General features: G+C 40.2%; 2 protein-coding genes across 2 annotated transcripts; both read left to right on the forward strand.

Moving 5' to 3' along the window:
• The first annotated feature begins 30,530 nt into the window (after nt 1–30,530).
• On the forward strand, nt 30,531–39,334 carry cav2 (caveolin 2). The gene is made up of 3 exons (XM_020511535.2): nt 30,531–30,949; nt 31,371–31,558; nt 37,227–39,334. Exons 1-3 carry the CDS (start codon nt 30,794–30,796, stop codon nt 37,375–37,377), a joined length of 495 nt encoding a protein of 164 aa, XP_020367124.1. The 5' UTR covers nt 30,531–30,793; the 3' UTR covers nt 37,378–39,334.
• A 4,009-nt stretch (nt 39,335–43,343) lies between these two features.
• Nucleotides 43,344–53,641, forward strand: cav1 (caveolin 1). Its single transcript, XM_048607643.1, has 3 exons — nt 43,344–43,700; nt 45,976–46,149; nt 51,709–53,641. The coding sequence occupies exons 1-3, from the start codon at nt 43,671–43,673 to the stop codon at nt 52,048–52,050; spliced, it is 546 nt and encodes a 181-aa protein (XP_048463600.1). The 5' UTR covers nt 43,344–43,670; the 3' UTR covers nt 52,051–53,641.
• The last annotated feature ends 13,395 nt before the right edge of the window (nt 53,642–67,036 follow it).

Here is a 67,036-nt window from a genome sequence, read left to right on the forward strand (position 1 = left end):
AGTAATATAACCAACAAAATGCTGCAATTTTAAAACTAAATGAACTTTTTTGAAACTATGTAAAGATGTATATTTATAAAATGGTCTATAAATGGTCACTGTACTTAATATGCAATGAAGAGACGGGAGAATTAAATCAGAATAAGGAATTATTTGGCAGATATTCAAAGATGTAGTTTGGATTTAGTAGCAGCAATTGGAGGTTCTGATTTCTGCTTGGTGCTGCTTCAAGATTGCACTCCACATTATAGGAATGCAAGAAACAAAGGAGTATTCTGTCAAAATTGAGGAAATTACCTCTTAAACTATATTAGGTGCCTATCATTAGAATATCAACTTTAATAAAAGTTCTAAAAAGTCTTCGCTCTATTTCATAAAGAAAGTAGATCATCCTTACACCTAATCTTCAACTGGTAAATTAAGGCACCAGAGATGTGCATGAAACAGACTGTAAAAGATCCAATCCACTGTGTTTCCAAAGGGAATAATTTTTAAGGGATCTGGTGAAATGAAAAGTGTGTTGGATAGAGATCCAATAGAAAATGAAATTCTACAAGGAAGGGTTCTTGTCCTGTTCATAAAATTACTCCCTGCCAAATTGTTGTGTGAACACTTAACATATCTTCCAAAAATCCATTCGCTCTTAATTGAACAGAAATGTCATCCCATTAATTTGAAATATACCATCTTCTCCATTCAACATTAATTGTGCAACTTTACAGTTTTAATACTCCTATTATAGTGTTGTGTTCAATGATGATACAGTTCAGCTTCTGACATAATCTATGATGCGACTATGACTTCACAGTCATGTGCTAGTACTCTGCTAGAAGTTTAGAATCTATATATCACAGAGCTTGCAGTCTGTTAGTAAATATTGCTTAAAGGTAAACTAGAAGTCTGGCCTGAACTTGAATGAAGATCCAAGAAACCCACAATAAAACACCTAGAACTTGCACTACTATATGAGCAAAACTGTGAACTTAAATGATTTAAGGAATAAACACCTTTACCATGGTTTACTTTATTTCACAGAAATATCAGTGGAAACTTGATGAGCTTCATGCTAAAATTTCCATCCCTGTCGAGCAGTAATGTGGCTATATGGAAAATATCAAACTTTCAAATAAAATATTGGATAATGTGAGGTTACTATATTGTACTTCTGATAAAATGCTGTTTTATGTGTGTCAGGAAGATAACTAAAATTACATTGTGATAACAATTATTATAACATACAGTACTACAGCTTTTGGATCTTCAGTCCTTACGATAGCTCTTTGTCAGTCCAGCTATGCAATTGAGAGAAGGCATTACAGGGACATCAAAACATCAAATAGTGCAGAATAGATGGAGGCTACTTGGCCCAACAAGTTCATGCTGGTTTTTCAAAGAGCAAGCCAATTAGTTCTCCTTCCTTTTTTCCCCATAATCCTACATTTTTTTTCCTCCTTTGTGTCTTCGACAACCTTTTTTGAAGTAACTATTAAATCTGTATCCTTTATCTTATCCTAAGCTTTCATTGCAGAAAGAGACTTCCTTTTGTCGGATGATTCCTTTGCTATCAACTTAAATCTGCACCTTCTTGTCATTTATTCTTCAGCAATTGGAAACAGTTCTCCTTATTTCTTTCAAGATTTTAAACAGCTGTTACCAATCTCCTCTTATTCTTCTCTATTCTAAACAGAACAGCCCCTGCACCTCCAATCTATCCACAACTAGAATTGTTTATCCCTGGAAATGTAGTAAATATTTCCTCACATCCTTCCTAAAATATAGTGCCCACCACTGGATGCAATGTTCAACTGGGTCTAAACAACATGTGTTTAGCATAGTTTTATAACGTCTGTATTCTATTCTGCTATTTATAAAAACTGGGATCCCATAGTTTTGGTTAACTATTTTGAGACTCTACCCTTAAAGATTTGCAAACTTTTTTCTTTTATGGTATATGGGTCTCATTGGCAGGGCCAGGAATATTTGCCATCGCTAATTGCTTTTGAGTTCAGTGGCTTTGTGTTCAGGTCTAAGTTGTTGAAAGAACACATGTCAGTGAATTTCAACAACTCTCAATTAAACATGATATCAAAGAAACAAGAGATTTTAAGAGAGGATGTTTCAAACCGTACAAACTTGGTTGGATCTTACTCCCATGTGGCCTGACAGCATAATGATACAGCTTCTTGCACACATGCTCAATAGCCATTCTTAGAACAAAGCTATAGCTAACTCTATACTGTACAAGAAGGGTATTAAGAATCAACACTATGCTGTGGGTCTGGACTCACCTATAGACCAAAGCAAGTAAAGAAGGCAAATCCCTTAAACAATATTAGTAAAACAAATGGGTTTTTATGATAATTAATGATTAGTTTCATGGTCACCATCACAGAGACAGGCTTTCATTTTATTTTATTAATTTAAATTTAATTTCCAACAGTTACTGTGCTAGGATTTATAACAGTGCTCTGAGTGATTTGGCCTAGTTCTCTGCATTTTTATATTCATTCAAGGGATGTAGGTGCTTCTGGTCAATTGACCTGGAGAAGGTGGTGGTGAGCTGCCTGTTGAACTGCTGGAGTCCTTGGCTGTAGGGACATCCACAGTGCTGTTAGGAAGGGAGCTGCAGGATTATGACTTAGCAACTGTGAAAGAACGACAACATAGTTCCAAGTCAGGATGCTGTGTAACTTGGAGGGGACTTGCAGGTGGTTGTTTTCCACCGTTGAGCATCAAGCAAACTTGTCCAAGATGGTCATCAGTTGGCACTTGGTACAGCAAATAGAATCATAGAGTCATACAGCATGGAAACAGACCCTTCGGTTCAACCAGTCCATGTCGACCATGTTCCCAAACTAAACTAGTCCTACTTGCCTGCGCTTGGCCCAAATACCTCCATACCTTTCTTATTCGTGAACTTATCCAAATATCTTTTAAATGTTGTAACTGTACCTGCATCCATCACTTCCTCTGGCAGTTCACTCCAAACAATAACCACGCGCTGTGTAAAAAAAAATTGCCCCCTATGTCCTTCTTAAATATTTCTCCTCTCACCTTAAAAATTGCCCCCTAGTTTTGAACTCCCCAACCTTAGGGAAAAGACCTTTGTCATTGACCTTGTCTATGCCCCTCACGATTTTATAAACCTCAATAAAGTCACCCTTCAACCTCCAATGCTCCAGTGAAAAAAGTCCCAGACTTTCCAGTCTATTTTTATATCTCAAGCCCTCCATTCCTAGCAACATCCTGGTAAATCTTTTCTTAACCCTCTCCAATTTAATAATATCCTTCCCATAGCAGGGCACCCAGAACTGCACACAGTAGTCCAGAACAGGTCTCACCAACATCCTGTACAACCTCAACATGGCATCTCAACTCCTATTCTCAAAGGTGTCAGCAGTGAAGGGAAGCATGCTGAATGCCTTCTTAACTACCCTGTCTACTTCTGATGCAAATTTCAAAGAATTATGTACTTGAACCCCTAGGTCTAATGTTGCTTGTCACTTAACAGCCCAACATTGATGTTGTCCAGGTCATACGCTCACAGACTGCTTCAGTATCTCAAGATCAATGAATGGTGCAGAAACTGTGCAATCATCAGTGAACAACTCACCTCTGACTTTATGGTGGAGGATAGGTCATTGACAAAGCTGCTAAATACGGTTAGGCCTAGGACACTTATTACACTGAGGAACCCCAGTAGTACTGACATCAGAATACGGCAACTATTGCTGGGAGAGGGGATGTGGTTTGCCTTCCCCCAATAGTTCTGTGTTACCAGGGACCTGTCAGAATGGAAGTACTGCTCTGCATTTCTGCATAAACCCTGATGGAAAACTCTTGTCAGAAATATGTCGCTCTTTTCTTTCATAAAAAAGAAGGGAGGTGCAATCTGAGCCTGAGTTGTGACTTCTTGGGAAAATCTGGCCAACCATGTACCAACCAATTTCATTAACCCAATGCGGGCCCTGTTTCCAGGACATCAATGTTAAATTTGCTGAAAGATTGTGATTGACATTAATGTAAAAGACATCAGAGCTGGCTGGTTTCCAAATTCTTTAACTTAATTATTGAGGCTTACGCTTTGTAGAATTTCTGCCTGATTAACCACAAAACTGGATATAGCAACAAAAAAAGTGGAAGAACTGGATCTCAACAACGCTATATCTGCTCAAATGCTTTAGGAGATTTTTCACAGAACACAGTGATTGGAATTCAACCAATGATTAATGTGGTATGTTGGCAAACCAATATCATCATAAACAAACCCCGCCTGAAGAGTAATTAGATTTATAGGTTATTTAAAGCTAAAATAAAGGTACAGCCTATTGAACAATTTATAAAGTTTTTAACATTTACATTTTAGTTACTTTTTGTGATTTTACAAACACTTTTACTGATCTTTAAAATTCAGGTGGTGAAACATTCAAAATATAATCCTAAATGCAGGATATACTGGAACATTAAGAGGTTGTCAGCTGTGATGATAACCAGTCATCAAAGAGTCCAACATTGAGCACAATACTGCTGCTGACAACGCAAATTAATTTTAACACTCTACCACGAATGGTAAAAACAAATCTCTCACACTGACTATTCTGCAGCAGCAAGAATCATGCATCATTTGCCAAGAATGTGTGAGGGGAAAGACTTTGCATTCTACGACACAATATCTGGAAATTCTGCAATTGTTTTTGGTAACACATACAACGCAGAAATCTTTTACTCCCCTGCATGACTTTTGGCAGGAGCTGCAATTTTAAATTGTGACTTCACTTAAGATTTCCATTCTTTCAATGTGTACTTCTTGTGAAAAATGATAATTAGTAAAATGAAAGTTTTAAGATGAACAAGCATACATTTCTATAGCTTGTTTCAAAATATTTGGATACTATAAAGTACTTCACAACTAATGAATTATTTTTGAAGTCTACCCATTGTTGTTAAGCATTAAAAGCAATTCACCCAACATAAGGCCACACAAATATCACAAATGTTCTTTGAGTTATAAACATAGGCAGTAAGTTTTAGTATATTTTGGTGATCTAACTCCTGTTTGAAACAATATAATTTTCACCACCAACAAATCGAGTGGACAAAATTTGTCATGACCTCTTTTTGACACAGGGGTCTTGATGTATGATCACCCCACAAACCGTCGTAGTGTTGCTGCCTTATCTATTGGATGTCAGCATACAAGACTCAAAAAATCCGTACACAAACAGGCGTCGACTTATACACCAAATGTAAAAGTGAATCACCATTAAGGGTATTGGTGGTCACCATTATGCTATGCCATTGACATATGATGCAAAGAGTGGTTGTGTTTTAAATATCCACACATCTTGTCAAGAGGCCAATTTACCTTTTGGATCCCTAGTATAATATACTAGTAAGTAAATCATGCAATTGTGAGGTGAAAAATTGAGACTGGCAAATGAAACTATACAGCATCATGTCTATGAGGGGGTCTACTTATATTCTGAATATGCCAGGTTGACATGTATGTCGTGATTTATGGTAAATAATTTTTGTGCGCAGTCCAGCATGGAATGCACTGTTGACTAACTACTTGCTCAACAGTTAGCTCAGCAGGGTGCATGGCCAGAATACGATCCACCTAGCTTAAAGGCACCCTTCCCCAGTTAAAGGAAAGCTGGATTCATTGTATAGAAACAGTGGTAGACTATCTATTGAAGATTTTAAAAGTAACCTCATAGCAATTACAGCAACAGGCAAGAGAACTCCCAGAGTTCCTGAAGTGATGCTGGAGGCAAATGTTCAGGAAACAGAAAGATTTACAGGCAAAATACTTCAATGGGTCATCAATGCCTTTCAAAACAAACCTGAGAAAGTATTGGGAATAGGTGGCCAGGAAGATCAATACTCAGAGACCTGGTAACAATGCTGGAAAAACTTGAATGGTCAAGGTCAATATGTGTATCATCACATGACATCTACGACACAGATCAACACCAAGCACTGTACAATGCAGTCACTATTACTCAGTCTTCAGCATTGTCAAGGAATCAACACTTAGAACTAATATTTAGGGATATCACTTCATCCTCATAAACTCTTCTTGTTGCTTCAACATGCTTCCAGCTATCCCCTAATAGCAGACATGATAAGGAATCACAGTTACTCCCACTCTGATACAACACACATTGACCATTCAAAGAAAGGGTTGGTGTTGAACCTGTGAGGGACGGGCATGTCTGCAGCACCTGATGCCTCTGGATGATGCTGTGTTCTGGATCACAGGGCTGCCTGTAACTAAGACCCAATTGCATGTGATATGACGGACAGCATTCACAATGATGGTATTTTATTGCTTTATGCCCTTTCTTAAATCCCACCTCACCTTCATCCTCCTCTCTGGCATGAAGTATACGCTGCAGACAATGTGACCGTGGACTTGTTTTTCTTAACTTCATTTCAATCTTTTTCCATCCCCATCTTCTGCCCTCTGTGGTGCCAATATTGCCATGTATTTCTGCCTGGCCAGTCAATGTAGCCTCATCAGGAAGTGCAACAGCTATATTGAACCTCTGACAAAGAAGCACTGCCACCTAGACTGATCCTTGCAAATTTCAGCTCAGATACTGATACTGCATGTATGAAACAGATCTGCAGATAGTACCTGGAATTTAACACCGCGGTACAGGCCTCTCCCAGTACCAAACTGACAGGTTTGTCAGTGCCAGATTTAGAAGCTGTGACAGAATTTTATGCGACTTAGGCAATTAGTTGCATAACAACAAGGCTTACATCCTGCTAAAGCAGGATATCCGGTCTCCAAGAGCTGCCAGCCTATCAGCTTTCCAATTGCAGCAACATGATTGGGAGCCATGGCTACAGCTGGGATTGCAGGATGCCCCACATCATAAATATCATTGCAAGCTTGGAAGAGAGGTGAGTGAATTAAGCTTGGCAGGAGCAGTCAGGCTGGCCCTGTCAAGGAGAGTCATTCCGATCAAGGGGACAGGCAACATCTTTGTAGGCCTCTCTGTGGGGAACGGAGTGTCCAATCACGATGGCCCTCCCACAGTGCCAAGTCTCACAGGACAATGAACACCATTGTTGTGTATGAATTTAATTTCTCTTTACACTCAGCACTGTTTGGAATTTTTAAAACATAGCTATTACCATTTCTATTATCCCAAGTAACTTTTATCCTTCTCCCCTTTCTGTCATTAACTCAGACTGTGCTATGTTCCGTCAGTAGGGGTGTCTCAGAAACAGAGGTATCCATTCTCCTTCTGTAGATGAAAACAGGGAGTATAGGAGGCATCAAATATGGCCTTTGCAAAGGAAGTCTGGAGAAAGATGCGATGGTTCTTGTCAAGGTTCATCCCGAGGAGTTCCATGATGCAGGACTCTGACTATGGTCTGTTTCTGGGACGCTCACTGAGACAAATATTGACTGTGTATGGAGGACCATTAACTCAGTGAAATATGCTCTTTGGTCTGCCAAAAACTTATTGGTCTTCCAAAGCAAGACATTGACCTCAACCAAGTATTGCAGACTGGCATGTTCCAAGGTCCAGGACTATATGCTGAGGAATGGACTAAAGCTTGGGGCAGCTGCTGCCAAGGCACAGTGAGGAAAGACCTCTGTCTGATAGCTTCCTGCTGAAGTTAAATTGAGGTTTGTTCAATTATTGGACCCTCCCAGTGCCTCAAATGTCTGTAAACATAATTTTGTATAAGTAATAAATGCCTTGGTTTTGTTTGCTGGATACAGTCAAACTCCAATGTTTGTTTGTTTCTTCATATGCTATTGTACAGAACCAAACTGCTTTAATGACTATTTATGTATATAAAGACATTTTTATAAATAAAGTATATTAAAAGATTCAAATGTGGTAGCAGGGGCTTAAAAGTTAATTCCATCCCAATCTACAAGCAGCGTTTACCAAATATGTTTAATTTAGTTTAATTATGTTCACTGTTGGATCTATGATGAAGAGTACAATGGATTTCCACAAGGTCCATGAAGAAATATGTATTTTCTTATTTGCTTGAACCCAACTAGCAAGGTCACAGTAATTCATTGAATAAACTCATACCACATGATTGACTGGGGAATGCTGGATGACTGATCCTGGGAAGTGTTACATTATTGAACAAAACAATAGAAGCATCATCTGTTATATAACTCTTTGTGCACATTTTTTTGTGTAAAGCCCAATGGTGCACAAGTACCAACGAAGCAAGTTCACCGAAGGTTCAGTAGTAAATTTTTAAAAATTCATCAAAGGTTAGGTAAACGCTTTCTAAAATGACAGACACGGAAGTTAAATCATTTCTTTTCTTTAATGTTGAGTACAGTCATTCGCATTGGTATACGTTTCTGTTAGGTTTTATGATTAAATTGGTCCTGCATTTTTTTCCTTTTTATACTCTGCTGCACAGTGCATTACTTTTTGCAGCAGTGTTCTCTCATACTTCGGCAGTAGGTTTTCTGTTGCCCTACACAATACAATTTTTGTTTGAAGGCACATTTCCAAAATAGTGTTGAGGATTAAGAATGATTACATTAAAATAGAAGAATTAAGAATGCTGCTGACTATAACTGACAAGGTTATTCATAAAGAATACAGCGGCGAGAAATTATCTTAATGTGGATACTGAACAGGAGTTATTTAAAAATGACACTTTGAGCAGATACATGCACCAGCAGATATATGCACTCTAACTGTTGACACATGTTGGAATGTTTGCTGGGTGGCTGGAGCAATTCATGGACGAAATCTGATAGGGGTCTGTGTGATGTGGGCTATAATGAGATTCTTGGCAGTATTGTACAAAGGGCTGAATGAGGCCCATCTAAATGTCAGGAGCATCTCACTCCATCTTTTATACTTCTGACAAGAGAAGCACCAAGTTTCTTGCGAGACAGCAGTGAGTTATACTGATTAACTGGGAATATTGCTTGCTAGTGGGGATGAATGTAGTGCTTGCTATATGCCTTGTAAATGGACTGACTTGCCACATTAATTTCCAGTTTTCTATTTGACCAAACACGCCAAACAAGCTAAAGAAAACTCAACTTGTAAACCAGAACAGGTACCTGATGGATTCAGTTTGCCAATTGCTCCGAAGGACCTCCCTCTATGAAAGCCACCCTTCCATCCACAAACAACTCCATTTACACGCCTTGCTGCTGCAGAAAGGCTGCCAACATCATCAAAGACCCATCGCACCTCAGTAATAATATCCTACAACTTCTTCCATCAGGCAGAAGATACAGAAGCCTGAACACACACACCAACAGGTTCAGGAACAGCTTCTTCCTGGCCATTATCAGACTGATGAATGGACTCTCAAGCCTCAAATAACGCTGATCTTGCTAATGTTGATCTCACCTAGGGCATGCCCTGTGCAATGTAACCTGTACACCCTGTCTAAGTCTTTTGATCTGTACATCTTTGCTTACTATGACCTGCTTTCACCGCTTTTAAACAAAGCTTTTCACTGCATTTCGGCACACATGACAATAAATAAATCGATCAATCAATGTTACATATGACCAAACTGCATCGCAGGGCACAATATCCACTGGCATCAGCCACATTCACCCTTGAACATGGATGCTGGCACTTGGCAATCCTCACAGCTATCACAGCACCTCTCTGATTCACTGGCAAGGCACTCTAGAAGCACGGACTTGCATTGTAGACTACACCACAACTAGCATACATAGATAGGGATCCAGCTAAAGGATTGGATAAGACTGCATCTCAGGACTCCTCACTTGCATTCGTAGTACTCACTCACCTAGAGCCTACCTGCATGCTTACACTGTTCATACCTTACTGCGCCAATTAATGCAGTCACACAACCTGGCAAATTGTTTTGCTGGTCAGCAGTCCTCAATCAAGAGGTGGTACAGCTTGCTGTATAGCAGTGTGCTGCATTATTCTCATATCATGACCTGTACCATGAGCCAGCAGCTTACTAAGTAAACACCTCACATTCAGCAAGCAAGCAGACATGTCTCAAAGTCTTCGGAGAGTAGCCCTCAGCAAAGTCCACAGAGGCACCCATCATTCAGGGGAGTGCACAGTAGATCAAGGTCAGCCTCCCATACCACTCCAGGGGATTGGCCACACTCAGGTGTCCTTTCAGAGTGTTCTCAATCAGGGAGTCTGTGTCTTTTCAGTCTGGAGAGTGGGTCACAGTCAGTCCTGGTGTTCCACCTCAGCCAGTAGATTTGAAGAGATGTACAGCCATCAGTCTGGGCACTGCTCGTCCAGAGCTGTCCAGTTAGGTCACTGAATTGGTGGGCCAAGGTCAATATGTTATGTCTGAAGCCTTTTAAAGGGAAAGAATGTTGCACACAGACTCATGCCCTATACAAGACAGAGACCAGCAGCATCCCTAATCCCTGGCCACCTAAATGCATTGGCTCCCTCTTTGTGTTTTGTCTCCCTGCCCCTGACGTGGCTCACCAACTCTTTTGTTTGCATTTTTGGTCACAGAGGCCATAAAAGAATAGGGATGTTGTTGGAGGAGAGCCAAAGATGTCAGCAGGACTTATTAGCCTGTATAAGCTTTGTTTCTCTTATTTCCAGATGGTGCAGCAGACTCTCACCACAGGCATCGGATCCTGGTTACATCATTGTGGCCATGAATTGATGCCTCACATTGAAACAAAGACATTCAGAGCTACTCACAGAGATAACCAACCAGATGTAATTTAATTAAAAGTAATTTAATCAAAAAGTACAAAATAGCCCAAAGTGTATTGTCATGCATGCCATCAATAAATTCATTTTCTTCCTTTCCTCACGTCTACGTCTTAGTTTAATCCCTGCGGCTGGGGTGAAAGGACTCCGCTTGGCAATGAAGCACATTGGCCCCGGAGGTTTGGTCAGACAGAGTGCCAAGGGAAGTCGTGTCTAGTTTAGCCAAACATGCCAAGCCTCATGTTGCTAAATGACCTGGTATGCTTGCCTTTATTGGTCAATGCATTGAGTATAGGAATTGGGAGGTCACGTTGCAGCTGTACAGGACATTGGTTAGGCCACTTCTGGAGCATTGAATGCAATTCTGGTTTCCCACCTGTAGGAAGGATGTTGTGAAACTTGAAAGGGTTCAGAAAATATTTACAAGGATATTGCCAGGGTTGGAGGGCTTGAGCTACAGGGAGAGGATGAATAGGCTGGGCTATTTTCCCTGGAGCATTGGAGGCTGAGGGGTGACCTTATAAAGGTTTATAAAATCACGAGGGGCATGGATAGGGTAAATAGGCAATGTCTTTTCTCCAGGGTGAGGGAGTCCAAAATTAGAGGGCATAGGTGTAAGGTGAGAGGGGAAAGATACAAAAGGGACCTAAGGGGCAACCTTTTCATGTATAGTATCGTGCGTGTATGGAATGAGCTGCCAGAGGAAGTGTTTGAGGTGGGTACGATTACAACATTTAAATGGCATCGAGATGTGTATATGAATAGGAAGGGTTTAGAGGGATATGGGCCAAATGCTGGCAAATGGGACTAGATTTATATAGAATATCTGGCCACCATGGATAAGTTAGACCAAAGGATCTGTTGACGTACTGTATATCTCTATGACTCTAGACCTTCAGAGATTGCTGCTGAGGATGGTCAATTGGCCAGGGTCTGGTGGCCTGATCTCCTCTGCCGGTCCTCCAGGAAGAGGACAGCCCTTGTCTGCACCACCACCAGGACTTCGAATTTATGTCAGTGAATCACAACAATATCAATCCCCCAACACCTTCAGATTCTGGCCATGACTTAGTACGGGGACTTCAGGGTGCCAGTGCTCCTCTGGCTGTACACTGAATTTTCAAAGGTGGTGTAGCTCCAAGGTATGCCAGTCTTTCAACAGATATCCCCTGAATTAGACTTGACAGATGCCATAAGTGTGAGGTAGTAGTTAATGAGGCAAGTTTGATAAGATACAGTGAGAAAATCTGCTTGGCCTTGTGATAGAAATCCCTCCATAAAACTTAGTGCATCTCACGTTTAGCTAAAACAAACCATAATATTCAGTCCTATTAATCTCTTCCAGCCAATTTAGGGTTATGATTTGGAGCTTTTGACTTGTTTCTGCTGAGGTGAAGAGGTTTAGCTTTGTATCAGATATCCAGAATTCCATTCTTCGTTCTTGTCATAGCATTGGGTTCCTTGGGGTTTGCGTCCTGTCGGCACATACATTGTTCTGTCACAGAACCTCCACCTTACCTTAGAAGAACTCAACTGTGGGTTTCCATCTATTGTAACTTTACTCAGGCCTGCAAAGCACATAATGTTGCAGAAAACACCTCTTGTCGTTTGATGTTCTCTTTCTGACGTCTTCATCATAATAATAACCCCTCCACTGACACCCTCATCCGCTGAGCCGAACTCGTCCTCACCCTCAACAACTTCTCTTTCAATTCCTCCTACTTCCTACAGACAAGGGGGGTAGCCATGGGTACCCGCATGGGCCCAAGCTACGCCTGCCTCTTTGTATGTTACGTGGAACAATCCCTCTTCCGTACCTACACCGGCCCTAAACCCCACCTCTTCCTCCGTTACATTGATGACTGTATCGGTGCCGCCTCGTGCTCCCACGAGGAGCTCGAACAGTTCATACACTTCACTAACACCTTCCACCCCAACCTTAAGTTTACCTGGACCATCTCCAACACCTCTCTCCCCTTCCTGGACCTCTCTGTCTCCATATTGGGCAACCACCTAGAAACCGATATTCATTTCAAGCCCACCGACTCCCACAGCTACCTAGAATACTCCTCCTCCCACCCACCTTCCTGCAAAAATGCTATCCCCTATTCCCAATTCCTTCGCCTCCGCCGCATCTGCTCCCAGGATGAGGCATTCCACTCCCGTACATCTCAGTTGTCCTCGTTTTTCAAGGACCGTAACTTCCCCCCCTCAGTGGTCGAGAACGCCCTCAACCGTGTCTCCCACATCTCCTGCAACTCATCCCTCACACCCCGTCCACGCAATAAGAACCAAAAAAGAATCCCCCTCGTCCTCACGTACCACCCCACCAACCTCCGGATCCAACGCATCATCCTCCGACACTTCCGCCATCTGCAATCCGACCCCACCACCAAAGACATCTTTCCCTCCCCACCCTTATCTGCTATCCGGAGGGACCACTCTCTCCGTGACTCCCTTGTCCGCTCCACACTCCCCTCCAGCTCCACCACACCCGGCACCTTTCCCTGCAACCGCAGGAAGTGCTACACCTGCCCCCATACCTCCTCCCTCACCCCCATCCCAGGCCCCAAGAAGACTTTCCACATCAAGCAGATGTTCACCTGCCCATCTGCCAATGTGGTATACTGCATCCGCTGAACCCAGGGTGGCTTCCTCGACATCGGGGAAACCAAGCGGAGGCTCAGGGACTGCTTTGCAGAACACCTACGCTCGGTTCGCAATAAACAACTGCACCTCCCCGTCGTGAACCATTTCAACTCCCCCTCCCATTCCTCAGACGACATGTCCATCCTGGGCCTCCTGCAGTGCCACAACGATGCCACCCGAAGGTTGCAGGAAAAGCAACTCATATTCCACTTGGGAACCCTGCAGCCCAATGGTATCAATGTGGATTTCACAAGTTTCAAAATCTCCCCTCCCCCTACCGCATCCCAAAACCAATCCAGCTCGTCCCTGCCTCCCAAACCTGTTCTTCCTCTCACCTATCCCCTCCTCCCACCTCAAGCCACACCTCCATCTCCTACCGACTAACCTCATCCCGCCCCCTTGACCTGTCCGTCCTCCCTGGACTGACCTATCCCCTTCCTAACTCCCCACCTACGCTCACCTTTACTGGCCCCATCCCTGCCTCTTCGACCTGTTTGTTTCCTCTCCACCTATCCTCTCCTCTATCCATCTTCTATCCGTCTCCCACTCTCTCTCTATTTATTTCAGAACCCCTTTCCCCTCCCCCTTTTCTGATGAAGGGTCTGGGCCCGAAACGTCAGCCTCTCTGCTCCTATGATGCTGCTTGGCCTGCTGTGTTCATCCAGCCCTGCACCTTGTTGTCTCGGATTCTCCAGCATCTGCAGTTCCTACTATCTCACATCAAACTAATTTTCTCCTTTAGACTTGATGGTGCCAACCTCTAATGTGTAAATTCATTTCATCATCATCCACCACCTCTCTGACACTCACATGATTTGTCACAATCATCTCTATAAACTTTACAATCTTGTTCATCTTCCTTCTCGCTAAATATTTGCTTGCGATATGGTTTAACTTATTTCAGTTAAGACACTGTTTTACCCATGATGTCTTTTATTTTATATGATGACATCTGCAATATTTGCATGTTGTCCTTCGGCTTTGATCATTTTGCTGGCATTTACATGGATACTTGTTGCTTTTCTTCACTTTTTTTGCTCTTAAAAGGTCTAGACAGGTTTTCAACATAATGACAGGTCCGAGCTGCTTCTCAAAATAGTTTAGAGTCTGGGCTGCTTATTAATGTTGACACAAACTTGCCTGTTCTCCCATGAACGTGCCAAGCCTGGATAGATCCTTAGTACCACGTACAGAGAATGATGAAAAAATTCAACAAGTCTGACAGCACCTGTGGAGAGAGAAACAGTTAACGTTTAGAGTCTAGTACGACTCTTCTTCAAAACAGTTGCTGCCAGACTTGCTGAGTTCCTCCAACAAATTCTGTTTTTCTTTCTGATTTCCAGCATCTGCAGTTCTTTGGATTTCCATCAGTAGTTGCGTTGTCACATTAATCTCCCATGTTGAAAATATGTTGAACATTCACTTGTAGGATCAAAGCATACCTTCAAGTTCCCAATACTTCTGCAGTCTCATTTTTCTGTTGTTTGGAGAGTTTTAGGGTAGAATACTGTTTGCAACAGCCTCTCCACAACAGTGATAGAGAGAGCTATTCATAGCTATTCTGGTTTATTAAATCTCTTACAATCACATGGTGTTGCCACTTGCAAATGGAAAAGTTGCCAGTTCTGTTTCATATTGCCTTTCATTTTGAGTTTTGCAGAAAAGAAAGATTACAGCCATTGTGTGACTCACCTAACGATTCAGTTGCTGCCTGCTTCATTTACATTCCCTTTTCAGTGGTCTACAGTAGCTTTTAGCACCTTTTAAACTGCTTGGAACATTGGTGTTCCTTTTTTAATACACAGCATTTCAAAACTCAATCTCAGTGCCAATTTCGTGTACCATGTTACATGTTCCAGGAGAACAATATTGTATGTACTCTGACTTCATCTAAGCTGCTTGAAGATGGCTGCCTGCAGAAAGTTACTCACTTTTATATTATTTTCTCAAATTACATACTCATGTAAGGTTGCTAGCTGCTTTGAACACACTTCATGGGGCATTAAATTCTTGGTACTCAAAAGAAAGATCTTCCCTGCATAAGAGATAGTAGGAACTGCAGATGCTGGAGAATCTGAGATAACAAGGTGTAGAGCTGGATGAACACAGCAGGCCAAGCAGCATCAGAGGGGCAGGAAGGCTGACGTTTCGGGCCTAGACCCTTCTTCAGAAATTCTTCATCCAGCTCTACACCTTGTTATCTCTTGTTATCTCTTCCCTGCACAACATCTTTTTATATCCACAAGATAGTCCAATGCACTTCACAGCCAATTACTTCTGAAGCATAGGCTTTGTAGCAATGGAAGAGCATCAGTAATTAATTTGTACTCCGTAAAATTCCTTAAATTGCAATCAGACAAATGACCTTTTCCAGTGATATTGGCTGAAGAATAAAATGTGAGCCAAATCACTAGCAAAATCCCACTGCTTTTCAAACAGTGAAATGAGTTTGTTTACATTCACCTAAGCAAGTAGATAGGACCTTATTTGAATATCCCATTTGAAAGTCAGCACTTCCAACAACGTAGCAGTCTCTCTTTTCTGCAATGAAATGCTAGCCTGTATGACATGATCAATTCCATGGACAGGGTCTTGATTAATCACCTCTGACTCAGAGGGAAGAGTGCTATCACTGAGCCAAGGTTCCACAAATAAGCAATCGGAAGTTTCCACTCAAAATGTCTGTGTGAAGAGTCACTGAAAATGTAAATGCTGTCAGTATTTGAGACATGACACACACCAGTGAGAATTCTGATTTATGCTGACAATCAAAGGGGTTTGTTTTAGCATTAGAAACCTGTTCAAGTGTTAAAATTCATAAATCATAACAGTGCCTTTTGTATGTGTAGTGCAACGTATTTTCTTTCTACTCCACATGTTGTACATCTCAGGTGTAGTTATTTATAAAGACTTTCTGTGAATGCACAATTTAACGATGCTTTTTATGAATTTCATTGCTGATGCAATGTCAGGCACATTGACGATATCTTCAAATTGAATCAAACAACATGTTCCTTCAGCTTGTAACTTTAGGCAGAATAAGCACCATACTCATCCAATTCCTTTTTGAGGTATTTTCTACCCAGCCTGCTCAGAGGTGCTATTACACACTGTTGGAGCATATGGGATTTGAACGCTGGCCTCCTGGCTCAGTGGTAGGGACACTACCATTGTGCCACAAGGGACCTCCAACCAACCTGTTTGAAAAACCCAAACAAAATTACTTTCAAATGTGACTCCATAATTGGGTAGCACTTACTGAGCATTCGTGTGCGTGTGTGAAAAGCAATACCAACAAACAGTTTAAGGTCATCAGTCATGCTCATAACAGGGTAATCTATACTTGCTGGAAGAATCATACACAGAGGGCTAGTGTCTGCAAATAGAAGAAATATGTTTGAGATTTGTTGTGAAGTTGGGTAGAGTACATGTGGATTGGGAGGCAGGAATTTAGAATTTGGTGTTTGCAAAATGCTAGGGGGTTAAAGCATTGCGTGGCCCTTTTAAAAGATGATATGTTTTTTCTATGCTTGAGCAGCTTGAAAGTTTGCAGGCACACAAGAGCATCTGAATTGAAACATTTGTATCAGAAGGCTGTTCAGTTAGCAGGCCAAGCAGCAGTTTTCACCAAGATAACAAGTTTTTGAATTTAGTCAATCAATTTGAATCAGGCACTTCAATACCAAAAACCATTAAATTTAAATCTGATGGTTTTGACAACATCGGGCTAATCCCATTATAAGAAATTGATATGTCATCATGGGTATAAAAAGAAAGGGCAGTTGGACAAAGAAGGGAGAATTAACTGCCATCTGCCAGAGTTAACAGCTCTCAGCTCTCCAGAGAGAATTGCTGGCTCTCACAGTCTCGTCTAAGTCTTAAAAAAAGCACCATCTAAAGAACAAAGATACCCATAACACAACTGGTTAATATTCCTGACAGGACATTCAACGGAGAAGGCACAGAGCATTCCGGAAGACATGTAACCTGGCTGTAATTTCGAGAGACTAAATTCTTTTTTAATTTTATGTAAGTGGAATTGATATTTATTGGAACAGCATACTATTAGAATCTTGTTTTATTCAGGAATAGTTAGTAGTTAGAAGGGGTTTATTCAGTGTGTTAATAGCTTAGTTAATTTGTTCATTGTTAGAGTTAGATAAATAAATTGTTACTTGTTGATTGTAAAGTGAGTGTTAGGGATTTATTTTATTTAACCACTAGAAGTTGTGAAAAGGCAGGTTACACCACTTTTCACATTCCTTTTACAGATTATAGGGCGAGGTGCTCCTCTTTGGGTGTTTCCGTTTTAGTTTTCAGAGTTGGGGGGGTGCTGTCAACCTCCACTTTATAACAGATTTTATGCTTTCTGGAATTACCTGAAGCCTAGGAAGCCTTTAGTTTCCAGTTTCTTTCTCCGTGACTACATCTTTGCTCATGTTCTGGGGACGTGGGTTCGAATCTCACCAAGACAGATGATGAAATTTGAGTTCAATAAAAATAGCTAGTCTGATGGTTATTATGTAAAATAAACCACCTGCTTTGATAATATCCTTTAGGGATTGAAATCTGTCATCCTTACCTGGTCTCGCCGATGTGACTCCAGAGCCACAGCACTATGGCTAATTCTTAACTTGTCTCTGGGCATTAAGGGATGAGCAATTATTACTGGCCTGGCCAATGACACCCACATCATTTAAACAAACAAAACAAAAAAATCCTCATTGGTTTCCTGTCACTGAGCCACTTGAATGGTTAGGTTATGTCTGTGGCCATTTCGAAGTCAGTATTTTTGGGCTGTCTTTAAAACCAGTTTGGTCCATGACAGCTCAAGTACTAAATGCAACAATGGAATTCAAGAATCTATACTCTTTATTTTATATCATTTCATATCAAGGGCATCAGCAATATTCAATTCCATGTTGGCAGAGGACTGTCCCTGACAACTTTGTTAAAAATTTTACGTGTAAGACGAGCATGGTCCTAGATTGTGTAAAATATACATTGCACCAGAAAAAAGACCTTCACATCAGCACAAAAAGCAGTTTAGAGTTTTAATTCCCCTCTCTTGGCAAAAATCAATAAAGGGCGTTTTTCCATTTTAATTTGCTCCTTTGAGCAAACAAGCAGAAAACCCCAGTCAGAAGGAAGTAGGGTTCCTTCTCGAAACATCTAGATCAGATTCCAAAGGTGGTACAAAAAGGATCAGCTCCTAACCCTTGGATTTGGGCAGCAGTAAACAGCTGTTGATAAAGCTCTGTACCTCAGTTGGTGAAACCACCATTTCATGTAATAGTGTGTTTATCTGTGCTGAGGACAATGCCAAATTCAAACATTTATATAATGCATTATCCATCCAGTGAAACCTCAAGCCTGAACTTGTTAGTTGTCTATTGACCAATGAATCAGTATTGTTGAATAAAAACAGAAAGAGTGCTGGAAATAGTCAGCTGGTTTGGCAACATCTGTGAAGAGAAAAACTGAGTTAGCATTTCAAATTGAATATGGCTGTTGTTAAGAACCAAACTCGAGGTCAGATTTGCAGCAATCAAAGCATTTGTCATATTTTAGTGACAATTCTTCTAGTTAGGGATTTAATGTGGCCCTTTGAGTTTATTTCAACTCATGAATGAATGTCAAAACTAAGTCAACCCTTTGTGGCAGACTCAGTTGTATATATGTACAGTAAGTGGATCCAGAGCATTGTGCACCACAGTTGATTGACCTGCTCAGTTTAGTATGCTAATACAACCTGGAAGAGTAAATTTGTCAATAGGAAATTGAAATTTGGTTCCACTTGGTTCCAGATAACAATGCAATGCCATGTCCTAGCAAGCAAGTTGGTTCTTGCTGATTTTGAAGCCATGCAACTTTAGTTCGGTAAACTCCACCCATCTGTGCTTAGGTGTTCCTCTAAACTTGGCTCTGGCCAAGTGACTGTCCCTTCATGGGTAGCGGGTCCACTCTGTCTCAGACAAATTGAAATTCTAAACAGCAGATCGATCAGTGGTGTTAGGCTTTTATACATGGTGATAGATTTCTATGCAATAGGTATTCAGGGTGACCAACAATAAAAGAAAACTAGTTAAAGTTAGATACTTTAACAATACTAGAATGACAATTTGTGTTCTTGCTTTCAAACAAAAGTTGTATTTGTTGTTTTATTACCAGCAATATTATTTAATTCATTTCGTCATAAATAAAACTATTTTTCATGGCATATGAATGTCACTAGGAAGTCCAGCAATTGTTGTCCATCCCAAATTACCCTTCAGAACATAATGGTGAATGACAATTTTGAACTACTGCCATTCATGTGGTGTAGATAGACCAATAGTGCTGTTAGGGAGGGAGTTACAGGTTTTTGACACAGTAAGAGGAAAAGAATAGTGATATAATTCCTAGTCAAGAGATTGTGTAGCTTGCAGGGGAACTTGCAGTTGGTGGTGATTCAATGCATCCGATGCACTTGTGCTATGGGTTGTCGAGGTCATGGGTAAGAAAGGGATGAAGTGAGCTATTTTGTCCTGGATGGTGCCAACCTTCTTCAGTATTGTGGGAGCTACATTCACCTAGAAAGTGGAGAATATTCTATCACATTCCTAATTTCTGTCTTGTAGATGATGGGAAAGACTTGGAGAATCAAGAAGCGAGATACCACTCACCCACCTCACTACCAATAGAATTCACAGTCTCTGACGTGTTCTTCTAGCCACAATATTTCTAAAGCTGGTCTACTTCTGATTCTGGTCAATGGTAACCCCCCTGACATTGACGGAGGGGGAGTCAGCAATGGTAATGTCATCAAATCTCAGGGTAATGGTTTCTTTCTCCCTTGCTGGAGATGGCTACTGCATGTCATAATGTGACACAGTTGTTATTTGACTTTTATCAACCCAAGCACAAAGGTCTTGCAGTATGCAAACATGCACTGATTCAATATCTGAAGAGTCAGACATTGTATTGAACACTGTATAATCAGCAGCAATTATCCCAACTTTTGATCTTATGATGGAGGGTATATCGTTAATGAAGCAGCTGTAAGTGCTTGGGTCTAACACTCTGCCATGACCAACTCACGCTACAATGTCCTGGATTTGGGATGATTGACCTCCAACAACTATAACTATCTTCCATTGTTCTCGGAATGACTCAACCAGAAGACAGTTTGCCCTAATTCCCATTGACTTCAACTTTTCTAGGCTCCTTGATGCCACTGTCAGGTCACAGCAGTAATTAATTTTTTTCCCTCACTGAGATGCGATACTGCCCTGATATAAGACATCTCATCAAGACAGTCACATGTAGTTTCACATAACAGTGACCAATTATGAATTAAGAGGTCATATTGATGCTGAGGTTTGTAACGTGTGCTATTGTTTCCGCAATGATGGACAAAGAGATGTAACAATTGAGTCAACTGTATAGATTTCCATAACATTGTAAAGAATATAATTAATTAAAGGACTAGTGCATTATCAAACGGCAAAAAAACTTCATGGAGCATTTTTACTCCGTAATAACATTTAGAGATGGAACTTAGTCAGTTTTCACAAAATGCAAACATCACATTGTTGCTATGACAACTTTATCAACAAAGCAAGCAACTAACTTTAGAACAATTAAATACTCTGGGATGTAGCTCTTGGGAGGTTCCTAGGTATGACAGAAATCCTTAAAATGTGCAAGAATCATGAAACAACAGGAAAACTATTAACTGTTTTCTACTGTTTTATCAAGAAGAATGAAGCCACAAATATGAAGTGTGTAGAGCTTAGAACAAACTTGTTCAAGCATGTAAAACCTCCAGTGTTTGATCCCGAAACATTAGTTTTAAATAAAGCAGGTGACAATGAAACTTGTGAAAATACAACAAAATTAATTTTCTGTGGTTTGTATTATACGCTGAGAGTCTCAATTTATAATTAATTATTTCCTCCATTATTTCTCCTACCTAAAAGTGACTCTATTTTCAAACTCAGCTCAGTAGCTTGATGATAACAAGGTGTAGAGCTGGATGAACACAGCAGGCCAAACAGCATCAGAGAAGCAGGAAAGCTAATGCTTCGGGTCTGGACACTTCTTCAGAAATGGGGGCGGGGATGGGGATTCTGAAATAAAGTAGCCTGATGCCTTTCCTAGCTTTAGGAAAACAACAATTCACATTGACAACATCACTTGTGTGCTTTTGGGAAGCCCATAAATATGCAGTTATGCAACAGTTCATTTCTCTTACACAAGTCTTGCGAACATTTTTTAAGCCTGCTTTCAAGCGAGGCTCAATTTCAGTGCCAATGTGATGTATAGAATTTATACAGCCCAAAACCTAGCAGATTGCATCTAACAGCATATTCCTTCATTCCTTCAGTTCATAACACGCGAGATACTGACCACATTTAACTGAACTGTGTTTTGCAAACTGACAACATAATGTCTAACAATGATTCTGCAACTCAATAGCATTTCCTGGAGAATCCTGAGGTGTGCTAAGAATTACACTGACATTCAATTTGAGATTGTCTGTTGGGCTCACACTGTGATGCACTTGCACGGACTGGAGCCCAGTCAAGTTTGTCAAACTTGTAAAGATGTGTTACGTCTATGGGTTGAAGCTTTCAAACACATTAACCAGGGCTGAGAGTACAGAAAGTCAGCTATGAATTCTCAGTGGGAACATGCCAATCAATTTTACTATTTTTGCTAACTCTATCATGTTGTGCTTCTGAAGGTCTTTCTTCAACTGGCATTACTTTCTAAACTATAATAGGTTCTCTAAGAAAACAGTGCCATGGTTTGTTTAAAATGCTCCCTTATGCAGGAAAATAAGAATAACTTTCATAACTGTCTACAGGATTGCACCATCCCACAATATTTTTATATTAATATTCTTTTGCATAAGAATTGTGAGTATACTGCTAAGTTATTGCACTTTCAGGCATTGCCTGAACTCCTTGTAAGGAGTTCTGTAGATTTTCTACAGACTCTAATTAAGACTGATTCCTAGAACATGAGATTTTGTCAGACTAACAAAATATTCTATAATTGTGCAACAGCCCTTGAGTCACTGGAAACACTAAAGTGTAGCAATAATTTTCACAAACAAACTTAAGACAGTACATTTTCATGCTTACTTTCTCTCTGCTGCTGAAATCATTCAGCTATTTCCACAATTGGAATTTTATTTTTGACATGGAAATGCATTGTTTCTTAATAGTTTCTTACCAAGTGGGTTTGTAAAATCTTTATAAGCAATACCTATTGATTTTTTTTTGCATATTGCCTTTTTTATCACCCAGAGAAAAATGCATGGTTTTACTTTGGGTGCTTGTTTTACATTTCGACAATTTTTATTTCCAATTTGATCAATGGAAATGAGACTATGAAAACTAAATGAAGTGCATAATGAGTGCTTAATGATGATCAATTCACTGCAATATCTTCACATAGAGTCATACGGCATGGAAACAGAACCTTCGGTCCAACTCATCCACACCAACCAGACATTCCAATCTGACCTAGTTCCATTTGCCAGCATTTGACCCATATCCCTCTAAGCCCTTCTTATTCATATGCCCACCCAGATGCCTTTTAAATGTTGCAATTGTACCAGCCTCCATCACTTAATCTGGCAGCTCATTCTTTACATGCACCACCCCAGGTCCTTTTTAAATCTTTCCCCTCTCACTTGAAACCTATGCCCTCCAGTTTTGGAATCCCCCCACTCTAGGAAAACGACCTTGGCTGTTCACCCTATTCATTCCCCCGTTATTTTATAAACCTCTATAAGGTCACCCCACAGCCTCCAACAATCCAGGAGAAAAGCCCCAGCCTATTCAGCCTCCCCCTATAGCTCAAACCCTCCAGTCCCAGTAATATCCTTGTAAATATTTTCTGAACCCTCTCAAGTTTAACAACATCCTTCCCATTGAAGGGCAACCAGAATTGTATGCAGTATTCTAAAAGTAGCCTCACCAATGTCCAGTACAACCACAACATGGTGTCCCAATTCCTCTGCTTAATGTTCTGACCAAGAAGACAAGCGTGCCAAATGCCTTCTTCACCACCCTGTCTACCTGCGACTCCACTTTCAAGGAATTACGCACCTGCACCCCTAGGTCTCTTTGTTCAGCAACACTCCACAGGCCCCACCATTAATTGTACAATATCTTCAAACTTTTCAATTCAGTTTCTTAAACATAAGCTTTACAAATCTGTGTATCACTGATTAGCTAGTAGCTTTCAACATGTTCATAATTTCAACCCATATTACGTACTGGGGTGTGACTTTCCTCTGATGTTACACTGGTAATCCAGCAGAATTTATCTAGGTAAGATTGAAGTGAGCCGAGATTGTCAGCTCCCAGGTACCCAATGCCAGCTGTGATATCTGCACTCAATTGTAGCTGTGTATAATAGTATAAGACACCAAAGAGCAGGTGTACGACATTCCGTATCCTTCCTATCTGACGTCCAGAGTTACAATGGGTGCATGGCGAAGATTTTAAAATTAAAGACTCCATTGCCTAATGTGATCAAGCAAGAGACTCATTGCAGTAAGCAACAGGGCAGAATTTAAAATAAATGTTTTGTAAATGATTTTTATACCTTCCATAAGCCCACTGACAGTGGTGCAATGTAGTAAGTGCCACCAGACGTTGCCTCCCTCTACCTGAAACACTCAGCCGCAGAAATACAGTCCATTCGTTCAAATCGCCCGAAATACAGGAAGTTGACCAAAGTTAAGGTGCAGGCATGGAGGTTTTCCTGTTTCATTGAAGATTTACCACCAACATGACAAAAATGAACATCCTCAGCAAAGAATTTATCCAAAATGAATATGAAGCTATAATTGTATCAATATTCTGGTTTGTTTCTGACCTTTTTTAAAAAAAAATGCTTATCACCTTGACAGTGTTCACATTTTGAAGACCTCTTCCAAATTATAGATTGTTCCCCTATTGCCTCTTCCCAACCAGCTTCCAATTTATATGGAGTTTTATTGATAAAGAGAACTCAATTGCTACTCATTGTAAAATTGGTTCAGCGCACTTTGAAAAACCGTTTGTATAGATCACTCTGTTATGCTTGAGAAATCGCAATTTAAAGCTGAATCTGATTACCATAAATCAAACTGGGACTGCTGGAGACCTGAAATAAAAGTAGAGCATACTGGAGAAACTGAGCAGCTTGGGCAGCATCTGTGGATTGATAAAATTCAAAGAAACCCTATCGGACACAGAACATTAACTCAGTTTGTTTCTCTGCGCCATTCTGTCCCGCTCAGTTTCTCCAACACTTTGCTGTTTTTATTTTTGATATCTTCCTTCATTGAAAACTATATTACCTAGCATTTTATGTGTACCTTTTACGAGTCTAGAAAAGAAATACAACTATTGGATCTGTTTGGTGAATTTTGCAATACTTTCTATCAGGTTGAAACTGGGTGACTACTTGAACTATATTTAGTGTATAAGGAATGTTTTGCATCACAACAGGTCAGTTCCCGCAGCTAAACAAAAGCTACTCTTACTTCAGAATTCCAAATTGCTGACTGGTGCAGAGATTAACGTTGTGGATTCTATTTGTTAGGCATGTATGAATGAAACATGTCCGAACAGTTATTTTCTGCTTTAAAAATTTGAGAAAAGATAGATCTCTCAACAGTTCATCTTTTACTGCCTCAGTGATGTCTGCTTTGACAAGAAAAGTATCATCCAGCCAAATTTTGCACATTGCCTGCAGCTGCAACTGTTCCAGATATATTGGTTGCAGTTTGCCTTTGTATGCACAGAATTTGTTCTCCTTTGGAGCATTGTATATGTTATAACCAGTCAAATAATTCATTATAATACATAATTTCTTTTCTTTTGCAAAACAGTAATGTTATTAATGTATACTAAACTGCAGGGATAAACTATCAAAGTTTTTTTCCACAATGCAACAATACATGGCAGGTCATTCTAATACTTCCTGCGCTGAAAACTGTGGAATTTTTTGTAACTTTTAATTTTTTCCACACATTTCTACATATATTAATTAGGAAAACAACTGCAGGAAAATGGGTGCAACAAGGATTTCAACCTATCACAGGAAGTGCTTTTAATAGGAACTCCCTGTTTCAATTACATCATTGTCCTTCAAAAAATACAATGGAAACAATTTAGTTTTCAAAACATTCATCAACCAACGTGCTGATTTTAGCATCAGTTACACTGTCTAATTGATCGCAAACAAAAGTGTATGGAATCTTTTTAAGTGTACTGTAATTACTTGAAGTTCCTCTTTAACAACAGCTACCAATTACTATTACCATCAAATAACCATTGCTGTCAAAGGTCATTTTTCCCTATGTTTAGTCACTAAGTGGTTTAAAAACCATCCTTCATAGAAAATAGCAGCTTCAGAAGTTTTCATTATTTTGTTAAGAGTGAAAAAATGCATTATGTCCATCCAGAAAAAGTAACATGCTCATTGAATTAAGAAACTAACTGCAAAATAAATCTTTTTGATTTATTTAAAAGCCAATATATCACAATGTAGGTTATATAGATGCTCTCATGCAAATGTCTACAGAATTGCTTTCAGAGGAATTGCTGCAACATTTATAATAACTAATACCATGGAGAGGATTATTTGCAAGATACTCAAAACTCCCTGTTGATTTCACAAAGGGTCCAATCTTTCGTTCATTTTGTGAGTAGTCTTTCTGACCTGCTGAGATACAAGCCATGGTCTCTATGCAAAGGATTCAATGTTCAAATTTAGAAGTTTCACAATCTTCAAAAGAAAGTCAAAATGTGAAGTCATGTTAGTTAAACTCACCGTGTACAATCACTGATCAATGTAGATGTGGATATTTGGCAAAAATAAATAGTTTATTCTTTCACCAGATGAAACAGGAGAATTTCATTGCTCTCTTCCCTTAAATATTATAAATGATGGTGAGATATTGAGACATGAGTTATCTCTGTTCTGCTTTATAACCATTCTGTTTAAAGGTCTTGGTCAGATAAACTTTGTGTAACTAGTGACTACAGGTTCTTGGTAGTTGGTAATTCTGTGATAATTGCATCCTAATTGATCACAGGAAGTTTTCTTTTTTTGGACACCATCATTTCATGACACTAATTTGCCACAGATGTCATCTGATAGTTGTCCAGATCCCATTACAGGATGACATGAGTTGTTTCCTTTTAGGAAATTGTGAATGGTTCTGAACCACCTGTGAACAATACCACTCCTGACTTTACAGCAGGGAGGCCATTAATGAAGTAGTAATACACGAGAATACTAGTTGTGTGGTGACCAAAGCTGAAGACTGGATATAAGTAATGAGATATCCTTTCATTATGAATAGTATAGAAACCAAAAGGGTATTACTTCACAATAAAGCATCAACATCTGGTACAGGACTAGTAGCATCAGAAGGGCAGGTTTGCTAGCATTTGTCAATTCTGGGTGACAACAAAGAAACAAGCGGTCACAGTTTGGCTGGGTCATCTCACTTACACATGGTTGAAAGGACTGGGTATATCATCAACAATTTCATTTGAGCTTTGACTGGCAATGAGGTAGATAATGAAGGGGTTATGATCAAATCGCTTCAAAAATTAAGGTTAACTAATCCAGTATGGTCATCCATAAATATTGTAAACAACAAGGCAAAGACTTGAGCTTCATCCCCTGACCCTGCCCTTTCAACAGAGAACCAGTCGGAGTAATTTCAGGTGGGAACCTTACCAGCTTGGGCAACACAAGAGTACATGGAGCGTCAATATGTCTTTTGCCAATTGCGTTTAATGATTTTCCCATCCAGACAGCTGGTAGTACTGTACCTAGTGAATGGACTAGGTGAAATACAGTTCACCAAACCTACCCAAAGTTTAAGGAAAGGAAAAGAGGAATGTCTGCCCTTATCTGAAGGAGGTTGGAATTGAAATTTCAGTAAGCAATGATAACTGTTGCTGCCAATTCCAATACCATCTCTGAAAACCTGCTCTGCATTTTTTCAACACTTTGTGATTTTTGTACTGCACTCATTAATTTAAGTATGGTCTAATCACAGAGTGATATGAATGCAATGTGAACCTCCTTGATTTGTATTCTACTCCTGCAGAAATAAACCACAATACTATACTTTGTGAGGATGGAATGGGTTAAAGGCAGTGAAGTGTTCGATCTGTCAGAATTGTTTGAATGGCAGGACACACCTAGTCCTACTTCCATAGCATGGAATACCGCCACCCACAAGTTCGCCTCTAGGCCACACATCTGACTTGGAACTATGTCATCATTCCTTCATTTTCACTGTGTTCTAGAACTCCCTACGCTGTGGGCGTACTTTCATCACACAGACCACAGTGGTTCAGGACCATAGCTGACCACCACCTTCTCAAGGCCAATAAATGCCTATTGTGGCAACAGCAATAAAATATCAATGCCATTTCCAGTATAAACAGCAGGACCTCAATCCCAACCCCATGCAAGTAACTAGTGAGGATTGACATTTGTTCTGAAATGAGCAACTTTTGGATCTGGGATCAGCAGAAGGAATGTCTATTCGTTACCCAGAATTGCTCTTGCACACAACTGAACATTTTTTCCCATCACCAAATCATCCGCGGTATTTATTTTCCATCTGTTAACCACCAGCAGTAAATCACCTGTATTTTCCAATTTCACAATTTATGTGCAAAGCCAGTTAATGGCACTGCAAGCCATCAAAGTGAGGAAGAGGCTGAGGGGGCTAAATCACTGACACCCTGCAAGGCTGTGTACTCGGTCCCTTACCATACTCCTTGTACACTCATGTCTGTGTGGCCAAATTTCATCCTAACTCCACCTACAAGTGCATTGAATATAGGAGTTGGGACGTTATGTTGAGGCTGTACAGGGCATTGGTTAGGCCACTTTTGGAAAACTGTGTGCAATTCTGGTTTCCCTACTATAGGAAGGATGTTATGAAATTTGAAAGGGCTCAGTAAAGATTTACAAGGATGTTGCCAGGGCTGGAAGGTTTGAGCTAGACGGACAAGCTAAGCAGACTGGCACTATTTTCCCTGGAATGTCGAAGACTGAGGGATGACCTTATAGACAACTGCTTTGCCCATGACCGTAAGAATTGTGAACACAGCCCAGTCCATCATTCAGACCAACCTTTCATCCATTGACTCCATCTACACTTCTTGCTGTCTTGGGAAGGCAGCCAACATAATCAATGACCCCTTCCACCCTGGTTACACTCTCTTCCAACCTCTTCCTTTGGACAGAAGATACAAAAGCTTAAACACACGCAGCAACAGATTCAAGAACAGCTTCTTTCCCAATGCTTTCAGACTTCTGAAAAGACCTCTCAAACTTTAAACTTAATATTGATTTCACTGTTTGTGCACCTTCTCTGCAGCTGTAACATTGTATTCCTCACTCTGTTCTATTACACCAACGCACTTTGTATGGTATGATCTGCATATAAAATCATGAGGAGATGGATCAGGTAAATAGACAAGGACTTTTCCCCAAGGTGGGGAAGTCCAAAACTAGAGGGCATAGGTTTAAGGTGAGAGTGGAAAGATTGAAAAGAGACGTAAAGCGCAACTTTTTCACACAGAGGGTGATGCGTGTGTGGAATGTGCTGCCAGAGGAAGTGGTGGGGGCTTGTACAATTACAACATTTAAAAGGCATCTGGATGGTATATGAATAGGAAGGGTTTAGAGGGATATCTGCCAAATGCTGGCAAATGGGACTAGATTTGTTTGAATATCTGGTCGGCATTGACAAGTTGGCCCAAAGAGTCTGTTTCTGTGCTGTACATCTCTATGGCTCTATGACTCTAAGTTCACCGATGATACCCCTGTTGTCGGCTGGATCTCAAACAATGATGAAACAGAATATAGGAAAGAGATAGAGTGCTTGCTAGCCTGGTGTAAAGATAACAATCTCTTCCTCAACATCAGCAAAATGAAAGAGCTGGTCATTGACTTCAGGAAGCAAGATAAAGGGCATGCTCCTGTCTACATCTATGGTGCTGAGGTGGAGATGGTCAAGAGTGTCAAGTTCCCAGGAGTGATGATAATCAAAAACTGTCCCGGTCCACCCATGTTGATGCTACAATCAAGAAAGCACAATAATGATTCTACTTCCTCAGGAGGCTCAGGATATTTGGCATGTCCGTAAAGACTCTTAACAATTTTTATAGATGCACCATACAAAGCATTCTATCCAGATGCATCACGGCTTGGCACAGCAACTGCTTTGCCCAGGACTGTAAGAAACTACAGGGAATTGTGAACACAGCCCAGTCCATCATTCAAACAAACCTTCCATCCATTGACTCCATCTACACTTCTCGCTGTATTGGGAAGGCAGCCAACGTAATCAATGACCCCTTCCACCCTGGTTATACTCTCTTCCAACCTCTTCCTTTGGGCAGAAGATACAAAAGGTTAAACACGCGCAGTAACAGATTCAAGAACAGCTTCTTCCCCAATGCTTTCAGACTTCTGACAAGACCTCTCAAATTTTAAACTTAATGTTGATCTCACTGTTTGTGCCTCTTCTCTGCAGCTGTAACACTCTTTTCCTCAGTCTGTTCTATTTCACCAAGGCACTTTGTATGGTATGATCTGCCTGCACTGCACACAAAACAAAACCTTTCACTGTGCTTAGGTACATGTGACAATAATAAATCAAATCAAATCAAAATCAAAATGGAGTTGGAAGGGAGGGATAAAGCAGTGCTAACCTCTGTCTAAAGGTATGGAGAGTATTGGTGAGCACTGAGTGCTCCCTCTCTAGGTACACCTGGGGCACAAACGTAACTGCAGCGGAGGGGCAGACCGTCAGCTAAAATGACACTTTACAGTGTCTGGACCTGTTTATACCCAGGAGCCAGGTCCATGAATAGGTACTCCAATTTGCCCACACCAGATACCTTAAGATCATGAGCTTGGTGCTGAAGTGCAATCAAAAGCAGAACAACAGATTTTTCGAAGATGTAAGAAGTGGGGTGCAATCGCTCACAGCCGATATATACAGGATTCACGGAAGAAGGAATGTTTAAGCAGTGGGAAGCAATTTTGTTCAATCTGTTCACGTCAGTCTGAGTCCCTAAATAATTGAGGTGGCTATTAGCAGAAACACACAGAGACTGAAGACTGGCAGTATGCCTGTTTTACCAGAGAATTTGCTGATTCCCACTACTGTCTCTCCGCCCACCCAGCTCTCTCAGAGATGCCAGTGGACGAAAAAGTTGAAGGGAGTTATGAGGCTGTTTGATGGAGGCCGTGATAAACTCGGCTGGTTTTGCTCGGTGAGACAGCGCCCAGCGGGTGTGGCTCAGCCCCAGGCTCAGTGAGGTCTGTATGATTCAGGCAAAACTGTAGCGAGAGTTGTGAACAAGGAAGGGAAATCGAATCGGAAAGTAGGAGGGGAAAGGGAATTTTTTTAAAAAATGGGCAAGGAAACGGGGACAATGGAGAGTGGGGTGAAGTTTGAAGATGACGAATTTTTACAACCGATCAGAGTGCTTCCTCACCGGGAAGAAACGGCGCCCGAGGAGAGGGAGCACCACAAGCGAGATCCCTACGGTATAAACACTCATGTGAAGGTGAGAGCTGGGCCAGCGGGAAACACGCAGTCCAATCTTGGAGCGAGCTTCAACTGTGTGCTGCTGACTTGGCCGAATAGCAGCTTGTTTGGGAAGGTTGGGGCGGGGGTTGTTGTTGTCTGCAAATTGCATGCGACAGGGGATGGTGAGCGGTGGTACCATTGAATTCAGAGCAACGTGTTTTGTTGCATGTACACGTAATATTATGTGACAAAGCGCCCTTCATGCACATCCCCCTTTTCGTCTGGTGTGTGCATCAGTGGAGATATTGGAACAGATTAATGTGTTGCTAAGGATACGCTGATCTCCCCCTAACGCACATGATGTCTCGACTAAAAGAATCGGGTGCAATTTGCTCGCCTTTAAAAAAAAGTCACGCTGACTGGTGCACTGCCCACTTCTGTCTCTTCCTTCTGCCCAGGTTTGTTTCGAAGATGTGATCGCAGAACCTGCCGCGACCCAAAGTTTCGACGGAGTCTGGATTTGCAGCCACGTCTCGTTTGAATTCACTAAGTTCGTGCTGTACAAAGTGCTCACTCTGATTTTCGCCATCCCCCTGGCCTTCGTCATTGGCATTCTCTTTGCAGTCTTCAGTTACATCCACATTTGGTAAGCAAGCCTTTTCCCTTCATTCAGTGAGCAGGGTTGTGTTGTGCAGCTTTTCAGCTCCAGTTGATAATTATATCCATTTTTAAAATATACATTATGTGTGCAGCAGAGGGAAGGTCTCAGCGTCAAGATGAAGTCTGATTGTGCCAATACAGATTTTGTCTTAACGGGGGTCATTTTGCCAACACAAACTAAACATTCAATCAGTCAGCTTTATGTGGAACTGAAAGCATTTTAATTTTGAGTTTTTTGTTGGGGTACCATTCACACACCCAATCACCCAATCTCAAAGTCTGCAGGCAATCCCATAAAGTCGCCATAGTCTTGCCAGACCATAGGGCTGCTGTCTCATTAAGCAGAGACGATTGGTCGTGGTTTAGTACAAGGGTCACCATACCTCAGATGAGGGGAGAATTTGAGAAGAACAGTCCTTAAGGTAACCCTAAGGCGAGGCAATGGCCTAGTGGTATTATCGCTGGACTGTTAATCCCGAGACCCAGATAACATTCTGGGGACCCCAGTTTGAATCCTGCCATGGCAGATGGTGGAATTTGAATTTAATATATCTGGAATTAAGAGTTGATTGTTGGGGGAAAACCCACCAGATTCACTAATGTCCTTTAGGGAAGGAAACTAACATCCTTACCTGGCTTGGCCTACATGTGACTTCAGATCATGGGCAATAAATGCTGCCTAGTCAGCCACACCCTCATCCCATTAATGAATAAAGAAAGGAAAAGCCTCAGCCAGTGTGGGAATTGAACCCACTCTCCTGACATCACGTGGTATTGCAAACCACCTGTCCAGCCATATGAACTCAGCCTGCAAGTAGAAGTGGGTGTAAATCACCAAAAACAATCAGGGCCTAAGAAAAGCTCTGAACTCACTGTTTGTGAGCAGCCTCTTCCCTCATCCTTCAATTTTGAACTGTTACCCACTGTAAGGTCATAAGAATAAAAACAGCTGGAAAAACTCAGCAGATCAGGCAGCAACTGTGGACAGAGAAGCAGAGTTAACCTTTCTTATTAATGATCTTTTACGAGAACTGAAGCAAAATTGAAATGTACAACCAGTGGAAGGGGGAGGGAGTAGGTGAAGATGGGAGATTAAATGGCAACAGATTTCATACTACAACAGCCAAAAGGAGTGGGAGTGGATATCGTGAAGAAATAAAAGGTCATGTCCAAATGAGGTGTAAATTGTTATGTAAAAATAGTATGAATACAGCACAAAAAGAGAGATTATCCATAACACCAAAATGGCCCCTGCGTATACACAAACACATTCCATGACAGCCGGTAGTGACCAGCTGCTGAAAGCACTGCTAATGTCAGTATGTCAGGATGTGTCTGTGCATACGCCGCTGATGTCTTCATGCTGGGGATGAAACAGCTCGGGAGGCTGGGAACCAAATCTGTTCGGTTGCTGCTCACCCACTGCACCGCCCGGAGAGCGGGAGGCTGTGTCCAAGGGCCAGGGCTTCTTGGGTTCCTCTTCATAGCATCTTGCTCTCTGTACTGCCTACAGATGGCGTTTGCAACATGGGTAGCTGAGAAAGGGAGAAACAAGACAAAACCAACCCAGCAAAACAAGGAGAGAGAAAATAACCATGTAGAACAAGTTGGAGACAGAAGTTGATCTAATGTTGTGCTCAGAAGGTCAGAACACAGTGGCCCTGTGGCAAGATGAATGGTTATTTAATGTGTAAATGCAACAGTCTCATGATACTTAAAGGGTGGTTGAGGGTGAAATGTCATTATCATCAGTTTAATGGTAAAGTACTTTGTCCTTGTCACAGGTTGTTGGAGTACTTGCATATCCATAATAACACCACCACTAAACTCTTTATTACTTTGACAGCAAATTCGGGGCTAATATATTTCTCTTATGAAAATTCAAGTTACAATTCATTCGGCTATCGTTCATACAAATCAGCAGGTAGATGGAACTAGGATGTAAATCAGCTGTAAAATAATTGACTAGTAGAACAGGCGTGAAGGGACTGAAGGGCCTATGCCTGTTTTTACGTTCATATAGTTTCAAGCACAAGTCGGACGTTAATTACTGTTAATAATGGATACTGTATTTGAAAGAATCAGAAAATAACATTCAGTACGAAAGCAACTGAAGATGACATTAGGAGAATCAAAAAGGCCGACAAGAAGAGACAGACAACTCTTTATCTTAAATACAGCATAGTCATGCATCAATTCAAAAGGAATTCAGGAGAAATGTCTCTACACAGAGATTGTTTAGAATCTGGAACTTGCTGCAATATGGTTGGTCAAGTTGAATAGCAGAGATGCTTCTAAGGGGAAGCTTAATTAACATAAAATGTGAATCGAATGCATGGATATGCTGTTAGGTTTAGATGAAGTATGGTGGGACAAAGCTGGTGCACATCATAAACACAACATTCCAGCAAATTGGATTCCTGTTTTGTGTTGTAAATTTTGTGTAATTGACCACAAATTGTTAAGTACCTGCAATCAGGGCAGTTTTTCAGCTTTTAGTATGACTTACACTTATGCCATAAAATGAAGTAAAATAATAATATACAGAGCAGGTCTTAATGAGGATTTGAAAAAAAATGCTGAAAGGTTGCAACAAATTGTCATAAACATTACTTAATTTGCTGCAGCTCCTGAAAATGTGCTGATAATTTTCAAAGAACGTCTGATCAAGTGTGAGTGCAGGAAACGCATCTTTTGCAAATACAGCTGGTTTTGTGGACAAAGATGTAATGGACTGATAGACCACATGATAGTTTTGAGGTTTAGATGTATTAAGCTCCAAACTCCTTCTAAACTCCAAATCTTTTTACAAACTTACATACAAACATAATAACTACGATCAGAAGTAGGCCATTCGGCCCTTTAAGCCTACTCTGCCATTCAATAAAATCGTGGCTAATCTGTTAGTGTTTCAAAATCCATACCAAGTCACCCCTCATTCCTCAACTTAAGTCCACTATATCTAGTGTCTCCTCATAAGACAATCTGCCCTTTTCAGGTATCAATTTAATAAATGTCCTCCAAGATTTAGGTCATGTATATGTTTGTAGCCAGCATGCTTTGGTTACTGTCTCCAAATGGAAATTCAAGCCCAAGGACAATATATTTTGGTCACAAATATGATGAAAGACAAATGTCATATTAATATGAATTATTAAATGTTGGTTTCAAATTTTACTCATTTATTTTTAAGTAGAATTATAATATACCGGTAATTTTAATGTTTTAAAAATAGTTTACATAGCAACATGTGTTTTATTTTATTTGTACATTTTATCAGTGTGATAGGACATTTGAATGTTGTGAAAGGAACAAATGGCAAACTGACTTGCATAAAAATGAGAAAATACTGAAGAAACAACACACAGTCCATTTGTCAAAGAGCAAGTTTAATGTTTTGGGTGGGATTCATTATCAGAATAGGCACAATGATGACTGAGAAGTTCCTTTACAGGATTGAGTAAAGTAAATGGGGAGGAGAAAGCAACAGGTTGATATCCATTGTTTAAGTGTGACTATTACTGTGGATGATGAGACACTTTCACTTATAGGAAATGCTGCATCCAATTTCTATTCTTAATTGGTTTTGTAATATTTTGAAACAATAACAACTGAATTAAACCAAATTAGCTGGGAATAACTCCTTAAAGGGGACACTGCAATTGTCTTGGCCATGGGTCAGAATCCCAAAGTGCTCTGGACGTTTTTTTATGTGTAATTACAAAATGTATTCTTTCAAAGAGGGCTGAAATAGCCACAGTTGGCTGCAGATGTAAATTAAGTGGCCATCTGTAAAGAGAGAACCATAGCATTTTCATATGTCTAGATGTGATCAGATCTACAAACAACAGCCCCTCAAAGGAGGGAAGAAGCAAGTCACAACAGAATGGACTGTAATCTCTTGTGACAACAAAGATAATGAGGGGTTGATGATTCCCTACTCAACAGCAAACCACCCCTTGACCATTAGGTCCCAAACTGCAAACACAATTGTATTTTTTACCTTTAAAGTCCCAGTTTCAATTCCACTGGGGTGTGCTAATGGGACTGGATATTCTCATGTGTACCAGCCTGGGTTCAAGGGCTGGTGTGCTGTGAAGGTCACAGTCAACAAACTAGCCCCTAGTTACACTGTTTTGCAGGTAAAGGAAGACCCTGTCTCACTGTTGAGTGCTGCAAGCCAGAAAAAAGCAAAAGGATTCTCTCTGACGCTGAATGCTGGAATTCAATGACACTGAAAGGAATCAGTACTGTAGAATCACAACCAAATTTAACCAAATGTAAAATTTGAGCCGAGGAAACTGACTGTGCAACTATCAACATCAACACTATTGGTAACCTCCACTGCAACATTTGCAACGACCAATTGCCTACTCCTCACAAACAATTCAGAGATTGATCAGTACATCTGTTTTTTTAGTTAACTTTGATCTTTTTGGACCCACCTCTTACTTCTAATTTGTGTTTGTATGTATTGTATTACTAATTGTTCTTGTGTTTAGTAATTAATAAACTCACTCTTTCTTAACTCAAGAAAGCCTGGTTAAATTGGGTTACTTTAAAACGTAAGTTAATTTGGCTCTGGGAGAATGATAAGCACTAGGGAAGGAGTAATTTTTACATTAACCAGGTTGCCACAAATCGGGGGAGTTCTGGAACCATAATGAATTGGGGAACTTCACTCCAGGTCAGGTCATAACACAAAATTAAAACAAAGGAATCTTACAAAGCTAAAGCAAAATGGCACTCCTGAGGTGAATGATGCACTCCAGTGCCCCTGGTACCTATCGGCTGCTGAAGGCTCAAAAGTCAGTGGAAACCATATGTTCCCACACCAAGGACATCCAGGCACAGAGGTAACCACAGGGGAGGGGGAGGTAATTGTATCCAGCAGCTCCTTCCATGGCCCATTGCCTGGAATGTTGATGACCACCTTGGCGAGGCCCAGCAGGATCAGACACACAAGAAGGTCCTCTGACCTGACGTCCACTGAAAACACACAGGGTGATCAAAAATCAGAACTGTGGGACTGCAATGCAATGAAAGTTTCAGGGCCAATCCCCTTAACCGGTTTTAGACATGCACAACTACATCTACACAGAATTGACAGAAGGAAAATGAAATGTATTTTTAAATGGCAAAGCCTGTCTGTTCCTGGCATATATCAATGGCAGCATGTCAGCTGTGGCTCAGGTGGTAGCATTATTACTGCTGAGCCACAAGGGCCTGGGTTCAAGTCCCATTGTAGGGCTTGGTGAGTTAAACCATGGCCGTCACCCCAATGAACTATTGAGGAAACACTGCATTATTAGAAGTCTCACCTTTTGGATTCAACATTAAACCAAGTCACCATTGCCTGTTTATTCAAATGTAAGTGATCCCATGGCACTATTTCGAGGACGAAGAGGACCACTAATCCCAGGGTTCTGCCAATATCTATTCCTTAATCAATATTACAAAAAGTTTTGGTCACATTCACAATCATGAGCTGACACGAGAAAAGCTGTAAGGTGTTGTTTGACGTAGGAAATTGTAGCAGTTCTCAGTGGATTGATAATGCATAGCTTGAAATGCTGAGTTTTCCATTTGTTTACGTATATCATTATGAATCTGTAAGATGATTGTGAGTAATATAGTCTCTGTTTTAACTTCAGGATTCTTATGCCCATCGTGAAGACCTTTATGATGATCCTGCCCTCCTGTAAAACCATCTGGAAGACTGTTATGGACATGTTTTTTTCTCCTCTGTATCAGAGTATGGGACGCTGCTTCTCTGCAATTAATTTGCGCTTCACTCGAGCTTAAGGAAATAAGAAAAAGATGATTGGTAATCAAAGAGGACAGCCATTACACAAAAGGATTTCTCCCAGATCTTAAGAAAAAAGACTAACATTTGCTATTCTTCTATTTTTCATTCCAAATACACTTTTTCAGAAAGCGCCTGATATTTTTTAAAAGTATTATACGCACTTTTGCAAATAGTTCTTTTAGAAATAAGCATACTGCATAATTGAAATTTTCTGTTATGCACCAGGATGCACATTGTCTCTGGTAATAATTAAGTAAGGTTTTACAAAGATATTGTTGTGCAATAATTACTTTTTGTATTATATATCAAGAAATGCTCATATGCCCTCAATACGGTGTTGTTAAAGCAAAATCTGATCATTAAAAAGGAAACAACTCTAAACTTTGAGGTTTGTAAATAGGTTTGTTCACTAATTATTTTGTTAGTTGAAGACATTGCCAGGCAAAGTTAGATAAGTATTATTTTTGCAATGGCTTCAGGACCAACAATAACTGTGCATATGCTGTTTTGTTTGCAAAAATAACAAGATTTGCATAATAAATCATATATAACTTCTAGTACATTGTATATGTTCAAAATACTCTCTCAGACTTAACCAATATGACTAGGGACTTGTATAGTTCATATACTTGCCTCACTAGCTTGGTGTGTTGCTTGTATATCCATTTTATAGATGCATGCTTACCGATTGCATTTGTCTATACTGAGCTACATTAGCTTATCATCCCTTGATACATTAAGTTTAAAATCTTTGCCTTCATCTTCAAGTTAAAATCATTACTTTCATCTTCAAATCCTTCCAAAGTCTCCCCCTACTTTATTTCCACCCTCCTTCAGCTTTAGATTTCCGCATTCATTCTTTAATCTTCCAAGTATCTTTTTTGTTGCACTTCTCAAAATCCAGTCGCTGCTCCTAATGTTTTCCTTGATGGTTTGTCATCCTTCAGTTATTTAGTCCCATTTTCTATTCTTTCTCTTTAAGTTACGTTTAGGATTTTTATTACACAAAGAACAATAATCTGGTTAAGACGTTTCACTGAGTTTAGATAAAGAAGAGTGATCTTTGTGAAAAATAAGAGATTCTGAGGGGGCTTAATGGGGTAGACACTGACAGGATGTTTTCCCTCAGGGAATCTAAAAGTAGGAACCTCAGTTTGAAAATAAGGGGTCTCATATTTAAGGTACGGACGAGGCTGAACTTCCTCCCTCAGAAAGTTATTAGTGTTTGGAATTCTTTTCCACAGAGCAGTGAAGTCTGGCTAATTGAATATACTCAAAGCTGAACTGGACATTTTTTTTTGACAAGGGTGTCAATACTTATGGGTGCTAACAGGAAAGTGGAGTTAAGGATACAATCAGATCGAGCATTATCTTATTGATTAATAGAGCAAATTTGAGGGCCCCAATAAGGTACTTCCACTCCTATTTCCTCATGTTCTTATGTAAGTTGTGGTTGAATATCCAATAGTAATAACTTTAATTGACAGATTGGGAAGCAAAACAATTTCAACTGTTTCTGTTTAAGTGATTAGAGTTACTTTAATTTTACCATATCAAGTGGATACAAATCTTCATAATCAGAATACATATGCACACTTCTTTGTTATAATGCTGTATATTGTACCTTTATAGACCAATATTATGCTACTGTAATAATTAATGATGATGAAATGTTGATAATCTTTAAGATATTGTATTTTCAGCACTTGAAAAGATTATGCACTGCACATATGTAATGGATTCTATACAAATCTATCTTATGTTTATACATCAGTGGAATATCTATGTCAGTGCTTTAAAAAGTTGAGCCCTGTGCACGTATTGTACCTTCTTCAGATCTATTTTGAGATACCATTACAAAGTTACAAATTAAAACAACTGGGTGGCATCATACATTAATATTTATTTTCCTGAGATGATTTGGTCTGTTATCAGCTTGAAACCAGAATCAGTTTTAGCAGGAGCATAAGAAATTTAGCATTTAGAAAAGTTTATCATGTGCACTGCACAATTACTGAATAAAGTTAAAGGAGGTCATTTTTTAAAATCCACTGACTCCTCTGGGTAAAAGCATCATCCACATTTTATTGTCATACAAACAAAACAGCATAGATTTTGTTCTGCATTGAGTTAACTGACTATGGAATGGCAACGATTGAAGTACCACAATTCAGTCAATGGGCCTTTGGTTATGGAAAGATCACTACAAACTACCAAAAGGAAACTTGCAGACAGAACCGTAAAGTCAACTTGTGGAAAAGGCCACTAGCTGATAACTAAAGTTGTCACGTTGAGTAAATGTAGATTTGTTAAACTGCATAGCAATCTTACATTTTAAACGTAACTTGCTCTGCTAACATAGAGAACCCAGTTATAGTTGAGATATTGCACTCTTTAATGTGTCTTCATGTCTGTCATGATTTATATTTTGTTATCAACAGCCACTACCTCAAATGCTGATGCAAACCTTTATGCATAAAGAATTTTTATAACCTTAATACTGAAACCTCAAAACTAATTGTAATCTCAGAGCTTAACTAAATTATCATTTATGCATAAACTCAGTATATAATCTATATGCCAGTTCACGATCTTAAAGCTTGATTTGTAAGTCTTCATGATAAGCTGAATTGAATATTTTATACACTCTAGATATCTGAGCTGGATTGCATGCACAAGGAAAAAAAAAGGACTCATAAATTACAAACTAGTACAGCACAGAAGAGGGCCATTGAAAGCATGAGATCAGCATTATTTTTCAAAAAAAAAGTCCAATCAGTAAAATTCACCCATTCTTTCTTCATAGGACTGCAATTTGTCTCCATCAGTTGTTTGTCCAATTCCTCATTGAAGACGGCTAGTGAATCTGTTTCCAGTGTCTGATGAGCCAAATTCTGATAATTCCAAATCCTAACAACTCATTACATAAAGATAGATTTTCCTCATTGTCTCAAATCAATCACCTGAAATCCCTGGTTGTCACATCTTGGAATTTCTTTCTCTCTGTATTTATTCTGTTTGAACATTATATGATCTGAAACACCTTGATCACAACTCAGGTAAACCTTCTCTAGTTTGATAGTCTCTCTAGTTTCTCTAGTCTGTCTAAATGACTGCAATCCGTCATCGCTAGAACTATTCTAGTAAATCTCTGCATCCTTTCTAAATCTTTAACAAACCTCTTTAAGTGCGGAGCCTAGAATTTGATAAAGAATTCCATCTGGTATTGAATTAGTGCTTTATGTAGGTTTAGAATCACTTCCTGGAGTGGTATTCCATACTTCTGTCATGAAACCCAGTCCTGCTTTGGTATAGCACTTCCCATAACTTTACCACTTCACAAGCACTTTAGTACTTTTGACATACAATGTTGCAATGTATGAAACTGGATGAATAACAAATACCTATAAATAGCAATTTGATAAGAGTCAGAGAATCAGCTTAGTGATGTTCCTTCGGAAGAACTACTATCTGGGGCACCAAGGAAACTGCCCTACTCCCCATTGAATTATGTTTTACATTTTTTAGTTCAGGAATGAGAGGGTGATACCTTAGTTTAACATCTGATCTGAAAGGTGCCACCTCCAATTGGGAAATGGATGAACAAGATTCCAGCGTTAGCACTGAGGTAGATTTAGCTGTAAAGGAGGCTTCAGAGATGGGAGAGGTGATTTTGGGAATGGATTTGAAACACAATGATAAAGATTTTTACATTTGAAGTATTTTTGGACTGGTAGCTGATGTAACTTAATAAGAATGGGCTTTGGCATGGGATAGGATATGAGTATCAGAGATTTGAATGAGCTGAAGTTTGCAAATGGCAGTTGACGGGTAACTGGCCAAAGGAACATTAGAATTGTTGGATCTGTTGTATAAAGGTAATAGCTCTGAAAGAGTTAATGTTACATTGACTCCACTATTCTACAGCTGTCATACACACACCTTGTAGTCTATTCTAGCTTTTGGAGGGACCAGATAGATCTCTACCAGATCACTAAGGTCTTAATAATTATACATAGCAAAAAGTAGTTGCACTTTGTACGATAATGCAGTAAACCTTCCTGTTACTTAAAAATAGATCTCTGTTTTAGATAACCTATAGTGGTGGATCCTCAACCATTTGTCACTAGATAGACTGAATACAAAGCAAAGACGAAGGGGAATGGTAAATGTGTCACTGAACTATCAAACAACTCTTACCCAGTATCACATACTGGCAGAAGTAGCAGATACCAGGATTGTTCAACAGGGAATACCACAGGATCCAAAGGGTGCAAAGGCTTTAATAAAGGTTTGACCAGTAAATGGCCAAAGGCAAGAATGTAATGGAGGTGGGCGGAAGTGGTGTTTATAATGGAGGGAATGAAAATCAGGTTGAATAGAACATACAGGTGCAAACAGCTGCTTCCAGTGGCTAGAGCTGTTTGGATGATGGAATCATTGCATTTGAGCTTGGAATGGGATGTCATAAAGAAAATGGCTGCAGTCTTACCAATATTTAGCTGGAAGAAATAAAGCTTGGATTTTGGAGATGCAGTCTTTTAATAGCAATGCATGTTTCACGGGACCGTGTTCCCATGTTTGTAGATGATGGTACCCGGGGCCACTATTGAAGGGAGATGTTGTTTTCCCAATGTATCAAAGACTGCTGAGATTGGACACCCATCCATGTTAGAACTATAGAATCCCTACAGTGCAGATAAAACCCATTCAGCCCATTTAGTCTGCACTGACACTCAGTACAGCATCCCACCCTAATCTTGTGACTCTGCAACCCCAAATTAACCATGGCTAATCCACCTAGCCTGCACATTCCTGGACACTACCAGACAATTTAGCATGGCCAATCCAGCTAACTTGCACATCTTTGGACCTTGGGAGGAAACTGGAGCACCTGGCAGAAACCCACGCAAGCACGGGGAGAATGTGTAACTCCACACAGTCACCCAAGGCTGGAATTGAAGCCGGTCACCCGGTGCTGTGAGGCAGCCGTGCTAATCACTAAGCCACCACGCCAAAAATCTGAGAAAGTGGAAGAAGTTAGATCTATGCTCCCGGGAGAACTGATTATATGGACAAAAATGGTTGCAGGTTAGCTCGCTCAGTTGGCCAGAGGCTGGTTTGTGATGCAGAGTAATACCAACAGCATGGATTCAATTCCCATGCTGGTTGAGGTTACCATGAGGGACTCTCCTACTCAACATTTTCCCTCGCCTAAGGCGTGGTAACCCATCGCCAGTCGTCTCTTTCTCGTAAAAGAACACTTGTTGTGGGACGGTGGGACCTTTTATATTGTAGTTAAAGGCAAATAGCCGTGTGGAGTTTAGTTTGGTCCCCTGGTCTTTGACACATGAATACTTTTCCATAGATGGATTCCTATTGTTAATAGTAGTTAAACCCCTATGAAATTTGCTCGATTTCCTCTTTTCTACACCGACACGGTGGCTTAGTGATTAACACTGCTGCCTCACAGCGCCAGGAACCCGGGTTCGATTTCCCCTCCTCGGGTGACTGTGTGGCTCCCCTCTGGGTGCTCCGGTTTCCGCCCACAGTCCAAAGATGTGCAGGCTAGGTGGATTGGCCATGCTAAATTGCCCATAGTGTTCAGGGCTGTGTAGATTAGGTGCGTTTATATGGGGATGGGTCTGGGTGGGATGCTCTGAGGGTTGGTATGGACTGTTTCCACGTTGTAGGGATTCTATGGTAAATTTCGCAAGTATCTCTTGAGCAAATTTCCATTTAGCTGTCCCCATGTCCGAAACTTTGCTTCCCTTCCTAAGAAACAGATTTCACTGCACTGTTACCCTGTTTGGAAAACATTTTCCCAAAGGCACTTCCATTTCAATGCAAGTATCAGTTGAACTTTCGTCACTAATTTGCCGGAGTTAGTCTCGCCTTTCCTATGCCAGCACAAGAATGCCCTGCTTCCGTGCATTAACACTCGATCTCCTCTCACACATTCTCTCCCTCTCGCTGGTTTGACGATGTTCGCCTCTTGCCTCCCGCAGCTTCCACAGTGGGTCTTGTCCAAGCCTTGCCGCTCGCTATGATTCACTGCAAAGTCATGTATGCATTCCCTATTTTCCGCTGTAGCTGGGAACTTGGCGTTCTGTGCATTGAAAAGCAGCAGCTCTTCAAGTCAGAGCTCCCTTTACAGCCCAGGGGAACTGGCGGTCTGCCACAAAGACCAGCGATCACTACCTACTTTGACATTACTATCTTCCTTCCGCAGGGTAGTAATAGAAAGCTGCAGCAGATTTGCTGAAATCCTCCAGTTGTTTGGGGAGCTATGTCTGGTGACAAAACCGGGGATTTTGAGGTAAGGAAGAGTTGCGCCCGCCTTATTACAACTAGATGAGACCACAGCTGAGGAACGGGACGATAATAATGAACTGGTGCGGGATAGCAACAATAATTGCCGGGGTGGCGGGGCGTCGCTGTACCGCTTTTTCGTTGTGAAGAGTGTATGCAAGGTTGCCTGTTGATTGTGAACGCACACTGCAAAATAACTGAACCTATCGTGACTTTGAAACAAAAATGCTTGGCCATAAAAGAAACTAGAAAATCCACGAGACCTTTTCCTTAAAACAAATCAATTATACACGTTAGATTGTTATTCAAACTTGTAAATCAATGGAATATAAAACGTCTTGTAATGTGGGGAGACAGGTCAACATTTGGCAATGGACTATGCTCCTCATAGAATTATCAGGAAGAGGCCATTCGGCTGTTTGAGCCTGTCCCGCCAGTATGACAGAGGTTAATGCTCTACTCCATATTCCAATCTTATCTCTTCAGCCATCTGCCTCCAGAATTAGATCAATCCCTGCTGGTTTATACCCAAGGACTGAGCATTCAAAGCTCTCTGGGGCAGAGAATTGCCAAGCTTCACGGTACTCTCATTCCTAAATCGCAGGCTCCTCATTTTGTGTCTGCCAGGCCGTCTCCCCAACCTGAACCGCCCAGTATCCAACCTACCAACTCCCTCCAGCATTTTCTGTTCCTCTGGTGTTAATCGATATTCTTAAAACCATGCAAAACTGACAATCGACAAGAGGTAATTTATGGATGGTGTCAGTTGGATACGATTTAACCTGTAGGATCCTTCATTAAAATCAGGGATTCACAGGAGAACTGGAGTCCACGAGAGGACATAGACATCTCTCTCTCTCTCTGTTTGAGAAGACGAGTACAATTTAAAGGGCGCCACTCTGCACAGGGCAAGGCGAGGAGCCAGTTCCCTATTAGGTGCCACAGTCAGTGCGGGGATTGAACCCGCTATTCTGTACGACACGTTAACTTCCTACTGACACTCCAGTCTTAAGGAAGCTCCCCAAACAATTCCTTTCCTGTTAAAACATCTGATCTCCACGGTGACTCAGTTCTCAAACTGCTGGATTTATTAATCCTGCATTTACTGTTCTGCAAAATGAAACAGAACTTTCGGAGAAAGGGAATCTGAGAGGCTGGTGGATGTTCGTATACAGGTATTGAATTCGGTACCTCCCCAAGTAGTTGTGCATTGCCCGAAGGGGATGGGGAGGGAGGGGAGGCCGGCTGTAGGAGAATACAACGCCGTGTTCAGTTAGCGGGCGGTTTCTGGACTCGCGAAGTCTTACAGGAAGATATCCCAACAAAACTTCGGTGTTTAACTGGCAACAGGTAGCCTGGATGATGGCGTCCCTGGTGCGAGATTTTCCAGTGCTGCAGTGACTCACTGTAGCCCTCAATGAGAGATTTCCCAGTGGGATGCAGTGCTGGAGTGACTCACTGCATTCCTGAATAAAAAAAATTCCCAGTGGATGCATTGCTAGAGGGACTCACTGTATCCCTAAATTGGAGAGATTTCCTAGAGGGTGTAGTACTGCAGTGTCTCACTTTATCCCTCAGTTGGAAGACATTTCCGAGAGGGTGCATTACTGGTATGACTCACTTTTATCCCTCAGTTGGAGCGATCTCCCAGAGGGTGCAGTGCTGAAGTGACTCACTGTATCCCTAGCAGTGAGGGAGATTTCCCAGTGGGTCAGTGCTGGAGTGACTCACTGTATCCCTAGCAGTGAGGGAGATCTCCCAGAGGGTGCAGTGCTGGAGTGACTCACTGTATGCCTAGCAGTGAGGGAGATCTCCCAGAGGGTGCAGTGCTGGAGTGACTCACTGTATGCCTAGCAGTGAGGAAGATCTCCCAGAGGGTGCAGTGCTGGAGTAACTCACTGTATCCCTAGCAGTGAGGGAGATTTCCCAGTGGGTCAGTGCTGGAGTGACTCACTGTATCCCTAGCAGTGAGGGAGATCTCCCAGAGGGTGCAGTGCTGGAGTGACTCACTGTATCCCTAGCAGTGAGGGAGATTTCCCAGTGGGTCATTATTGTTGTGACTCACTGTATCCAGGCGAGCCCCTGTGCTGCCCCCTGCTGCCAGATTGGGAATGGTTTTGCTGCCGCCAACTCCGGTTCACAGGGGTGTGGTGCCGCTCTACTTTTCCACTTAAATACGATCAGGCTGCACAAAGTTCCTCTTAGGTATCAGGCAGCGGCTACCTTCGGTGTTTTATGTTGGAACAACTCAAAAGTCAGCTTAAATAAGAAATTGTTGTAAGCCTTCCCAGGAACTTTTATACCCGTCGCCGATCAGATACCACGGGAACATTTACAAACCCAATAATAAAATGGAAGATGAGAAGTTGAACGAGAAATACGTGACAGATGTTCACACCAAAGAGATCGATTTGATCAACAGAGATCCAAAACATCTGAACGAAGATGTGGTTAAGGTAAGGAAGAGAGATGAAGTTTGTTAAAGTTGGAAATAATGCAGGAATTAAAGTTAAATGTTTGTATAGAAGGTAGTCAGAGGTAACAGGTTTGCAGGGACAGGGTTATTACCCAGTATGATCCCAACTGCTCTCAGTCCTATTGACGAACCCCTCTTACCAATTATAATTGTTCCAGTTTCTCTGGGCGTCGTGTCTCCCCCGTGAAGCATCGAATTTTCGACCCCCCCGGAGGATATGGATTGATGTTGAGCTACTGGTTTGTTTGATAGGCACCAGGGACGGATTGCTGTTGAAAGCTGTCACAGAACTCTAACAACAAACATGGAATTGGCCGAGAGATGATTCATCCCTGAAATAGCCTGAGATTTCAGCGACAGACCGGAACTTGTAAACAGTGTGAAAAGTGCAGGGTCCTCCCGGTCTGTTGAAAGGACCCGTGTGGATTATACTGAGTGCAAAAAAGGCATTTATCAAAACTGCACCCCGCAAGCAGCACCATACCCCACTGCACCCATCACCCAGCCCACTGCTCTGTAACCACTCAATCCACACCCCAGTCCACCTCACCCAACTCCCCAGGCCACTGCTGTGTACTCACTGCACCCAGCTCATTGCTCTGTAACCTCTCAACCCCCAACTCATTGCTTTATAACCTTTCAAGCCAGTCCACTGAACCTATCCCCAGCCCACTGCTCTTTACCTACTCAAGTGAATCCACTGACCACTGCACCCATCCTCCAATTCACTGCATTGTGTCCACTACCCCCATCCCCCAGCCCACTGTCCATTTCCCAATTCATTGTTCTGAGTCCGCTGTTCCCAGCCCACTGCTCTGTGCCCTGTGCCCCACCACCACTCACTGCTTCCAACATGAAGTCCACTGACCCCATCCCTCTGTATACTGCTCTGTGCTCACTGTGCCCATTCTGCCAACCCCCACCACCCTCAGTGTTCACTGCATCCATCCCTCAGCCAATAAAATTAAGACAGACATGGATAGGGTGGATAGTTGGAGTCTTTTTTTCCCAGGATGGAAATGTCAAAATCTAAGGAACATATGTTTAAGATGAGCGGGGGGAAATTTAAAGGAGATGTGCAAGGAAAGTTTTTATGCAGAAGGTGTCAGGCCAGGTGGTAGAAGCAGATACGATGGCAATGTTTAAGAGGCATTTAGACAGACACATGAACAGGCAGGGAATAGAAGAATATGGACCTTATGCAGGTAGACAGGATTAATTTAGAATCGCACCATGGTCAGCACAGACATGGTGGGCCAAAGGGCCTGTTGTTGAGCTGTACTGTACTGTGTTCTATGTCCTGTGTAGCTGCACCCTGCTGCCAGCCTGGTGCACTGTGGTCACTGTACCCAGCACGAAGTCCCATGCATCCATCCTCCAGCCCACTACATTATGCTCACTGTACCCAGCACCAAGCCAACTCCACCATGTCCACTGTATCCAGCACTGTGTGGAGTTACCCAGCACCCAGCCTTCAACCTGCTGCATTCAACAATTAGTTCATTCCACACAGTCAAAAACTTTACGAGAAACTGACTACCTGCCAAACTTTTACTAATTCGTATATACATATTATCAAAAGAATCCAACAAACCAAATTAGCTTATTTATCAATTTCAGTCTGATGTTGGATGGATGAGGTAACAATCACATAAAACAGATAAAAATAACCAGAGAAAAGAATAACTGGAACTTCTTTTGTATTTGTCATCGTTTCATCACGTAAAAGTGACATGTTAATGCGATTAAAGGAAAACAGGAAAAAACAGGTTTGGTAACATTTTTCATGCAGCCTGTACATTTTAAATTATCAGATGCTTTCTTATTAATAACAAGTATATTTGACACCCAGAAGTTTAAAATCAACATTCAAAAGAAAATTTGTGCAAATGATCATGTATGCAATTGAAATATTTAGTATTGCTGATTATGTTTGAAGTCCAATATTAGCTTTAATTAAAGGATCATTATTGCATTGATAAAATCCGAACCAAGACCACAATTGTGAATGTGTGCAATGATGTAATGAGACTGTTATTATTTCACCCATTGTAAATTTATTTTACATTTTAACAAAACAAGCATAAAAACTATATTGTTAAAGTTCATAGTGCAGTACATTTCTACCACTGTGGAAAACAATTTTAAAACTGGGGCCTGCTCCCCAATAATGATGGTGACACCATTTTTAGCTTTAACCATAGAAAGCATGAGGATGGTGTCAGTACTTTGACAGGCTCATTGTCATTCTTTCAAATGAATACTCTGTAAAGCAAATTATGTGTAGCACTTAAATTGCAACCACTATGGAATCTAACGTGGGAAGTCCACGTGTGAAACCTGTATAATAACACACTGTAGTAACACAATATTTAAATTAAGCCTTACTAAAGGAAAATTAAATTGATAGCATGGCACAGCAAAGCAATTCTTTCGCACGTTGTTACCTGTAACTATTGCATTAATCAATAGAAAGGCAGTTTTAAGCATTCAAAGATGTAGCTTTCATTTTAAATGCAACGGTCTTAAACAAAAACCAAAAATATTCAACTGTATGACATGTGCATTTTATGTTTTAAACAGTCTTTTTTTAAGACACAATCTTACTTTTTAAAAGTTTTCAGAACATCTATTATGGAATTGTGGAAGGAACCACATGTATACATTATCACTTGCGTTTGCTTGTGTCATATGTGTAGCCAAACCTTAACAAAGACAGTCTCGGCTCTTAAGAAAAATCCAGCTGTGAACATTAAACATTAAAGCAGTAGCGTAGGCCAGAAACTTGGACGATGTCATCACACTCTTGTCACTGGCATGTTTTAGCTCTTATGTCAGACATGATATATATAAATTGATAGGTTGCAAAAGTATACAGATATGGATATTGAATGTAATATAACCAGATAAGTGATGCTTTTCATTCTAGGTCTATTCCAGAATCTTATACAGTGTTACAACTTTAGCATTTTTCTTCTGCAATCATTTAAACCTAACTAAACCCTTACTGTTTGGGGAAGAAAACTAAAATTTGAGCCTGATATCTACTTGTAATTCAAATCGCCACAGCTCAACTGCTGCATTTTCTTTAATGATCTGGCCGATTTTAACATTTTACTAAATCTAATTGGCATTTTTCATTTGCATTTGCATTTGCATCTGCAGTACCACATTATTTTGGCAAGAGCACTAGGAACTGATGGCCAAAACTAAAATTGTTCCTCTTCAGCTCATGGGCATGGATTCTGCTTTTAATTTAGCCACCAACTGTTTGGTTACTTTTGTTCTCAGGCTGCAACCATTGTAGGCAGTAAAAGGGCAACATAAAAGTCTAACCAATTGATAAGTGCAGGCTGGGTTCAGGAATAAAACCTTTATTGTTCCTCCTTCTTTCCCATCCCCTGAATCATATGGCACTTGAGCATGTTTGGAACTCTTCCAATTGAACCATGTTTGGGAGTCAAGACTGGAGTTTTGACTTCAACTAAAATAGCTAAGACCATGCTGCGTAGAGCCGATTTACAACTCTCATTACCTTTGTCAATGTCTCAACAGATGACAGATGGTGGATGGCCTGGTAATTTTGCTGGCTTTTGATGCAAATGTTAATACCGAGGGAATTATTTTTAGCTGCCAGAGGCTGTTACCAACAGCTAAAACCAGGCTGAAGTCTTATTACAATGGGAAAAATAAAATTGGTCTGAAGGTTTTGATGCAGAGGAGAAAGAGAAACCATATACCTCAGTAAACTCTTAACCTTGTGCTGCATGAGAATAGATAATTGTCATTATGCTTCAAATGCTTTCACTTCACTTCAAGCACTGAGACATTTTTGAGATGTGCAGTGAGGTGCTGTGTAAATAAATGCCCTTCTTTTCCCACTCCTTTCTCCTGTGGAAAACCTACGTTGAAACTGCATGACCTGTATGGAACAGCCAGCACTATTGTACTGTACTCTACAAAGAACACAACTAGTGACTATGCTATTCTTTTTCTCTGCTATTACTACTTTTTGCTCTTTGCTCATTTCTAGTTCTTTTTTTAAAGATGCATCTTTCTCAAACGCTACACTTACCTGATACAATTCATGTGAAAATGAAAACTTCATAGCCACTATTCAGAACAGGCATTGCTAATTATGTTGTGGCAAGAATTATAATACTTTAAAAGAATTTCAGATTGTATCTAATTGTTTTAAGCTGATCTGATCTTATTCAAATTCATCTATTGCTCTCAAATTCTACTATTCCCAGAACAGTATTCTATCACAAGATGTGTTAGAAGATTATAAATTGGTGCTATCAGGCCGCCATTATTTCCATTGTATGTATAATTAATCCAAATGGGACATAGTCAAACCGAGTTAATGTTTAAATACCATTTCCTGTGTATTCCCATGCATTCATGAACATCATAAGACTGTTAGATAAATAACACATCTTTTCACAGTGACATTATTCGATGATTAAATTTTTTTATGCCCTAACAATATCAGTTGCTGTGATCTTCATATAGCACAGTACAACAGTGCTGGCTGTTACATACCGGCCATACGATTTCAATGCCGGTGTTCTATAGGCACCTTGGGGCCCGCGGAATCTTTGACAGTAATCCAAATTAGTTCATGTTTATAGTTTGTCAATTATCACTTGCAATGTAATTCTATTCTGAATTAAATTACCAAATCTGCAGGTATATAATTTTTTACATACCAGGCTCTACACATTGCGACTTTCAGTGTCAATTTGTAGGTTTACCCACGCCATTGCACAATGCTGCATTATTCCAAGCCCTCATGTATGTGTTTCCAAATGACTAGATTAAGCATTCTATCAGATTGTTTCTGCCATCTGCATCCAAAATTGTTTTTGACTACAACATGTCAAAACTTATTTATCATAATTAGGAGGTTCCTGACGTGTAACATATCTCGACTGTTTCTATTGTTTACCACTGATATTTTCCAATCTAATTTTCATCACAAAGGTTCCTTTAATTTATATTTGCTAAGTGAGGATGTCATGAGGATGGAAAGAATGTTTTCATTTCTCTCCATTGCAAAGCCCTTTTGTATACTAAGCTTTAACATTCTTAACTTAGTGGAGAGAAGCCAAAAGCTAAAGTTACATCCTAACTATTAAAAAAAGAAATTTGAAAAATAGTGGTGTTTAGATGTCGAAGGATGAGAAGGCTAAAAAAAACTCCTCTGAACCAAATATAAATGATTGGAGGCAGGTAGAATGCAATTCAGCAGCGACAAACCTGAGGGCAGAAAGAAGCGTAGGCAATACTGATGTGTAGACAAGTGACATTAATTTGAGATTTCATCTGCTTAATGGAGTTTGCATCTAATGAGTTTGTGAATGTGAGGTATTCCAATATTTCTGATTCATGGAGAACAATGATTGTAGATATTATTCAAGCAAAAAAAGCAGTTCATTATTTATGCTTCCCAGAATATTTTTATAGTTTGCAAATGCAAATTATGCATTTTCTGCAGAAGTTTTAATCAGTATATTTTGTATTTCTCCTACCATAGATAGATTTTGAAGAAGTGATTGCTGAACCCGAAGGAACTCACAGCTTTGATGGTGTTTGGAAGGCCAGCTTTACCGTCTTCACAGTGTCTAAATACTGGTGCTACCGCCTTCTGTCAGGGCTCTTTGGGATACCTTTAGCAATCATCTGGGGAATTTACTTTGCGGTTTTAACATTCATCCATATTTGGGCAGTGATGCCCTGCATTAAGAGCTATTTGATTGAAATACAGTGCATCAGCAGAGTCTACTCTATTTGCATCCACAGTTTCTGTGACCCCTTTTATGAAGCTGTGGGGAAAATATTCAGCGGTATCCGAGTATCAATGCAGAAAGAAGTGTAAATAGGAAAATCTTGATAGAAGTGGTTGGTCAGTTTATCATGTAAGCTTCCCACCAAGTGGAAGTTCAGTTCCTTTTGAAAAAAAAACATGTTGGTGCCTTTACTAATTGCACTGTTATAGGAAAATGATGGTGCATAATCTTTCATTTTATTGCTTATCCCTCAAGTGTTCTGTTATCCTTTTATGGTACTCTACATTTTAATACTGATCTAAGCTTAACACCAACATTCCTTTACTGTTAAATACCATATGACTACTTTTGTAAACAAAATGAGTCATTGCTTTTCTTCAGCAATTTAGCCCTATTGCTACTTCACTCTATTGTGTTTCATAAAAACCAGAAACAAATTCTTTGATTCACAGTACTGTACTTACCAACGTGGTAAGGATAAGTGATTAAACACTGAGCATAGGACCCTTAATACTGTTAAAGTAATAGAGACTTGCAACGAGATAAGATAAATAAGTATTTTGTAATGAAATGATAATTGTGTAATTTCCAAAACCACAACACAACAAAGAATTGTCTTTGTTTTGTTTTACTTGAGGTTGTTGAATTTTCTAAAAACATGAATATTTTAGTTATAAATTACATATCCAGGGTGTTAATCCAGAATATTCTACAACTGATGCCAGCTATGTATTTGTAGAATGGTCATTTCAATTGGAAACTAAATAGCTCCATGAGTTATGTTGCATTTTGATGCCAACAGTGTTGAATCTTCCCATAACACCATCCAAAATGTGTAATATTCTCTATTAGAGTTCTCCTTGAGTAAGCTTTTCAATTTTTTGCCTTTTTTTGTAACTTTTTAGACACTCTAACCTGGTGAAGTATTTGAAAGAGAGCAATGGCAAATAAAAGACCTTGCAGTATACCTGATGCCTCCATCATTTGAAAAATTGTGACAAATAACATGTTAATATACCATATGATTATCAAAGCAAATACTGATTGTAACTCAGATTTTCCACATTGTACATTGCAACATGTTAACTAGCTTTTAAAAAAATAAATATACAACCCAAAAGTGTTAATACCTAGAATTTTCCAGCTTGGATAATTGTAGTAATAGCTGAAGCCAAAACCATACTACTGAAGCAGAATATGTTTTGATAAGTAGAGTTTCCTTCTACTTTTAAACTTGCAAACATACTTATAGGTTCAAACTTTTTATGCCAAATATATCAGCTGCCATGTTGAAGATATCCAGCAAAAAATTAAGAGATTGCTACAACTGCCATTATACAGAGACATAGTTGGAAAATTCTTGTGGGGGTTGTATATAGTCAAAGTATAGTTTAAGGTCTTTCACAAATTATAAAGAACTAATTTTATAACTGTAGGGTATTTTTGCAAAAGCTACTTTAGACAAATGCAATTATATCACTTATTAATCATACAATATATAAAATTTAGCTTTTTTACTGTCACTTTTTAATTGTTTTTTAATTATTTGATCTCTTGGTAGATTTGTCTAAGTCATACTGGAGCTTATTGATGCAGTAGATGGTCAAGCATTTAAAGTATGTTAGCATGTAAGAGCTGAAACTATTTAAAAAAAATAAAGAACCAAATGTTTACACTAATGAATTTGAGTTATATTTTTTGACATTATTACTTGTACTAATACTGAAAAGTGAAATGATCTTTCCTCACATTCAAGAAGATGAAATTTGGTTTTTAGTGCAACATAGTCATAACTATAAATAAATAACTTGAACATAAGATATCATCTAGGTTTTCCAAAGCAATAGAAGTGACTGTATTTTACATTGCGTGGAGTTTACATTAACTGCCTAAGGTTGTTATATATAATAATCTGTCAATATATTTATTTGCTTCTCCAGTGTTGTAAGGAGAATTTTTTATTGTTGACCACACATTTAAGTCATGTTACAGAACTGAGCTGCAATTTGTACATGAAATTGATTGATACCCTATGATGATAGATCCTTTGCCATTGCAATAAAGTAACAGCCCCTTTAAATTTCCTTGTGGAATATCATTTGCTATCATCTCTTTTTAAATGTAAAAATAAGTGAGACAATATTAATATGAATGGTTTCAGAAATGTTCTCATCTATGATGTTCATTTTGAATAATTGACGGTGTATTAATTCTAATATTATTCCATAATTTGTAATATTAATTCCAGACAGATACTTAACCATAGAATCCCTACAGTGTGAAAGCAGGCCATTTGGCCCATTGAGTCCACACCAACCTTCTGAAGGGCATTCTACCCAGACCCACCCCATCACTGTAACCCTGCATTTCCCATGGCTAACCCCCCTAGCCTGCACATCCCTAGAGACAATGGGCAATTTAGCATGGCCAAACCACCTAACCTGCACATCCTTGAACTATGAGAGGAAATTGGAGCACTTGGAGGAAACCCACACAGACATGGGGAGAAGGTGCAAACTCCACACAGCCAAGGGTGGAATCAAACCCGGATCCCTAGTGCTATATGGCAGCAGTGCTAACCATTGAGCCATCGTGCAACCCAAAAGTAGGAGTAGGAGTAGGCAATTCAGTCCATCAATACTGGCCTACCATTTAATATGATCATGGCTAATTTCATCTTGGCCCCAACTCCACTTTTGTGGCAGCTCTCCATAACCTGTTACTAATTAAAAATTAGTCTATCTCCTCCGTAAATTTATTCAGTATCCTGGCATCCCATTCCACTCGGGAGAGGTGAATTTCACAGACTCACGACTTCTGAGAGAATGATTTCTCCTCTTCTGTTATTAAATCTGCCACTAAAAGCCTAAAACTATGACCTATGTTCTAGATTGCCGCACAAGGGAAACAAGTGCTCAATGTCTGGTCAATCCCCTTAAGCAACTTATAAATCTCTGTTAGATCATTTCTCAACTTCTAATCTCTAACAAGTAGAGGCCTAAACTGTTCCATCTCTCCACACGAAACAAGCCTTTTATCTCTGGAATCAATCCAGTGAACCTTTTCTGAACTGCCTGCAGTGTAATTACAGATGACAGAATTTAATGATTCTATACAGAATAGCACTCTAAGTGAGACTGGAATAGTAATTGAATTGAGATCTGGGCTCAAAAGTTAAGGCTGGCACTTCACTGCAGTTCTGGTGAATGTACTGACTATTGGAGGTCCATTTTCACATGAGACAGCAAGCAAAGGCCCCATCTGCTTTTTCATGCAGCCATAATAGTATCAATGACACAATGTGAAGAAGAATAGGGAGGTCTTTCTTGGTGCCCTGGCTGAGATTTATTTCTCAATCAACTTTAATAAAAGAAAGCTTCATCTGGTCATTACCACACTTTTGTTTGTGCAAGCTTGCTGTGTGCAAATTGCTTTCTGCACTCCTTACATCAGTTATTTGGCTGTAAAGTATGTAGGGATCTCCTGAGGGTGCCCATTTAAATGTGAATCTTTCTTCATATTCAGGGATGCTAATAGACTTCACAGATAAAAACAACTTCCACAGCAACAAAACATTGCTTCACCAGAATTTATTAAGGGAGTAGTTTTAACCCAACCACTCAATGAGCAGCCCCCAATCCCGGTAAATGGCACGTTTCTGAAGAAGAGTCATATTGGACTTAATAACTTTGTTTCTCTCTCCACAGATGCTACCAGACCTGCTAAGTTCCTCACACACTATGTTTTTATTCCCTCCAAATTGCACATGTTTTGTTGTGTAACATTCAGGACAGATTGCAAAAGAGACAAATAGGTCAAACACAATACACCTGTGCAGTCACGCTGCAATCTCAAAGGCATCTTGCTTTGCAACAGGTAGGCTGTACTTAACAAAGGGGAGTTCGGTGGAACATTGGTTACCTGCAGAATGGGGAGGAAAATGAGGCACTGCTCTGTGTTGACCTGCTAGTAAGGGGGTCTGAATTTCATATTGTCTCTCTGGCTTTTCTGGCATGAAATAGGCATCAAAGACTAGCAGATTGATGGCATAGGTTCACCTTGTGAACTAGAACCTTTGCTAAATTGGACCTGAAACATTTTAGAGAACCTTGTTGACTGTCTATAAGGAATGCGGTATGTATATAAATATTAAGATTTAATATTCTGATTAATATTAAAATAAGAATTCTAAGGAATGATTTGCTAAATTTATTGTGAAAGTGCCTGATTTGTTGGGTCATTAGGATCAGGAAATCATTTCCCAAATAGTTGGACAACATATGACATCATTTAAAGAAATACTCAACTCTAATAAGGTAAGCTTTTGATTTGAGAGTTCTTGTGGCACCGTGGTAGTGTGAAAAGGAGACATGGGTTTGAGCCCCATCTGCTCCAGAGGTATGTAGTAACAGGTTGATTGGAAAATATCTAAGTTCCTAATTAGACTTGATAGTTTAATTTTGCTCTTGCTTTCACTGACCCCTACACTTGGAAATTGATTTTTTTTGGAGGTCTTATGCATTATTAAATATTTGTTATCATGACCATGTTGGAACATGAGCATTTTGTTTGGTTTGCCTTTGGGGCCATGACACACAGCAAGGATAACAATAGCAGCAACAAAGAAGGAAGCTGCTGGCTGCACAGGCTGTTTGAAGTGGGTGAGGGAACAAAAGGCAAACAAAGTCTTTAAACATGAGATTGTACAGGAATTAGGTTGACTAAAACAGCTTGTGTTTATTTAGCAGCATTAATGTAGCAAGATGTCCCCAAAGTGCTAAGTCACATAAGGATGTATTATGACAGATGGCCATATTCTTCATCAAAGAAGTATATTCTCAAACAGCATCTTTAAAGGAGGAAAGAAAGATAAGAGAGGCTTAGGAAGGCAATTCCAGAGCTTAGTATCTCAGCCCCAGAAGTCATGGCTGCCAATGATAGAATGATAAAAATAAAAGTTGGTCAAGAAGCCAGAATTAAAGAATTGCAGATAACTTGAATGGTTGAAGGACTGGAAAAGTTATGGGGATATGCAGAGAGAAAGATTTGAAAACACTGAAGTTAAAATTGAGATGTTTGTTGAGTCTTGACATAGGTCAGGAAGCACAAATATGTTGGATTAATGGAATTCTGTGCAAGTTAGGACAAGGACAGCAGAGTTTTGGATGACCTCAAGTTTACAGAGCATCGAATGCCAGAGGCCAGCAAGGAGTACATTGTAAGAGTCAAATTAAAGGTAACAAAGATTTGAACAAGGATAAACTTCAGCTTTACAGAGAAGCAGTGCCTTAGTCACTCTGCAATGACAGAGTTCTGCGTATGCGGAACTAAGAATTATAGAGCAGTACTTGGGTATCGATAGCATCACTTTCACCTCCACTCTCTTGAGCAGACGCAAGATGTGAGGACCTCTCCAAAGAAATGCTTCTGCACACTTGTGCGTGGTGAAGTTCCCAATTATACCTCTCTAAGATTCTAACTTACGCATGGTGCTAGTCTTTGAGCTGGTGTTTCAATTGGTATTGTTAACAGAGCCTGAAACATGGGGAAAGTTGTAGTTCTGGTTCTTTTGGGCCTATGAGAACTTGAGGAAATGAAGTGGAAGAGAGGTACAAGAGTTAGCAGTTAGTGGTATGGGTGTTGAGGAAGAGATGAGAGACTGGTGAAAGCAGCAATCATTTGTTATGCATTGTGCATGGGAGGAGATTTAAGAAGCAAAAGTGGGTAGGATGGAAGCTCACTTATTTCATGTTAAGCAAGCATAAGGTCATAGTTAGTATTATCCCCGAGCCCTTATCAAAGGACATACTTTGGGAGTTCCCCAACAATTTTGGACCAACTATGAATTGATGAACCAGGGGTTTTCTGACAGCTGATACTTTTCACTCTGAAAGCGCTGCCAACTAACAAACCACAGTACCATATCTCTTGATGGTATTCATTGTGCAGTGCTTAGTGAATGGTTTCCTCTTCCCTAATGTGATTTCTGCAAACACAAAATAAAACAACAAAAGATTGTGGATGCTGTAAATCAGGAACAAAAACAAGTTGCTGGAAAAGCTCAGCAGGTCTGGCAGCATCGGTGAAGAAAAAATCAGAGTTAATGTTTCGGGTCCGGTGACCCTTCCTCAGAACTCTCAATAATCAGTTCAATTGATTTTAAAATGGTAACTGCATCTATTTATAAGTTGAATGAAATGTAAAGTGCCAGAAACTCTTCTGAAAAGCAGCCATCAAATACAGAAACATCAAATTGTCACAATCCCAGGTGAGTTTTTTTGCAGACATTGCACATTGAAATAATTTAAATGTTCAAAGGTTACATATCTTAACTGTAATTATATATGTTGATGCAAATCATTGTAGATTTCAATATGATGTCTATTTATTACTAATTAATTTGTAACAATGATGTAATAATTAGCTCGGCAGCTCCGAGACCTAGGTTTAAATCTGCTGCAGTGATTGTTTTTCCCTTCAGAGTTAACTCTGTAAGTAAGCTAAGTGAAATCTTCCATTGCACAGGTAGAAAACATCCAACATTGTAGGGCTGCAGCATAGATTTAGACTGAGAATCCTGTTTGTCACCATGCAGCCCTAGCTTGGTGCCATGTTGGCTTAGATAGCTGTCACCATAGCAACAGATACCACTGCTCGAAGGGGCTTGCAGCATCTCGACAACTTGTGTTCCAGCAAATCACCCAGGATTTCTGAGGCACCATCCTTGGAAATGCTGGTTGTTATGTAGAACATAAACTTGCTCTCTTTTCACAAGTTGACAGCAATTATGGTCCTACTACCACCACTCCAGTGTTTCCCTGCCTAGTCGTCATAGCCATCCAGAGGCAAACTGTTACCACCCATGCCTGCTCCAATGTAGTCTAAAGTCATGGCCTCAAGGCCCAGAACTGCAGATGAAAATCAGCCGCCAACCATTGGCTTAATACAGCAGAAGAATACTCAGCCAAGCAAAGGCACTAAAGAGAAACATAACATTGTAGGAGGTGTTGGATAAAGTTTTTAAGAATTTTTTTTGTGGCGTCTTTTATTTCAACCTTTTTGCCAAAGGGATGTTATAATGGTGCTTCGCAGGGGAATGAATAGATTGGGATTTGTGGAGGAATTGTGGAGCTGTGAGGTCATCCCAAACCAGAATCTGCTTCTGAAAAGCTTGCCCAAGCTTTAGTATCTTTGGTGCTTCCTCCTTTCATCCTCCTTCCCCTGTGTCTCAAGGTGTTCGTTGAGAATCGGATGGCAAGAGCTGCATCTATATAATATTCCGATTGTATAGAGAGCAACAGAGCACTACAGATGCCCCAGCAAGTATTTGGAGGTGGATGAGATAACAGTGTTCCTTCAGAAGTGTCCTTTTAAGCAAGCTGTCTTCAGCTTCCCATATACTCAGTTTGGAATTCCCTCATTAAACTGCACCACCCCTCTCTTCCTTTTAAGTGTCTCCACCAATCTTATCTCTTTCATTTAGTTTAGCTCACCTGCTCTCTCCTTATGTTACCTTCTTGTGTGACTTAATGCTGACGTAAATTGTTATGGATCATCTCTGTCAATCTCTTACTTTGTCCCTAACTGTTATCACTTTCTGAAAGCTTTAGAAGAACTTTTAACATTTACCCGTATCTAAGTGGAGGAAAATGACAAGTGAAGCATAGCACAACCTAAATAGGACTCTTTCTGAACTGGAAGGAAGCCAGTTTAAATTCCCCATAGACCCTGATGCTTATATACACAAAGTGTACACAAAATGGGTACTTACAAGAGAATTAATCCAAGAGAATTATTTTCAAATCCATCTTACAGTTTGAATCTATTCTGATATATGAAAAATTTATGTAATCTAAATATTTCCTTAATCATATATATACCTTGACAAATAAGTTAATAGAATACTACATCCTGTGTAACATGCTTCACTGTTGTCAAAACCATTCCCCTTCAGCTGCGACCTGTAGTTCTTTAAAAGGTGAAGATAAATACAATTTCCTTTCGCTCACCTCGATGTGACCATGACAAGGGATCACAAACCATAACCTGATACATAATTTTATAATGTTATTGTGAAGGACCTTGGGATTTGTCATTATAGGCCTTAACTAAATACAAGTCGTTAATTTTGTAATTAAAACTGACTCCAGGAAATCTAATATACTGACTGTGCACTATTTTACTGACGGCAAGGCTCATTCTGAATAGAAACACAGTTGACAAAGAGAAATGTTCCTAACAAAGCCACTCTTGTTGCCTGTGACTCTGAGAAGGAACAGAGATGTTACTAGAAATAGCACATCGGACTGCACTGCATTTTTCTTCTTATGCATATGAGATATGCTGCACTACTTTATGACAGATTAATATACAAGGAATAAATTACTTGTGATTTCAAAATGTTTCCGTCCTGGTTTTTTTTTTGATGGAGGGAATTCCTTGTATTTTCTTTCTTCTCCTCTATTTTCCATGTATTTATTAGCCCCAGTTGAGAAGCTTGGAAGGTGGAGCAATCTCTCCCACACTCTTGCCAATATCATTGAGACACTGACCGCCAGAAAGTATAGGAAAACAGTCATGGGGACTCTTACTGGTTTTCTTTCTATTGCTGTTAAGAGGAAACATCTGGCTTCCCCTGGGCTCCCTCTGGTGCCAAACCTGAATGAAATGGGGAATAGGTTTTAACTCAGTTAAGTGGACAGTTGACAGTGGCAGATCAGTGCGTGCAATTTAGCTTTCCATTAAACTCCACTGAAGTCTGTGGAAAGGAAAATCAATAGGGGTGTATAATGACCAGACAGTGTAACACTATCAGTTACTGCCTTTGCCATAGCTTGAAAGTTACCCCCAAGATGTCAGGAGCCAGCTTAAGCTTGACTCTGGATCTGATCCCAAGTCTTACCACTGCATTAATAAGACAATGGGTTCTGACACGTTTGTCCTTCCAACAGCTGAATTAATACGTAAAATATTTGGGATTGCAGCTCATGGTGTCTCAGACGCACTAGTTGGAATTTTCTTCCTTTGAGACTTATTGTGGAGACAAGAATAAAGCAAGACTTATTTACAATAGGGAATTGGTTTGATTTCCCATGCAATTATTCTCTTCTCAGCTCATTACGAATTAAGGCATGCTAAATTTTATATGCAGGAAATTCTGAAGGATGGATGGGCTATCCAGGTGCCTTCTTTAAAAGGCACCCAGACAGCACATAATTCTCTGCAACCGAGAAACATTCTCAACCTCTGCTCATCATCGTCATCCCTACAGATATCAATGATCAGACAAATAGCAATGGGCATACTAGTGATGTGTGTGAAGGGGAGAAGAGAAGCTATTTTTCCCTAAGGATGTGATCAAGAGGCCATCCCAACTGATTAAGACAGCCTGGACAGAGGTAGCTGCAGAGGTCAGTGCCCGTGGGTGACTTAGCATAACCTTACTCAGTGCCACAGGAAGATGAATGATCTGTTGTATGCTGCCAAGGTATGTACCACTGTCTACTCAAAGCTTCATGCGTTTTGAGTGAGATTTAACATTGTGAGGTAGCTATTGCAAAGGACTGATACATGGGAGGATGGGGGGTGTGCAGTATCTTCATCAAATGTTCATGTGCAATTAATCTCTGCCACTTTATTTCAACGTCATGCTACTTGCATCACAGTGGTCATGCCTTTCACGCATCTGCCAGGGTTCATACATAAGACATCCAAAAGAGCTATAACATTACTAACTCGCACGCCATCAGGTCATTGATTTTTCATCAAAATGAGGAGAATGTACATATTTCTGTTTTTCACAATGTTTTAATGCACTAAGGGCACAGCCATAAAAGATGGCTTTTTGAGTTGAGCCCCAACGTACTTGTCCCCGTCGGATTTGCTAGCGTCAGTCATTGTGGCTGCCTAGCTTCAATGGGCTTGTTGGCCTGGTCAGGCTTCACACCTCATTGTCTACGTTTTTAACAACAAGCCAGACTGCATCAGACTGACACTTCTCATGAGCTAATCAACATGGAGAAGCTTCATACCTAACACTTTAAGCATTTGTGTGAAGAAATGGCTTGATTATGAGGGAGCCAAGTAACTGAGGATGTTTGCATTCATCAGAGATTGAAGGAAGAAGTCTACTCTGCTCGCTACACATCTCAGATATACAGTTGAGTTTGAGTGTTTTGGCAAACAGGATTGTGCCCATGAACATAATTCAAGCAGACTGGTGTATTACTGAGTATTTTTGACATACCAATGAAAGTAAAATGAATTCCTGACCATGAAGTTTGGGAAAGTTGAACCACCACAAAGTTAATAACATAACTTTAACTAGCCACTGGGAAACTTAATTTTGCCTCTTGCTCAATTAAGTTCCAGTATCTGTGCTTCAGGCAAGCCCGAAAAATCCATCTGATTTATTCCCATTGGCTGTACATGCTGTCACAATTCAAAACCTCCACCTTTTTAATGTCAACTATGATGGGCAATATATGATTGCTTTGCTTAATGCCCACATTGCAAGATAGAATAATAAAGAAATATGAATTGAAATTTATAACATTTTATTCATGGCAACGTGTAGTAAGACTTAACTTAAAATCAGCTTCCTTAAATGACAATCTTCAGCTCAGCTGCAACAAACAATTCTTAGCTGATTTTCAATGTTAATATTATAAATTTGCAAGCTATTTAAGTAGCACTGTCAACAACAAGTAAGGTATTTTCTGAAGAAGGGTCCTGACCCGAAACATCAACTTTCCTGCTCCTCTGATGCTGTCTGGCCTGCTGTGTTCCTCCAGCTCCACACTGTGTTATCTCTGACTCCAGCACCAGCAGTTCTTACTATCTCTAAGGTATTTTCTCATTTTGTTATACAAAACTGGTGCAGGCATGATGGGAAATGGGCTCCTTCCAGACCATAAAGCTTCATGATTATGCGAAATAAAAGAATAATCCCAAATTTAAATTGACTTAAACTAAAAATTTACATATGTCTTTGCTACTGTTTTCTTACCATTACATGTTTATTTGATAGTTCAAAGTTTAAGGTATGATAGCGTGATTCTACTGCTTTCGAAAGGTGATGAGGTGAATATTTTCAGTAAGCCAATGTGTGCCATCTTTGGTGCCTTTTTGATTGTACACTTGCTGTGGTTATTTACTGTGTATAGATATTGAATAGATAAAGCCACACTCGTTCAAAGGAAGTGAGGGCTGACATGACAGTTTTTATAGAGATTGAATCTGACAGGAATAGCTGAACTGCAAAATTTAAAAGTGTGACCAACGCCTCTGTAAGATATGTTGGTTCATATGAATCCAAAAATAGTTTTAAGTCTTATCCAATGCTGCAAAGATTTTAAAACTGTTCACTGGCATTTTCTAAGGCTGTACAAGGAAAAGTAACTGTAAAAATCAAGGCAGAACAGACATTGTGAAGCAGAAAATTGAGTCTGAGTGCAATTGGTTGAGCATTAAAACACCAAGTATTAACTGACTGTTTAAAAATTAAAGATATTTGGTAGCATAGACCTGAGATTCTGATAACATCATGATTTTGCTTTGGCAGCCTACGTTACTGTCAGAATCTGTAAACTCTAATTGTATTACAGCCTTATAACCATTCTCTCCTGGGTTGTTTTCTACATGCTCAAGGGAAAGATGTGTTTGATATAACTGTGAAATGCAATGCTGACACTCATCAGCCTGGAGTGTCATGTTATCAATTTAACAAACAGATTTTATAAATAGCTAAGTGTTGTCTGATTATGAGTAGTGACTAGTTTGAACTCTGAAATGAGCAGGGAGATTGAGCAACCTGGGCATACTTCAAAGTAAGTGGGTAGTTAGCTCAGTTGGCTGGATGGCTGGTGGGTGATGCCAATAGTCAGGTTCAATTCTTACACTAGCTGAGGTCACTATTGAAAGACCTGCCTTCTCTACCTGAGCAATGATAACCCTCTGGATAAACTCACCACTAGCTGTCTCTCTCTAAAGACCAGTTTATAGGCCCCTGGAACTATGATAACTCTTGCTGAGAGGAGAGATGAGTTGTGTATCATGTAGGAAGAATTACCTGATACAATGGCTGAACTTTACCATTTTTTTTGGCTATGTCAGCTTTGTCAAGTTTCATGGAGAGTTTCTCAAATTTATTCTTTTGCCAAATTCTCCTCTTGTCTGATTCTAGCCCATTCTACTACTCATTGTACTCGGAACAACTCGCTACTACCAGAATATCCTAGAATGGACCAGCATTCCTGATGCCAGTGCCATCTTTAAAAGGATGTTCTGCACCCGGACAAGTGCTATCCGTCTGGTTCTGCTTTGTGAGGCTCCTGACATTTTCCCCAAACATGACAGAAGGGAAAATTGGCACCTCGCTTAACGGGCAAGGATGTGGAGGTCCTGGTGGATGGGTGCAGAGGCAGGACATCCTCTTCCCCAAGATTAATAGAGGAGACCATGACATCAGACCATGCCATCTTAGTCTAAAAGTTGCCATCCAAGTCAGTGCAGTCTCAGCCACCTGAAAAAGTACACAGAAAGTCAATGTGCTCTCCACCCTGCTAACGTTAAGTGCCACTACCTTCTCTCCAAAATCTTATACTCGCTCAATCTCTGCTACTGCACCCATGACCTGACAAGGCTTATATTTCACTGCTCTCAATATCATCTGCAACATCTTCCTTTACTCACTATCACCCACACCAACCTATAGCACTAACTCTACATGCCCTCTATACTGCCTACTCACTTGCTGGAGGCTTGCTTGCTCTTGAACTTGCTCAATCTCTTATTCCATGAAGAAAGCAGCCCACAGTAAGGCAGGAAGTGTCAAGATGGGTACTGGGCTGCCCATTGTTTGGTTCCTCACCCCTTATGTGGAGACTATCCTGATTCTGACCAACACAAGCAGCTAACTGATCATGTCCATGCCTCTGGACTGCTTCCAAAGTCGTGTGTCACTGAGCACACTGTCCTTGTTACAGAAAATCAATGATAGTTGCCATGAGCAACATGAACCAGTTATGGGTAAATACATGATACGTGATAGCACAATTGTTCCATCAGTTTGCTGATGATTGAGAGTAAGATGATGGGGGATGATAACTGCATTAGATTTGTCCTCTTTCATGGGCACAAGACATACCTGAGGAATGTTATGCTTTCTTGAGTTGATGCCTGTGCTACAGCTGTACTGTAATAGCTTGGCAAGAGGTATGTTTAGTTCTGAAAGTCAAGTATTCAATTCTATGACTGGGATGTCCTTGGCATCCATTATTTTTGCTGGATCAAATGTGTTCATCTGTTTTGGTCTCTCATGAACTGAATTGAACTGGCCAAAGATTGGTGTTCCTCATGGTGTAGACCTCAGGAAAAGGTCGAAATGGGCCGTCCACTCAACTCTTCTAATCGAGTACGGTTGCAAGTGCTTCGGTTTTGCCTTTTGTACCAACATGCTTGTCTTGTCCATCATCAAGGATGGGGAAGTTCATAGTGTCTCCTCCTCCCATTAGTTGATGTCCACTGCCTTTCACATTATGAGTGGTGTGTAAAGTGCTGATGGCAATATTGGCAGGAGTAATTTGTGATGTAACTTAGGAGTACCACACAAAGCATATTTGACTGAAGTGCAATTGTTGTCAAGTTTAAAACACCTGGTGATAGCATTGAATGGAAGACCTTGTTTTCGCTTCCCCATCTGGACAGGGTGAGTTATATTTTCCTTCTTACCTGATGTTATGAACAAAACAAGTATGGTTTCTACAGCTGCTAAGATAATTTGCTGAGATTAAAAAAAAGACTCATTATGTTCGTGTGTGTCTTTTTTCACAGGGCTGGGAATCTGGGAAATTGAGAAAAATGTATGTATTTTTACATCCATCTAAAAGTACAGTGAATGGCTTGGCTCATGTACTACTATGTTCTATCAGCATATTGTGGAAAAATGAGTCACAACTTCCCATTCCAAAATTTAAAAAAAATAACAGTTAAGGCATTGCTGACTGCCAAAACTGAGTACTATATCACATTGTCCAAAAGATAATTTTCTAGCAATTGTTCAAAGACAATAAAATTAGTGACACACATGTATTTGAACTTTATGCCCTGCCCAACCATTTAGTTTTGGTATAAGACATACAAGAAACATTCTAATCTTTATTATTTCATTTTTAATTCTTTTGCTTTATTATAGTGTTATGATCTTATTTTTTGTTACTTTTTTCCTTTACTTTCTATTCTGACAGATCTTAGTTTTCTGTGTTTTCATTTTTTTGTATACTTCATAGAATCATCAAAAATACCATGTATTTAACACATTATGCCTGTGCCAGCTCTTTGGAAGAGCTATCCATTTAGAAGAGAAGAGAATAGAATAGAATAGAGTAGAATAGAATAGAATAGAATAGAATAGAATATCCTTTATTGTCACATGTACTTTATTGTAGAAATACAGTAAAAAGCTTTTACAATGTCTGCCTCTTATGGCTCCATCTTAAGTATAAGTACCTAGGTACAAATCATGGATACAAAAGAGGAATAAAAAGCAGTTGCTTTGCTTTACAGAGTTAAAAACAAAGTTAGAAATAAGACATTGTTAAGGGGTTGACATTACACTCAGGTAAAAAATTTCAAATAAACATTACATTGCAGCATCTCAGCACAGGGCCTCTGCACATGGTCTGACCACCCATGTCAGACCCCAGTCCAACAGCCGTCCCTGCTTCGCTCCAAGCCTCCAGACTGCTCCATACCAGCTCACAGCTGTTCAATGGTAAGCTCCAGGACTGCCTCCCCCACACTGATGTCTGCCTGGGAATCGCTCCCCTCGTGTTGTTCTGGAACCTGTTCTCCGTGTGCTGCTCTGGAACTCGCTCCTGAAGGACCTGCTCTCCGCGTGCTGTTCAGGGACTGGCTCCCCGCGCGCTCCCTACACACTGCTCCAGGACTTGCTGCCCACGCACTGCTCAGGGACTCGCTCCCCACATGCTGTTCTGTGACTCGCTCCCCATGCGCTGTCCTGGGACTCGCTCCCCATGCGCTGTCCTGGGATTCGCTCTCCATGCGCTGTTCTGG

This window comes from Rhincodon typus, chromosome 18 (assembly GCF_021869965.1).
Source record: "Rhincodon typus isolate 14 chromosome 18, sRhiTyp1.1, whole genome shotgun sequence".
Lineage (NCBI taxonomy): Eukaryota > Metazoa > Chordata > Chondrichthyes > Orectolobiformes > Rhincodontidae > Rhincodon > Rhincodon typus.

What these genes read in the sequence shown, in the direction of transcription:
- cav2 (XM_020511535.2), top strand. Translation starts at nt 30,794, where the DNA reads ATGGGCAAGGAAACGGGGACAATGGAGAGTGGGGTGAAGTTTGAAGAT. An exon ending in GTATAAACACTCATGTGAAG is followed by an intron (nt 30,950 to 31,370) that starts GTGAGAGCTGGG and finishes CCTTCTGCCCAG; the next exon opens with GTTTGTTTCGAAGATGTGAT. An exon ending in TTCAGTTACATCCACATTTG is followed by an intron (nt 31,559 to 37,226) that starts GTAAGCAAGCCT and finishes TTTTAACTTCAG; the next exon opens with GATTCTTATGCCCATCGTGA.
- cav1 (XM_048607643.1), top strand. Translation starts at nt 43,671, where the DNA reads ATGTCTGGTGACAAAACCGGGGATTTTGAG. An exon ending in ACAAAACCGGGGATTTTGAG is followed by an intron (nt 43,701 to 45,975) that starts GTAAGGAAGAGT and finishes AATTGTTGTAAG; the next exon opens with CCTTCCCAGGAACTTTTATA. An exon ending in TGAACGAAGATGTGGTTAAG is followed by an intron (nt 46,150 to 51,708) that starts GTAAGGAAGAGA and finishes CTCCTACCATAG; the next exon opens with ATAGATTTTGAAGAAGTGAT.